Genomic DNA, 72089 nt, shown 5'->3' with positions numbered 1-72089 from the left:
TTGGATTCAACTTAGGTTGTATTGTCTCAATGATTTAGGAGAATCATTTCTTTCAACCCTAGTTGCCTGATGTAGGAGCATCCTAGGTCGTCTTGCTATCTTGCTCATTTTTTTGTTCATTCTTTGAGTTAATGTTGATTTCCATTGGTTGTCAAGTCATAGTCATTGCCAAATTCATGTATGTGCTGAGTTGTCTAGTGTTGGCAAAGCATTTTTATGTGTCAAGTTGTCCAGTGTTGGTCGAGCGTTCCTTCATGTGTCAAGTGGACCTGATGTCTACCAATTTTTAGTTCATTCTTTGATTGAGTTTGTCTGTGATTGGTTCTTAGTTTGAGCTGACTTATGTATTTAATTTGGATCATGAATTTAATATAAGGATTTTGTCTTGGGATGTGTGTAGACCATTTTAAGGTTGGTCTTCTAGTATATAATAATCTAGAATCTTTTGTAGGCCATTTTGGAAAGTATAAATAGGGGTATTTAGGTTTAGGTTAGTAATGACTTGGAGAGTTTAGAGAAAATGTTCTTGGAGGAGAGAGCTTAGAGCTAGATCATGGATTTTGAAGTTGTATTTTGTATTTGGTTGTAACCTAGAAGGCCTTACAACTAGGCATGTATGTTGATAATTGGATGAATCAATAAAGTTTTGTTATTTATTATCTCCTTGGTGTTGTTCTCTATGTGTTTTCTTTGATTGTGTTACTCAGTGAGGTGATTGGATAGTTAGGTGAGCCCCTAGCCCTAGCTATTCATATCTCTCCCTATATCATGATTACAAAAAAATTATCTATGTATATAAAGATTCACCCAATGTAATGTCCGAGTGACAATAGAGAGCTACTGAGGAAAAAATTGTAGGGCCCATTTGCCGTTACACCAAAAGCCATGACTGTTAGTGAACATGGAACACCACATAATTAACCACCTATGGGCAGGGGAGCGCGTCGCATCACCCAACAATCTCCCCCTCGACACACATACTAGGTTCTTACGTAGGTCGGGAAGGCACCGGGGAGATTTGAACCCATGACCAGGCCAAAACCAGGCTCTGATACCAATTGTAGGGCCCATTTGCCGTTACACCAAAAGCCATGACTGTTAGTGAACATGGAACACCACATAATTAACCACCTGTGGGTAGGGGAGCACGTCGCATCACCCAACAAAAATTAGATTACCTAAGCCACAAATATAACAACTTGAGAAAGATGTAGAACCCCGACCAAGTGAAGATAATGCTATAAATAAATTAACTAAACTTATCTTAGCAAAGTATGCGAGAAGGATTAATTCACATGAGCTAACCATTGGAGATAAAAGTTTTGGAGTCATGACATGAAGTAAGTTGAAATAAAATACATATTTGATTGCCATGTTTGAGACAAGAACTATGAAAGAAAAACTTGATAATGAAGTTTGGATTAATGCTATGAATGAAGAGATAGATCAAATTGAGAAAAATAACACATGGACACTAGTACTGAGATCTTCTAACAAGAATGTAATTGAAACAAAGTGGATTTTCATAAAAAGGCCAAACTAATTTGTATGAGAATGGTGAATTTGTGAGGAACAAGGCCAAACTAGTTTGTAATTGTTATGCCCAAGAAGAAGGAATTGATTATGGTGAGACCTTTACACCTATTGCTAGATTGGAAGGAGTCAAAACTTTGTTGGCATATGCAACTTACAAGAAGTTCAAGGTATATAAAATAGATGTTAAGTCAACATTTTTGAATAGAATACTTGAAGAAGAGGTCTATATTGAACAACTAGAAGGAATTATCGAGCCATATCAGAAGCACCTAGTTTGAAAACTAAACAAATCTTTGTATAGACTAAAGAAAACACTAAGAGAATAGTATGAAAGGCTACATTCATACTTGATTACAATTGGATTTGTGATAACAAGTGAGAATAGTAATCTATAATTGAAGAGTGAAGCTTGAAACATGGTATTAATTGCTGAAATATTTGTGTATATCATATTTGGTGGTAATGATTTTTTGTGCAAATCATTTGCTGATCAAATAAGTATGGAGTTTGAAATGTCTAAGTTTGGTGAGATCAATTTTTTTATTGGATTACAAGTTCATAAAAAAAAAATGGTATATATGTGACTCAATCTAAATATGTTAAGGAGAATTTGAAGACATTTAGTATGGATGAGTCAAGGCCATTCGATACACCTATGGTGATTGAATGAAAATTATCTAAAGATGATACTACTACTAAGGTGGATGAGACACAATATATATCAATGATTAAGAAGTTACAATATGTTGTGCATAGTAGACCTGGTATTGCACATGTAGTTAGAATTGTTGCAAGGTTTTCTTTTAATCCTAAGGAAACATGTATGACTACTGTTAAAAGGATATTGAGATACTTGAAAGGAATAGAAGACTATGAATTGTGTTATAAACAAAATGGTGATTTTTAACTCAAAGTCTACACTGATGTTGATTGGGCTAGAAATGTTGATGATAGAAAAAGTACAACTGGTGGATTTTTCTTCTTGGGAGAAAGACTCATTACATGATTGAGAAAGAAAAAGAGTTGCATGTCTATTGCTGAAGCTAAGTATTTTGTTGTTGTAGTTAAATTTTTAACTATTATTTAGATTAAGCAACTATTAGAAGGAATGTGAGAAGAGGTTACCAAGCCTGTCACTATCTATTGTGACAATACTAGTGCAATAAACATATCCAATAATCCTATGATGCATGCAAAAACTAGACATATATCCATCAAGTATAATACTTGAGGGAGAAATTACAAGAGAAACAAGAGAGGCTTGAGTATGTGAAATCAAAATAAAAAATTGCTAACATATTCAACATGTCATTGCCTAAGGATTCTTTTGAGTATCCAAGAGGTAAGTTAGGGGTTCTTCCCTTATCCAAGATTAATTAAGCAAGGATGTGTGTTACATCAATTCATGGATGAACTGATATATCTTTATGGAGTTGATGCAAGAGTTCACTCTTCAGGAATTTTTTCTAAAGATGTGAAAGTGATGTAAATTACTACAAGGTGTTATAGGTTTCAAATTGGAACTTATAGTTACCTTTGACATTATTGTCAAAGGGGGAGAGAATTAGAGAGGAGCAATAAGGGAGAGAAGCAATAAGGAGAAGCTTATATGAAGATATTGTTGAATAGAGAAGTACACCCAAAGGGGGAGAGTTTGCCAAGATGAAGATGTTGAAGATAAAAATTGAGTGAACTTGATGCTAAAATCTATTGCAAAAAACTTGGATGACATTAGAGAGCTAAAAGTTTGTATTGTTGTCAATATATACATTCAATTATCTTATGATGTAATGCTTTGTAATGTAAAATCTTATGTTTATGTCTTTCCATCATTGCCAAAGGGGATATTGTTAGCCCCAACTGATAATGTTGTTATTGTATGTGAAAGAGTCATATATGGTTTTATGTTATCATTGATGTCAAGCCTTAGTTGGCTAGACATTATACTAATTCAGTAGAGTGCCATATAATTTGATTGGTTAAGAGGATTTCAAGAAAGTAGGATAATGAAAGAGTCGATAAGTATGGTATATAATGGGCACTTGTATGAGTTGGATTGTGATAGTATAATGTTGGTTTGATTATTTTAAAATCATGTAGTGTTGATGATTAAGTGATGAATATCATGTGTATGCAAGATAGTTTGATCCATGAACAAAGGAATGCAATATTAATCGAGCTACTACAATTGTCACCGAGTACCTAGAAAAGAAGTGTTGAAGTATAATGTTAATCAATAAATTTTAGTGTTAACTAAGTGATGTATTTCTTGAGTAAAGTTGTAATGTTCACTAAGTATGAATATGAAGAAAAAGTTAAGAAAAAGTCTAATCTTAGGCTTACATTTCACAAAAATAAAGAATGATCAAGAAGTTCAAAGGATAAAGTTAAAGTTTGTTATGAGATCTACGACTAAAGAAATGTAACAAAGATCTGATGAATGATAATGAAGATGAGAATAATATTCAAGGAGAAGATGTATATGCCAAATATCTATATTCATTGTATCTAAGATCTATGATCATGATTAAGCAGTAAAATCTAGAAGATTTTGGAAGGGAATTTTTTTTTATTTAAGGGGATGAACAAGATTTTTTTATATTGTTGATACTAGTGTTGTTGATCAAGTTGTTGAAATGGAAGAAGGAAGGAAAAAGGTGAACCAGGCATAATAGAAGTGGAAAAATCAAGAAGAGGAAGTGTTAAGTGAAAGTGCAAGTTCGTGAATCAACTAGAAAGAGATCAAAAGAAAGAAGACATTGCAATGCAAAGATTTGAACAAGCAAGGTAGTTCTAAACCTAACATATCACTTCACTATTACTTTCTTACCATTGTAGTAGATAAAATATCTTAACTAAGTGAATCTAAAAAGTCTTTGGAATCCTATATGGTAACATCCATTAGTGATGTTTGTAAGTCCTTTAGAGCATGCCACTCTTTAGAAATGTCGAGTGATAAGGTTTAGATGATCTTTGGTTAAAATCCTTTGACCAAGTCACATTAAAAATGTGTGTGTAACCTTTAACAAGGTTGACTTTTTTGAAAACAATTAATCTATTATATATTGTCATTAATGTTACAAAAATATCACATTATAATAGAGCACTTATAGTAGTAACCAAGGTCAAAATACTCCAGTATCAGCCAAAAAAAAGTTTAGAAGGAACCAAGTTCAGAGATCTAGGATAAACCAAGTTAGGTTAGTCAATGAAGGATTCAAGTGTAAACTGAATTAGGTTGATTACCAAAGGAACTTAGTGCTAACTAAGTGACTCAATTTCAGTGTCAACTGAGTGATAGTAGAATAATTTTGTTTATTATTTGGTTTATGCAAGCTAACCTAGTGGATATTAATTATTTGTTTGAAGAGGGTATTCAAGCCGATGACAGGGGATTTCGTATATATCCAAAGTCAAGTTGTGGATTGAATAATGATATTGTGGAAGAGAATAAGATGTGAATAAAGAAGTATATTTGATTAAGGGTAGAACATCCAAGGAGTTGCAAAGAATATTCTGATAAGGAAGGATCCAGAGGATAAACCAAAACAATGATATGAAATTTAAATGAGTTGCTTCATCAATCAAGTCAATCATTTTTATTATTTGACAATTGTAGTAGTAGAGAAATATCTTAACAAAGTTGATTTAAAAATCATTTTTATAAATCCTCTAACAAGGTAGAAATTCTAGATTGAAGTGTCTTAAAACCTCTAACAAAGCCACTCCTAATAGGGTGATTCAAATCCTTTAACAGGGTCATACGTAATATTGTGTTTTGTAACCTTTAAAAGTGTTGGCTCCTAATAGGGCTAACTTAGGAAGAGTGTAAAGTTGTAACTAGTTGCATTGGTGGTTTTCCCAAATTGGGTTTCCATGTTGAATCTTGGTGTCTCATGTGTTCATGTTATTTTCTTATTGCTTTATTGTAATGCCCTGCTCGGAGATCCTTGGAAACAAGGATTCAAATAAAGACAAGATTTTTTTTTTTTACAAGTATGAATGCACAAGAAAACATTATACAAGGATCACAATGATTGCAACGGAAGACTTCAACACAATCCCAGCAACCAACGAATCTCCGAACGCCACTACCAAACTGACACACACAAACAAAGCCAACAACGACAACAACAAGATGAGGGCATAAGAAATGACCACTCATCAACAAAACACCAAGTTGGGGTAATATGCAGAATCCTAAAATTTGGCTAAGCCTGAAATCCTAAAGCCCTGAAAATTGGCTAAGTCTGGATTTCTGAAGCCCTGAAATTTCCTAGAATCCATAACTTATCTCTGAGAGGTCTGAAATCTATCTCAAATGATTTGTTGCATATATTAAAATATATCTTAAGTATATACCTCAACTTATACTTAAACGATATATTTTAAACCCTGAAGGACTACAACATAAACCCAAAAACTGAATTTCAAAAGAAAATGATATATTTTAAACCCCGAAGGACTACAACATAAACCCAAAAACTGGATTTCAAAAGAAACCTCTTGAATTCAAAATGCAACAACATAGGCTCGAAGAACGCCCAAAAGGGTATCCAAATCCACTCTCAAAAAGATCAGATCACGAAGAAAAGTGCTCGCTGATGGCACGCACAAGTTTTTCACAAAAATCGTGCGACACATTTTACTAAGGGAGGGCGACACTTCTCCCTTACTGAGTGCGACACTTCTCAAGAAGGCATGCGATACTGGAAAAGTATCGCGTGAAATTTCTCATAAAGCCGTGCGACACTCTTCCAGTGTCATATGACACTTCTCTAGTAATGCATGCGACACTTTATAGTATCGTACGACATTCTTTCTATGGGCGTGCGATACTTTATCAGTGTCGCACAATGCTGAACAAATGTCGCCCATAGAAAGTAAAAACACTTCCAAAACTCAAAAATGGGGAAAAACCAACAAAAGAACCTCCACACCGGGGAGTACCGGATCCACAAAGGCTCGAGGAATGAACACTTGAGTGCAAGAACAACACAGAAAGAAGAACGTCTACCATCTAAACTACCGCAACAAAGAGCACACTGAATAAACATCACAAAGAACAAAAGCAACATCGCAATGTACATAAATACATCTCAGGGACAAAACAACCAAACTAAGTACGCAGTTCCTCCCAACCGTTAATAGCATCATAAGACCATCGTGGGTCCTAGCCATCCCCCGCACGTAACATCCCAAGCCACCGACCAGATCGTCGGTACTGTTGTAATAGGGACGTCACTACTAAAACATGCATAATAACAGCATAAAAAAATCTAACATGCTAGTGATAACGCATAAGATAATCCTACAGTAGATAACATCACCTATCACATGCTAAATAGTAGTAAGCAACAAATATACTACTAAAGAAAATCACATCATCTAATCATATGCTAAACATCATAATAAGGGAATGCGCCAAATAAAATAACATCATCTAAACATGATATACAAGCATCCCAATGAAAGCATAAATCACAAGAAAGCATACTCCAAAACTCGAAGTACCAAGTGAAAACATCCAGCAACAGTCGCACTAGGACAAAAGATCATCTCTGTACACTGATCCCTAGCAGTGGTGAAGATAGCTACGCCTCCCAACCACGTGGCACCCGTAGGTCCACAACCGCCGTGCTGATGGAGATAATGATCCAACCACAACCACACATAAAACACAATATCCATGGCTAACACTCACGCCAGACAGTATGATGGCTAAACCAAGAACCTAAGACAATGCAAGGAGTACAGGTCCTGGTCAGACACTCAATAGGCTACTATGTAGGGGCTAACATCCTGGAGAGTCGCTTGGCATCAAAAAGGCCCAAGCTCGGATCGTGTGTCCTCAAACTTAAATGGGTGCTCACACATTGTGTCCTCGAACTTAATCGGGTGCTCACACATTGTGTCCTTGAACTTAATTGGGTGCTCACACATTTTACTTATCTTAAGTTTTATTAACAATCACACATTTTATTTAGTTATCACTTTTAAAGATTCCTCTACCAACCCATGACGCTATGATCGTCGGGCTGCAAGATAGAAGCCCCCTCTAGATGCTTCCCTACCCTACCCATGCTCATCCTACAACAAGTGCCCGTGGGCATGCATACTCCCATCCCAACCCCAATGATCATAACTTCTGACAAATTCACGGAAGATCGGGCCTCGCAAGTCACCCAACAAATGTACGCGCACGTACTCGTGTGTGGCGCACCACCATCATGAAGATCATAACACAAGGACAGGAATGAGAACACAATGCAAAGAAAACACCCAACTGAAAGCAACAAGGGAAGGACGGATTCTACACGAATCCCAAAGCTAATAAAATCATACATCATGAAATCACTCAACCGGCCTCAATCCAAGAGTATGGATTCTACATGAATCCTAATGATGCAACAAGACCAAAAGTCATGAACTTACTCAACCGGCCTCAATCCGAGAGTATGGATTCTACACGAATCCTAGGGTTCACGAAATGAAAGCAAAGGTCCAACAAAAACCATAACAGGTATAAAATCACTCAACCGAACACGTTGGGAGTACGGATGCAACACGCATCCCAATGCAACATAAAAGTGAAAAAGTGGTCTGACTGATATCCAAATGGATCATCCAGGTCCACGAACCACAATGTGCCAAGAAAACTCGAGAAAACAAGTCGGCACACAAAACGAGGTAAAAATCTCAAATTTTGAAAAAACTTCAACATTAAAACCCATTTGGCCTTTAGGTTCAAAAACCCCAAAAATCCAAAAATAAATGGAATTGGACACCGTATGCAAAAACGGCCAGCATAACAGTGCAAAATCTCAAACCCTCATCCCAAAAAATAGGGAAATGTTCATACCCGCCCAACTGGGTAGAACTAGCATACAGAAACAGAGGGGAACACTAGTTCTCAGCTTCCAAACAAACGAATACCAAAAATAGAAGCTGAAATAGAGCAGAAACAATAAAACGGGAAAGCCCTACCTCACAGCCAAAAGGGCAAAATGGGAATCTGAACCATAAAATAAATATCTCACAGAAGTAGCTAAAAATCGTGGCAATCCAAGGTTTTCCCGAGCTGGATCCAACGAGCCCAACCTTGCGACGATCCCATGCCCGTAGCTCCCACAACGAACAAAACAGTAAATCCTCATGAAGAGGATTTTGGGTTTTACTCTCCAACTTTCCAATTTGAAAGTGAGAAGTGAGGAATTAAATTCCTTTTTGGATATTTATTCACTTTTCAAGTGAATAATTGATTAGGGCATTTAACTAGCCAATCCAGTTAAACCCCGAATCGACCCAAACGAAAATAGGCTATTCCTATAAATAGGAATTCATCTATGGAAAAGCTGCAAGAAATTAAAATAAATCAATTAAAAAGCTCGAAAACCCAAAAACACATAAATCTCCTTAACAACTTTCGCGACAATGCGAACCTCTAAATGCACAGACACGCTTATTGGTCTAATCACATAATGCAAATGAGTTTGGATTTAATAATCACTGAAAGGTTTAATTCAAACATTTAATTAAGGATACGTCAACCATACAAGGATGACATTGGTAAAATATGAACGGCTGAATCACTAACTCCATGTGCCACTGCCAGGGATATAAATCCTGCACACTAAACAACACGATCAAGTGTAATTGCATATAATAACATAGCCGAAGCAATAAATGCATTAAATTACCTAATTTAACCATTTAATTAATTATATTAAAATAATATATTTACATCACTCACATTCGCAAAAGGCATAGCAACGCAAGAATGAAGTAAATAACCATAGCATTAAATCCATCACATAACAAAATCAGAGGTATGTCCAAATACCAAATAACCAGATAACATCACAAAACACACTGTCATCTCAAAATAGCATCATCATGCAATATGATTAACTAAACAACATAGTAGTCTAATATCTATGATACTGGAATCAGAGAGTAACATTTGACCCTTAGGTCATCTCAAATGTAAACATAACATGAGAACAGATATCTCTCAGATCAAAATAAAACAAGGTAAATGTTCGTAGCACATAACCAAATAATCCAACAAGAACAATCCATTCTAATTACTTAAGCATTTAATAATGATTGATTACTCTGCATTAAAAGGCATTTAAAACACATAAGAAAACACAGTCATAAACATGACTAACCACTGCTACAGGAACCTAGTCCAGTGTAGCATGGTAAAAGAACATAGTGCAATCTCTGCACACATCTCAGGGTAATCATGGAACAACCTCATGATACCACATCGCTCCAGGTAACCACTGGCACAAACCTCAGTGAACCAAAAATCACATCATAATCTCAAAGATCAGTCAAAAGCATAATCAACGTAGCTGATAAAGAAGCATAAATCCAAACACCTCAATAGTGTAGACCATTCAGGGTCACAATCATGATCCCATCACAACAAAAGATCATCAAGGTCGCATCCATCAGGACGACTTACAAAAGTCAAATGGGAGAGGCACTACATTTATGTTTCTACAACTAAGTTACTAAAGGTTAATACACATTAATATCTCAAGATTTCTTTTTTAATCGAGCTACAATGCTTATCTAGTTCTAACTGAGCTGTAAAAGGATTTGGATTTGTAAGAAGTTTGTATTGACATCTAAGGGACTTAAAATTATTTTTTTGGTAACTGGTTCACCCCTCCCCTCTCAGTTACTCCTCTTATATTTCCAACAATAGGTATCTGAGAATTTGTTGTTAGGAATGAAGGAAGGAATCAAGGATGTAGTGGTTATCTATTGTGATAACACAAGTGCAATTAACATATCTAAGAATCTAGTGATGCACACCAAGATAAAACACATTGTAATCAAGTATCATTTTTTAAGAGAGTTAGTTCAAGATAAAGAGGCTAGATTAGAATATATAAACACAAAGGAGCAAGTTGCTATCATATTCATCGAGCCATTACTTAAGGATACATTTTTGTATCTCATAGGTCATTCCCCTATCTAATGGTCACTAGAGTATAGATTAGTGATGCATCAACCAAGTTGTATTGAAGATCTATCTAGTTGATGCAAGAATCTCAAAGCACATTGCAAACGGATCAGTATATCAATTACATTATAAATTCATTATATAAATTCTTTGGCATTTGATGTCAAAGAGAGAGATATTGAATTCCATGTCAAAGAATCAAAGGAAGAGATTTGTATAAGAGCAAGAGGGAGAATCTGTTTTGATAGAGTCTAAAGATAAGATGTCAAAGGGAGAATCTCGAAGGAGGTTCTAATGGATGAAGAATCAAAATCAAACTAAGGATATTTTCTCCAAAACTTTCTTTGATTATGACATGTTGTGTTGCCATCAATGCCAAAGAGGGATATTGTTGAAAATAATATTGAATTGTATATTGTCATTGATGTTATGAAAATTTCACATTCTAATAGAGCACTGCTAGTAGTAATCAAGCTCTGAAGACTCTAGTATTAGTCGAGTAGAAGTTCAGGTGGAACCAAGTTCAAAGATCTAGTGTAAATTGAGTTAGGTTGGTCAACGAAGGATTCTAGTGTAAACTGAGTTAGGTCAGTTACCAAAGGAACTCAGTGTTAACCAAGTGACTTAGTTTCACTATCGGCCATGTGAAAACATAATAATTTTGTTTATTATTTGGTTTATGCAAGATGACCTAGTGGATATTAATTATTTTTTTGAAGAGGGTATTCAAGCTGACTTGACATGGGATTTCATATATATGCAAAGTCAAGTTGTGGATTGAAGAATAAAGTTGTGGAAGAGAATAAGACGCGAGTAAAGAAAGATATCTAATTAAGGGAAAAACATCTAAGGAGCTAAAAAGTATATTTATATCAGGAAAGATCTAGGGGATAAACCAAAATAATGATCTAAATCTACAAATCAGTTGTTTTATTGATTAGCTTAATCATTGTCACTCTCTAATAATTGTAGTAGTGAATAAATCTCTTAATAGAGTTGACTTAATAGTCATTTTTGTAAATCCTCTAACATGGTGATATTTCTAGATTGGAGCGTCTTAAGACCTCTTACAAGGCCACTCCTAATAGGGTGATCCAAATCCTTTAATAGGGTCACACCTAGCAGTGCATTTTGTAACCTTTAACAAGGTTGGCTCCTAACAAGGCTTAATTCAGAAGAGTGTAAAGTTGTAACTAGTTGTATTGGTGGTTTTGCCAAATTGGGTTTCCATGTTAAATCTCAGTGTCTCATGTATTCATGTTATTTGATTATTTCTTTATATTTTTGCAACTAAGTTACTAAAGGTTAATACACATTAATATCTCAAGATTGCTTTGTTAACCAAGCTACAATGCTTGTCTAGTTCTAATCGAGTTGTACAAGGATTTGGATTTGTAAGAAGTTTGTATTGACATCTAAGGGACTATGGATTTTTTTTTTGATAATTGATTCACCCCTCCCCTCTCAGTTACTCCTATTATATTTCAAATAGGCTCCTAATATATCTCATTTTAGAATAGAGAAATTATTTCAATTTTTGGTTCCTAGATGGTTTTTCACTTTATAGGGTTTCCACGTTAAATATCTATGTCAAATGTGTGATTGCTTATTATGTTGCAAGTCTATTTTCATGTTATTTGTTTAATGTTACAACTTAGTATAAGATAAGTGATTACTTTGATATTTGATTTAGTAAAGAACAATAAGAGAAAAAATTTATGCAAAAATATTGCAAGTTTTATTTAAGAAGTTGGATGTGGTTACCTAGTTATTGATATGAAAGTGTTTGAAAGGCCTGTAGGATAATTGATTCACCCCCCTCATCCATCTAAAAAGAGTAGGCTTGGATTAAGTGATAGATTAGAAGGCATGTGGGCATGTTAGGAAAATGCAAGTGGATAAGTTAATTAAGTGGGTTTAATTAGCTAATGAAATGGGTTAGCATGGGTGAATGGGTTGGTTTGAGTTTAAGCCTCTAGGTTATGATTGGGTTAAGGATTCGACTAAGGTTTTGAAAATTTGATTAATTGGTTTATTTAATCAAAGGAATTAAATATAATTAAACTAAATAGATTTGCAAAATTATTCAATTTGATAGGAGAATAGCGATTTTATTAATAATCAAACTTTTGGTTGTAGTTTGATTATTAATTGGACTATAGTTAATTAATTAAATTAATTAACTAGGGGATATCATAAATTAATTAAATATTAAATACTTAATCAATAATGTCTTAGGAGTGTTGGAAGCATGAATGTTGATGAAACTTCTATGGGGGAGTATTGTAGAAATATGATTAGATCATTATCATGATGATATGTTACATTCATGACTATGTTTGTCATTAATGTCAACATAGAAGTTTTTTTTAGGATTTGACAGAAGAACAACAGTAAAGATCATGTTTTTACGAATAGATCGTTGAGTATTTTCACTAGTGAGGTTAATGGGAGATACTACTAAGTCTCTAGTTTATGCAACTAGTATCGAGAGCAAAAGACATTAAGTCTAGAAGAAGTTATGCAAGTTTTGGTGAAGGTTGTTCTGAGATTGAGTTTACATAAGCATGTTCTGGTAAACTTGTTATATATCTTAATAGAGTTGTTATTCTAAGAAAAAATATTAAAGGCATGTAGAAGACATGTTGGTGATGACATGGCTAAGCTTTCTCATCATAATATTACACATACAAAAAGTTATTCAAGTTACAAGGTGACTAATTGATGTTATCACTAAGTATAACATATTCTTAATGAGGTTCTATAATAATAATTGAGGTGTAATAGCTTACTCAAGGAATTATTTGATGGATTCAGTATAAAGGTAGGAAATTTTCCTTTATTATGTATGAATGATTCCATGAAGCAAGGAGAGTGGAATAGAAGAGAAACAAGTTGATATGCAAGGATAAGCATAGCAGAGTGAAGTAGGAGAGAGCTTTGTTGCCAAGGTTTTATTATGAGATTTGAGGTTTGATATTTGGATCCAAGGTTTGTGACCTAGTCTACAAGGTATAATAGTGACTGGTCTAGTTGATAGGATAGAGGAAATAGGATAAAGAATAGTACAAATAATTATTCTACAAGGAATAGTTGAGAAATCAGTTGGCTAGTGAAGTTCAGTGCTCTTGTCCCATAAGCTATTTGGATAGTGGGTCCTTCTACCTTCTACAACTCCTAATATTGTTGGAATCTCCTAATAGGGATTCAAAGTCTCCTAACTGGGACTCTTATGTATTGAATGTTTTTATAGACTCTTAATAGGGTCCATCCTCTAACAAGGAATACATACATACATACATACATACATACATACATACATACATACATATATATATATCTTTGTGGGAATCATTCCCACCAGGGTTTTCCCTCCGATCAAGGGTTTTTCTAGTTAACAAATTTGGTGTAATTGTGTATGTGCATCCTGTTATGGTTGCTATTTACTTTGATTGAATGGTTTAGATTAATTAAGGTTGATAAATGTTTTAATTGGACAATTGATTCACCGCCCCTCTTAGTTATCTTGGTGGACTATTATTTCTAACAATTAGTATCAAAGCATCAAGTTCTTGAAGATAAACAACTTTAGGAATCCATGGCGAATATATTTAGAAAGGATAGTCTAAAGTCTGATGGAATAAATTATGATAGATGAAAGGAAAAGATGAAGACACATATGCTATGTATGGGTCCAGGATATTGGATCTTGAAAAAATTAGAAAAGACAATTATTGCTAAAAGTGCATTGGAATCTTTTCGAGGATGAGAGAGAACTTTCCATGTGTGACATGAGAGCTAGAGAAGCACTATTGTCTGCACTTCTTGAAATTGAGTACAGCCAGGTAAAAACACTTGATGCTTCTCATAAGATTTGGAAATATTTGGAAAATAGTTTTGAAGGTGCTGAAAATTCTAAGAAATTGAGGCTACAAAGTTGGATTTGTGCATTTAAAGATGCTAAAATGATGGAAGATGAATCTATTAGAACATGTATAGGTAGAATATCATAAATTACTGCAGGTATCATATCTCAAGGAGGAACCAAGGAAGATGATGAGGTGATCTAGAAGATATTGAAGAGTTTAACACCACCATTTAAGCAAGCATTTCAAATGATACAATTGTTGTTCTCTTGTACCAAATATTTCACCAAGGAAACATTATTTGGGAGACTTGAAGTAGTTGATAATGAGTTTAGATATTCCAAGGAATTATCTAGAATAGAGACAACTTTTAGTGCCCTGAACATTTGGCCTAATCTATAAAGGAGCACAAGTGCTAGAGGAGATTTTTCTAATAGTAGCAGATATGATGAGGATAGAAAGATAAAAGAAGGAGTAGCCCTTGTAGTAAGAAGAGAAAAAGATGGTAAGAAAAATCTTTAAATGTTGGACTTGTAATGAGTTTGGTCATTATGCATCTAAGTGTTCTAAAAGAGAGAAAAATTATAAACAAAAGTTCAAACCTAGAAGAGATAAAGATTGTTTGTATGACAATGAATAAGATGATTTTGATGTACAAACAATAAGTGCTAGTGATGATGAAATAGGATTTATAGCTATTAGAGAAGAAAATCCAAAGAAAATGGCTTTGGTATCACAAGTTAAAAATAAATTTGATTGGATAATTGATAGTGGTTGTTTGCATCATATGACTGGTGATACGAACAAGTTTGTTGACTTCAAAAGTTATGATGGAGGTATTCTTAGGGTTGGAAATAATGCATCTTTCCATGTTAATGGTATTGGATCTATAACTCTTGATGGTAAGACTAACACTGAGGATGTATATTTTGTTGATGGTTTGAAACACAATCTTTTGGGCACTGGACAACTAGTGGATATAGGTTGTCAGTTACAATTCATAGAGAAGACATGTACGATCAAAGAAAAATATGGGAAGGTAATTAGAATAGGAACAAAATCTAGAGGTAATGTATTTCAGCTAAATCCCACTAAAATGACATGTTTAGTTGCAAAGGTAGATGAAAGTTGGTTATGGCATAAGAGAATTTGTCATATAAATTTTAATAGTATTGTGAAAACTAGTAATATGTTTGTAGTTAGAGATTTGCCAAATATTGTAAAGCCTACTAATACAATTTGCAAGGATTGTGTATTGGTGAAGCATAATAGAGCTTCTTTTCCCAGCAAGAAGTTCACTACTGCAACAAAGTTGGAGATTGTACACATAGATCTTAGTGGTCCTACAAGGGCTAAAGGATTCTATGGTGAAAGGTACTTCATGATTATTGTTGATGACTTTTCTAGAATGATGAGGGTTACATTTCTTAGAAAAAAATACGAGGCATTTGATAAGTTCAAGATATTCAAGAATAAAGTTGAGAATGAATTAGGTATGAAGATTAAATCTTTAAGATTAGATAGATGTAGATAGTTTACTTCAAATGAGTTTAATACCTTTTGTGAAGCTAAAGGAATCAAAAGACAGTTTGCAGGTCTGAGAATCCCTGAACAAAATAGCATTGCAGAGAGAAGAAACAATTTAGTATTAGAAGCAACAAGAGCTATGTTAGATGAGAATGATGTATCCAAGATTTTTTGGAGAGAAGCTTGTTTATAATTGGCTAATGAAGATATGTAATTGTTTTCATTTATGGAAACACATGATGTACATGCTTGTAGAAAACCTAAGAAATAAAGATACTTAACTTTTGCTACTTAGAAATTTGTCTATGTATGAAATTTGTTTACAAAAATGTATTATTTTGTATGTAACTTGTTACTAGCATCATATTATAATTAGTAAAGTTAGATGGAGACAATATACATATTTATGATGATGTGTATAACCTTAGACATTAGTATAACTATAGAAAAAAGAGATATTTTTATTTTACCAATGAAACAAAAAACAACATAATTAAAGGTAAAGGAATTATTTTATTTACAAAATAATTACTTGATGAATTAGGGCCGATATCCTAGATGTTTACTCTAAGTTGGAAAAATATATTATGGTCTTAGCTGATCTAGTACAAATTTGTGAAAAGGCATGGTATTTATGCAAAGGACATCTTGTCAATTCAAATGTGAAAGTGATGTGTTGTGTTGAGCAATTGTATTGTGATATGAAATTTTTTGTGAAATGATATATGTGAAGTTTTGAGAGCCTAATTTTGTGATCCAAGATCTAGCTGAGAGCATAGATCAGTCAAGAAAGAAGTTACAACATCTATATACCAGATGACTTATTACTTGTTTGGGTAGTGAGCTATTCTTGTAATTGGAAGTGCATGTTTGGGTAGTGGGCTCATCTTGCATCTATTGTACTAAAAATCCTAATAGGGTTGGAATCTCCTAGTAAGGATTCAAAGTCTCCTAATAGGGACTCTCTTTAGTAAATTTTTTCATTGACTCCTAAAAAAGTCCATCCTCTAACAAGGAACACATATATCAGTATATCATCTAGTGGGTATCATCCCCACCAGGGTTTCCCTAGTTAACAAAATATGGCGTTATGAGTTATCTTTGTCCATGGTTACTGTTATTGTTTAGAATTACTTTTTTACTTTCTTATGTATGGTTCAAAGTAATAAATAATATTTAGTTGATGACTAAAGTTTGTAAATTATCGATTCACCCCCCTCAGTAATTCCTCTTTCTAAAAATTGGTATTAAAGCACAATTACTCAGAAGAGGCTTAATAGCTTGATTAAGATCCCTATGGACACACAACAATTGATGAAGAACCTTGAAGAGGCACTTGAAAAAATTGATCTCCTTACTAAAAAAAGAGATAACCTGAAGGATAGATATGAAGACTCCAAAGTATATATTGGAAAAATGAAGGAATATATTGAACATCTCAAATCCAAGCTTGAATCTACTAAAACTGAAACTAGAGATGATGATTATTCAAAGCTAAAGATAGAGTACAAGATCTTGAAGTATGAATTGAATATTACCAATCTAAAGTTGACTTTGAAGAATGATCCTAGCAAAGTTGAATCTAATTTGAAGACTAAGAATACAAATCTTAGAGTGAGGCTAGTGAAGAAGACATCTAAATTTGAAACATTGAAAGAAGATCATGAATAACTTCATAAGTATAAAACTATTATGAAAAGTGAACTAACTCAGTGCAAGAAACAGCTTGAGAAGCTTTATTCTAGCAAAGAAAATATTGAAAATTCAATATCAATACAAAGACCTACCTATGACAAGATTGGTCTTGGATATCTATTTAACATGTCTACAAAGAAAATAGAAAATAGAATAGATTTGAAAGAAAAAGAAAAATCTGATGATAAGATTGAATCTAGTCAATCTTATGACAAATGTAAAGAAGTTGGATGAGACAAGGAAGTGTAGATATTGGATGAACCGAAGCAAGTGAAATATCCTAAAGAAACTAGGTATGAGTTTAGAGGTAAGTTTTTTTCATGTAATGAAAGAGGTCATATGAAAAGAGATTGTACAAATAAGTCGCTTAATCATGTTAAGGATTTTTATTGTCATAATTGTCATGGTATGGGTCATAAAGAAATTGATTGAAGGAGACCTAAATATGATAATGATAAAAGGAATAGTAGAATGTTTGGAAATACTAACCCTATAGATAGAAGAAGATCTAATGAGAGGACATCGAGAGAAGGAAGACTTTATGAAGAAAGAAGATAGATAATGTGTTATAAGTGTAACAACTTTAGATACATAGCTCATAATTGTCATGCACTTGTTGATCAATAGAATCCTAGAAGTAGAACTCTAGTATGTCAATTATGCAATAACTTTAGACATACAACAAAGTATTATAGAATGGACAAAAACTTTGGAGATAGAAGGAACAATGGAAGAAACTTCAAATATAGAAGGAATGGCAGAAGAAATGTCAAAAAGGATAGAAGGAACCATGAAATGAACTCCAGAACTAAGAAAGCCAATGAGGAACAAAGAAATGTAGTCAATGAACTTTGAGAAGAACTTAATGAGGCATTTGTAAAAGGATTAGACATCTCATAAGTAAAGTTAGAAGATGGCAAGACAGAAAGATTGAAGTCAGTAATTGAGTTTGATTCAACTAAGTTGAATTAAGCTTGTTCATAGTACCAGAATTTGAAACTTCATTTAGAGATTGAACTATGGGTAGCAAAGTTGGGAAAAGGTGTATCGAGATAAGTTAGATGGTATCTAAGCTTGCTTGAAATTTGGAGCTTATCAAAGCTTGTTATGAAGGAATTAAGAGTTACTATTATTACATAGAAAGTTAATTCTATAGCAAAAGATGAAAACTATGTTTTTACAAAGAATTTTGTGGAGCAAAGATTCTTGGAGCATTGTCATGATGCAAGGAAGCTATGGTAAACTTCGGGTAGCATTTGAAGATCAAAGAAAGATTTTGAGTAGATATTTGATTTCAGAATGTAATTGACATCTTTTTCATGTTTGTAAAGTACACAATTAATGAAATTTCAAATTGAATGAATAAAATGGAGCACAAACTTGATTACCACTTCATTATGATTACATCAGAAGCACATAGTACTTAGAAGTGACTTGACAAGGTGATTTTGAAATAAAACTTATTTTCAAAAAAAGGTATTTTATCATTTCTATATAGAATTTCTTTGATAAAGTTCATATTTGATAGAATCATGGATATGTTAGTAGTTCATAATGTTGAGAATGAGGAGAGACCAAAATTGAAGGTTGTTTCCATGAAACCCATAGAAAGAAACCCTAATTCAACATTATCCATTACTCTGAACAATGTAGTGTATTTGGAAGATGTAGGAAGTTATCTTAACAACAAGTTTGAAACTATTAGGAGTGAGTATGTGAATTAATATATGGAAATTATATTTAACCATGATATGACCCTGAAGCCCAGATTTGAACATTTGAAAGAACTAGATCTTTTCAAATATCACTTCTACCAGGAATTAGACACCGATGAATGGACTTAGATCATACTAAGTAGAATTCATGATGAAAAACTATGGATAGAATACAATATAGTTGGCATTTCAGCTGACCTTATTTATGAGGTAACTGGTCTTAGCAAAAAAGGCAATGTACCTGTAGGTGAGAAACTTGTTAAAAAGAAGGTTGAGAGCTACAAAAAAGTAGTTTATAATGAGAAGGCCATGGTGATCAATACCATTAAAAAAGATGATGTAAGATTCTTGAGCATAATCATTGCCTACTCTATTTTTGCAAGTTCTAAGATTGATGAATTATCAACAAGATTCATCTATGAAACCTATAAGACTTGTGTTGAGAAGGAACAAGTTAACCTTAGTGAAATTCTAAGAATGAAAATTCTTGAAAAAATTAGAGAAAATCAAGAGTATGAAGAATGGTTTGTTTAGATTTCAATCATTGATCAATCATATATTCTTTTATGCACTTAAGAGATTTCCATACTAATTAGTTACATAGATTATGAGTAGTGAGAAATGTACAATGGAGAAGATTACATACGTATGTAGCAGACATCCAGGAGATAAAATCTTGGATAATGAAAACATTTTAGGATGAGATGAGACAAAGATTTAGATTTGCACCTATAATTTAGAAAGATTCAAAATAATATATGTGTTATGGTTGATACAAATTTAAATCATATTCAAGTAGTAGAACCTTGGGAAACATTCCTTGATCCCTTAGGTTATGAATTAACTAATGATGTAGCAATTGGATATATTGATCTATTGTTGAACTTTGAGAAGGACCAAGTTGAGTATAGATTTGGGACTTATGAAGAAATTACCCAATTATCCCATCAAGCATACTTAGAGAAACAATCTCACTATAAGATTGAGATAATAATGAAGAAAGCTCTAATTGAGGTTGGTATGAAAAAACGCGAGTCATAGGAAGTTAGGCAGATCATAAAACAAGGAATAATGTATGTGCAACCTTTATAAGTGTCTATTGCAGAGACATATTCAAAATAAAGCATTCCATATGCTATAGTGTCAGCTGAACAACCAAGTGAGTTGAAGAGAAAATCAAAAATATTAGTGGAAGCTATGATCACCAAGACTAAAAGAGTCAAGAAACAAGCTACTAGAATAGGAAAGATGTTAGTTTGTGGTTGTAGTACCTAGAAAATGGGCTAATGTCTAACATACTATGAGAAAATCACAAGCTCAATAATCATATATTAACACCCTCTAGTCTAGCATGAAAGCCAAATGAATTAAAAAAAGAAAGAAAATCTAAAACTCCCTCTTTCATTTGTAGCTCCCATGTCCTTCTTTCTTCTCCATGTGATGTGGCTCCAAATTGCCTATAGTGCACACAATATTAAAGCAAAAGCCTATAGTGATGATAATGCTATGAGAATACTTGAAGTTGTGATTTTAGTGTGAGAGATGGAGTGAAAATACTAAAGAACTAAGGACTAGAAATGAGAGGAAGAATGCTCATTTTATAACCAACACTGAGGATGCGAGCATTGAAATTGTATCCCTTAGATATGTGACTTGGCATGAGATTCCTTTGAGAATCCATGACAAATATGACAGAAGATGCCAAGTGTAGGATTCTATGATGCTTGGAATTCAAACAAAGCTAAATATGGTTGAGAGTCTATGATGCATCATATGATACCTCAAGCCCACTTAAAGCGAAGAATCTATGACAAAGGAAGCCAAATATGGATGTGCATAAGAGAATACGAATATTGGATTATGAAATATCTTAGCCAAGTGTCAAAGGAGAATCCACGAGGTGTCACACCCATGTGTCATGATGATGTCAATATTTTTTGGAATATTTGAATTAAAAATCCTTTATTCCACAAAATAGAAATTAGTGAAATAGAATGAAGGGTGTAAAATGTGACTTAGGAAATTGTGAATTTCCATGATTTGTGAATGATAAATCAATCAATTAATAATATTAATTAATTAATTGAGGATGACACTTAGGAAGAATAATTAGTAAGAATGATAGGATTAAATTATGGGTTATTTAATCCTTTAGAGAAAATTAGTAAGTGTTTGGCCAATTGATTAAATAAGTGTGACAGTATACTTTGATGAAAATGTGATGATGATATAGATTGAATAGGATGATGATAGGTAGACCAAAGCCATGGTCAAATTGATTGATTGATCAAAATTTATAACATGCTAAGGACACATGACATGAATTTAATATACGTAACATTTAACTAATATCATAAATGCTATAGGATCAAGATTGATTGATAAGGTTAATCATAATAACATCAACAGACACTGTCAATGTTACTAAATGGTTTAAAATGCTATGATTAAATATTGAGAGACTCAAAAATGTCAAATATTAGATGATATGAATGATAGTTTGACCTAGCACTGAGAGCCATGACAATACTAAGGTCAGATTGATAAGATTTGATAGATTGATAGGTTTCCAAGGGACTAAAAGCCACAACAATGCCTAGGATTAGACAAATGATGATTTGTTTTGGATGTTTGACATGTTCTGAGTTGATTAGGACTAATATCAGGTGATTTTGGGTTGATTTGGGGTGATTTTGAGTTGATATGAAATGGTTTTGAGTTGATTTGAAATGGTTTTGAAATGACATGCAATTGATGTGAAAGAGGATATGAATGATGACAGGGACTGTTGAGATATGATCAAGTTGGTCAAAATATTAGAATTAGTAGAATGAGAGAATGGGATGAATTAGTATGAGGAAGTGATGAAACTCTAGATGCAAACCATTTTTGAGCATCTACATTTTGCCCCTCTTTGATTCAATGTGATTTAGAGTGTTGTGTCAAAGAATGCTAACGAAAAAGCCATAAAAGCATGCCCCAGTAATGGTGGTATATATTTATGCCCGCTTAATAAATTGATAAACATAGGCATACGATAAGTCAATTTCATCATTAACAATGAGAAAAAAAAACCATAGCAATCGACGGATCAAAAATCAGAGCTAAAATGTGAAAGTTATGGGCTCTGGAGTGTAAAAGGGCATCATGACCAACATAGCTGTAAAAAGGCATCATGAAGAATATAGAAAAGGCCTCTTTCACATCCATCTAGGTAGCAACATACTATAAAAGGGCTTGGAGAGGGTTCTAGAAGTCATTTCCACCTTCACTTTTGGAAGAAAAGAGCTTTGGAGCAAGGAGAATGGATTGGCTACCCAAGGAGCAACACCGCGATGAATGAGTGTGTACCTTCTAATGGTAGGTAGATGCTAGACCTCCAGTGAGTACATTGAGGTCATCTTTGTACTTTTTATGCTTTTCCATATTTTTCCTACTTTTTAGGCACCTAAGAGTCTATTGAGGTCAAACAGGGTTAAACGGGGGTCAAACAGAGGTCCTGGGTCTAGGTTAGGGCATCCAAACACCCCAACTACACCTAAAATGCATCCAAGTGTGCCATGGGCACACTTGGTCATACCAAATTGATATAGGCTATATGATAATGCAGGAGGAGTTGCCCCTATTATGGACAAGGGGACATAGGCCACAGAGTCTTGCATTATGTCACTAGATGACAACTCATGAGCGAGGGATCTTGGCTAGTCTTAGTTTATATCATGTTACATTTATGGCAGAGGTGAGGGGGAATAGGGCACTATTGATAGCTTAGACAAAAGAGATGGCACTCAGAGATTGGTTCGTTCAATCTCTCGATAGGGGAAGCATCTGTGACTTTAGAGGATGTATGGTGCATCCTTAAGATCCCTATTCATGGAGTGTTAGTAGTGTATGACCCAACTATAGGATGGGAAACACTACACTACTTATTTGGATGGAGAGATGTGGAGCTATCAAGTTGAGATTATGAGATTAGGTGGGACTTATTGATGACACACCATGAGCGGCTAATAGTTGTGATATGCTGGGTGATTGGTGGATTATTGATACTTGATAGGTGGGGAAATGGGTTCCCTATTAGATGGGGCCGAGTTCTAGAGTAGATGATCATGGAGGGTACTATGTTTTCTTGGGGCCCATGCATGTTGAAAATGTTGTATTAATATCTACATTAGGTGACATATAGAGGCGGGCTATCATTTAGCACTAGCAGTACATTGTTACAGATCTGGGCCTATGAGCACATTGCAGTATTTAGGCATCTTGTAGATTGAGAGTTGGTAGGACATGCCCTATGCATATAGTTATAGGGGTTTAATGGCATGAGGACCAATAGGGTACATGAGGTACTTTTGACATCAGATAGATACTATGACATAGTTTATCTGGAGACATTATAGAGATTGCCCTAGATGGGATGATGGTGATATTTACCTACCATACTACAAGTAGGAGTGATATCTCATAGAGTGCACAATGATTGGGCATTTGGTGATAGAGATGTACCTACAAGAGTGGGTACAAAGACACTTTGGTGAGATACAAGATGTACCAACCAGTCTAGCATTATTTCCTTGTCTAGAGCAGAGGTTTGAGAGTGGGGAGCACCCATTAGGACATAGGTGGCAAATGCACAATTAGAGGGGTTATAGCTAAGGATATGGGGAGTAGAAAAAGATGTAGTGGATATAGGAACATTGAAAACATATGAAAAATGGTTTGTGCAACATTATCCTAGGCCTTTGATAGATCTAGTAGTACCAGTACCATGAGCGAGGCCTCTGGCAGAGTAGGATGAGGAGAATGTAAGAGAGGATGAGGAAGGAGGAGGAGGATGGGGGAGAGGATGATAATGATGGTGAGGAGGAGGATGGGGGTGATGATGAGGAGGGGGGAGATGAGGATGCCGAGGATGATGCAGGGGGTGATGATGAGGATGCTGAGGGGGAGGATGAGGGAGAGGATGAGGAGGATGCCGAGGGAGAGGATGAGGGAGATGACGAGGAGGAGTATGGAGATAATTGGTGTGGGGATGGTGTTGGAGGTGGTGATAAGGGAGATGATGAGGATGACTACTGGGAGATTGGGGATGATGGTGGTGAGGGAGCTGATGAGGGTGATATAAGTGTAGATGTAGCTGTGATGGATGTGGATGGGGATCTAGTGGACTATGCCGACAGGGCACTAGTACCAGTACAGACAAGGTCTAGTTAGATAGAGATGATGGAGGTGATTAGAGGGATATAGATTTAGATGGATTGGGTCATGGCAGAGAGGGATGCCATGATAGGAGAGAGGGATGTAGTTACAATAGAGAGAGATTGAGCTATGGCAGAGAGAGACATCATGGTACATAGGGTAGAGATGGCAATGTAGGAGTCTCAGGAAGTCATTAGTAGCATCAAAGATGCAAACTTCTATGAGATGATGATGATGATGAGTAAGGCACACATGGAAGCACAATATTGGAGAGATTAGTATAAGAGAGTGGTTCCACTAGAGGAGAGAGTAGAGAGTTTTTGATAATCAAGATCTCACTCCCATCGAACACATAGGACATAGAGTAGCGCAAGGGTGATGGGGCCTATGAGGCCACCGTAGAGAGCAAAGGGATCATCCTCAAGGCTAGATAGAGGCCATGAGGCTAGGAAAAACATGTGATAACATTGATAGACTCATGTACAGAGGGGCTTCTCTATTTTTCTCTTTGGCTTCTGTTATGCTCTTTCATGGTTCACGCCTACAGGCTGTTAGTATTGATGTAAACCATGATCATGTACTCTGATACTTTTGTGAGACATTTATGAGATGTACTTATGTTATGATGACTATATGAGATGGATTATGCATATGCTTTAGATGTTTTATATGAATGCATTTATGCTTTTTTATGTGGACTTTTATATGATGACATCATGCATTGATTTATCAGATGTTATTTGTAGGAAATGCCATGTTTTATTTTTGGCACATGTTTTGCTCATGAATGAATGCCTAATGCAATGTAAAGGATATGGATTGAATGTAAATGAAATGTAAAATGATATGGAATGAATACTAATAAAATGTAAAATGATATGGAATGAATGCAAATGAAATGTGAAGATAATATAAATACCATGTTTATGCAAAGATGTACTACTTTGGATTACTTTGGACTTTTGACATATGCAAGTATGTAGGACAACAATGCTTTTGATGTATCAGAGTATGAGACCAAGGTAGTGGATGAGGAAGACACGTAAGATGAAGGAGATGAGATGAGGAATTGTTAGTATGATGGGACGACTTTTACCTTTGTAAAGTGCACTATATGTCAAATGGAGCTTTATTTTGATATGGAAAATGGAATGCAATGCATCATGGCATAAAGGGCTAGAGTGAAAAATGCAAACCTTTTGCGTAAACAAGCACGATGTAGATAGAAAATGACCTTGTCCTTCTTAAGGCATATATACATGCCCAGACTCTCAAAGGTACATTTTAATAGGCAAAAAGTAAACGATGACCATTAACCATCCCAAACACTCTCATAGATCAGTTTATAACATTGAGTGGCATAGGAACATGATCAAAGAAAAGAAAAGAAAAAAATAAATCACTCACTAAACAACATGAGCCAACAACTATTCTTGTCCATTATTACTTGCTTTTTAGTGTTTGAGGTCTTTGGATAGTGTTTGATAGGTTGATCATATGATAGTTTTGATTACTGATTTAGTTGATAGGTTCATGGTGACATGTTGGACTGATTGTTGGTTCACATTGCTGAGATAGTGTGATTGTCATTGAAGTGTAGTACTTTGAGTTTCAATATGCAAAATGCAAGTGTTTACACAAAAGAGGTGATAATTCACAGTGACTATTTACAAGATTTATTACAAATTTTTGGTGGGTTTTATGGTTTTTAGATTTTTTTCAAGATCATATTTGAATGTTTAGGATTTTTTTAGGATTGTATTTGAATTTTTGGGATTTTTTCAAGATCATATTTGAATTTTTAGGATTTTTTCAGGATCGTATTTGAATTTGAATTTTTTTTAGGATCATATTTGAGTTTTTAGGATTTTTTTAGGATCATAAAAGCATATACAAGAGTTAGCTCCAATCTATTATGTAATAAGTCCAATGGATAAAAAGTGCATAGGGCTATGCCCCTAGTTCAAATTCAAACTCATGCGCCGTATAGGTAATATGCCCCTAGATAAGACACAAACTATGTACAAAGGCCAATTATAGGGTATGTATGGACTGGTGATGCTTTAGGTAAGATAACAATGGATATTAACCAGTTTTTGGGCCATGACAAGGCACCTGGGATGTCTTGCAATATAAAGGATATGATCATGGAATAGCCAAGGGGAGAAAACCAAATGGAATCCCGATAGATGGAGGAGCAACAACTGATAACACATGGTGCCTGTTTCCTAGATTTTCACCATTGTACTTGCCCAAAGCACATGTTTGCCAGGTTTTCACTTTTGGATGAAATTTTTCTCTTGACTCAAATTTTCATGCCAAGATGCTTGTTTTCTAGGTTTTCATCAAGGAATCCATTTTTTCATGGCTTTTTCACTTTTTCTCTTTTCTTTTTTCATGACTTTTTTCTATTAAATTTTTTTTTTTAAAGGACTTTTTGCCATTTATTTGATATTTTTTCAAGGCTTTAAGATAGAATCAAGTGTAGTACCTATGAAGATGCATGCTATTGATAGACATGGGTAGTGGTTCACCCTCTAGAGTCATAAGCTGATATACTGTAGATCCAAATGATGTAGTAACTACATAAGGTCCTTCCCAGTTTGGTTCAAATATGCCTTGTTTTTCTCTATGCTACTGGGTCTTGTAGTTCATCTTCAATACTAGATCACTAATCTCAAAATGATGACCTTAGAATTTATTGTTATAGCTCTATTTGAGTTGGTTTTGGTAAGCTTGCAAATGTGTCAAGGCAGCTCATCTCCATTCATCAAGCATTTCTAGCTCATGAAGTCTAGATATTCAGTAGTTTTCATCATCAACAACATCTTGTAGGGACACTCTCAATGATGGAATTTCAACTTCAATGGGAAGTATGGCCTTGGTGCCATATACAAGAGAGTATGGGGTTGCACCAGTAGGAGCATGTACACTTGTTTGATAGGCAAAGAGCTAGATTTAGTTGTAGGTGCCAGTCTCAACTAGAATCATTGACAGTCTTTTTTAGAATCTTAACAATGGTCTTATTAGATGCTTCTTCTTGGCCATTTCCTTGTGGATGGTAAATGCTAGAATATCCATGGTATATGTTATACTTCTCATAGAGCTTATCTACACCTTTTTTTTTGAAATGGACTACCATGATCAGTAATAATAGCCAAGGGTACTCCATACTGACATATGATGTAGTTTAGAATAAACCTTGAAATCTACTTTCCAATAGTGAAGGTTAGAGGGATAGCTTCAACCCACTTGGTAAAATATTCTATTGCTATGATAATGAACTTATGACCATCAGAGGATGGAGGAGAAATAGCTTCAATAAAAATAAATGCCCATTGTGAAAAGGGCCATGGAGATATGACTGGCTGCAATTCTTGTGCTAGTGCATGGATCAAATTGCTATGTATCTGACATTTATGACATGTTTTGGAAAAATCATGGCCATCTTGTTCTATGGTTGGCCAATAATATCTAGCTCTAAGAAGTTTCTTGGCTAGACTTAGACAATTGAAATGACCTCCACATATACCTTCGTGAACCTCATGTAAGGTAGTTTCAGCTTCTTGTGAGTCAAGGCATCTAAGAGGGGTTTGGTCAAAGGATCTCTTGTAAAGGGTGTCACCGATGATGATGTATCTAGTGACTTGATGGATAAAGGCTCAATGATCATTTTTGGATAAGTTGGGTGGTACGATTTGGGCATGTAGGTAATTGTAAATGTCTTGATACCAAGGAGAATTAGGACCAACAAGTTCAGACACAAACTCAGACCAAGAAAGCTTGAATGCTAGAATAAAAAGTTGCTCAACAAGGAATTCACAATGTTGCACATTTTGAGCCATATCGATCATAGAAGTGATGGTATCCATATCATTAGCTTGCTTGTTGTGTATTCTTGGTAATTGATGAAAAGAGATAGTGACAAATTTAGACTTAAGGAAGTTTTCCATTTGCTTGTAAGGCATTAACTTATGATCTTTGGTTTCATAGTCATCATTCACTTGGTGGATGACCAATTGGGAATCACCAAAGAGTTATAAATGTTGAATGTTCCATTGGATAGCTATCTTGAGTCCTATGATCAATGCCTCATATTCTACTATGTTGTTTGTACAATGGAATACCATCCTATATGACTTGGGGATTATGTCTCCTGGGGGAGTGATCAACATAATGCCAGCTTGTGAACCATTGTGTGTATATGATCCATCAAGGTAAAGCTTCCATTCATTAGCTATATCCATGTTAAATATGGTTTCATCCATAAAGTTGATCAACATAGGATGATCATCTATCAGAGGTGCTTCTGCTAATTGATTTGCTATCACTTGCCCTTTGATTACCTTTCTATCTACATATTCTATGTAAAATTCACTAAGGATCATGACCCATTTAGCTATGCATCCTGTGAAAGTAGCCCTATTTAGGAGATACTTTAGTGGGTTAATCTTGGAGATGAGCATTGTTTTCTGATGGAGCATGTAATGTCTTAGCTTTTGGGCTGCAAAGACAATAGCAAGGAAAGCTCATTCAATGAGTGAATAATTTAGTTCATAGCCCACAAGTGTTCTGCTGATGTAATATATGGTTCACTCTCTCCCTTGTTCATCATTTTGTGTTAAGAGAGCTCCTAATGCTATATTTATAGCAGATATGTATAGAGTGAATGGCTTGCCTGGATTAGGTGCCATTAAAACTATTGCATGTAAAAGATAATCCTTGAGCTATTGAAAAGATTCTTGGAATTTCTTGTTCCATTGAAAGGATATTCCCTTATATAAGAGGTGTTGAAAGGAGTGATACTTATATACTAGTTGTGTAATGAATCTACAGATAGACTATAATCTTCCTTGTAGTCCTCTTAAGGTTTTTAGATTTGTTGGAGGAGGCATGCCAAGTATTGCTTTTACTTTCTTGGGATTCATTTCAATGACTTGTTGAGAAACAATGTATCGTAGGAGCTTTCTAGATACAACCCTAAATACACATTTTTTTGGATTTAGATGAAGCTTATAGCTTTCCATTCTATTGAATATCTAATCTAGGATACCCAAATGATCTTTTCTTTTATAGGATTTGCAAATTAAGTCATCAAGATAGTCTTCCATTAGGATGTGCATGAAATCATGGAAGATGGTAATCATTGCTCTTTGATATGTTGCCCCAACATTTTAAAGACCAAATGGCATAACATTCCAGCAATATGTTCCCCAAGGGCATGTAAAATCTATTTTGTGTTGATCTTCAGGGTCTATTCTTATCTGATTGTAGCCAAAAAATCCATCCATCAGTGATAACATCTCATACCTAGCTATCATGTCTACAATGATATATGTATTTGGTAAAGGAAAATCATCCTTAGGAAATGCCTTGTTAAGATCACGGAAGTCAGTGCATATCCAGATGCCCCCAAAGTGTTTTCTTATTGGTACTAGATTGGATATCCACTCTACATAATCAATGGGTCTTATGAAGCCGACATCCAATAATTTCTTCAATTCAGCTTTAATAAGGAAGGCAACTTGACGATGCATTTTTCTCAACTTTTTCTTTATTGGTTTCACTCCTAGCTCTAGCCATATGTGATGAAGGACTAGTTTAGGGTCTAATCCAGGCATGTCTACATAAAACCAAGCAAAGTTGATTTGATTCTCTAGAAAGAATCTGTCAAATTCATCCCTTTCCTTTGGTGATAATGAGGCTACAAAATGTATGACCTTGGGGTTGTTAGGAGTTCCCAAATTAATCTCTTCTATCATTTCCACAAGTCATGCCAATATTTCCTTCAATGGGGGTGTGTCCAATCTTCCATCCTTGGGTGCCTCAGAGAGGTTTTCACCCTTGTACACATCCTTTATTTTTACTTTTTCATGGTCGAATGGTGCCTTTCAGTTTTCACCAAGAGACCTACTATTGTATTTTTTTGTTATTTTCTCAATTTTGCGACTAGAAGATGGAGTTGACTCCCCAAAATATGCCATGACGTTTAGATCAATGGAAAATGACTTGTGATCGCCTTGTGGTAAATCTTCATGGAGCTCAAAGAATTCTGTAATGGTGTCATCATTTTCAAATTGGTCAAATGTTGGTGTTCCTTGTTGGTCCCAATCAATAAGTTCAGGGAAAACTAGGGAAATGCCATCATTGGTGTTGAATAAGCTTTGGTCAAAGGCATATATATGGATATCCACTTTAGTGATATCATTGGGATCATGTTCAAAAGTAAGAGGGCTTGGATCCCAGAATGTTTCGATCCAAGGTGAAGAATTGGTTTGAGGGATAAGTGGATTTACATGTTTATCTTCCATAGGTAGGCTATTAGGGTTAGCAAACATATGATCAAGACCAAGGGAGGTATCAGGATCATCAATGTTGGATACAAATTGGGTGAATTTGGGTTGGGTGTTCTCAGATGCCTTGTTATCATTTGAAGCATTCATATCCTTAGATGAGGATGAATTAGTATTAGGAAGACCTAAAAAAATGGTTTGAATCCAGGTCCCAAGTTTTGAGGTCGTAATGATGCAATGATATGTTGAACAATGCCTTGCTTTTGAGGTCCTAGGCCACTACATCGGTCATATCCCTTTTTTTGCATGATGGTGAATCTAGGCCCATACTTGTTGGGGGATATAGGAGTAAGTTCTTGTTCTTCTTTAGCCTTTTCAATCCATGAAGAGGTATTTTCATAGACATGTTCTTCATGTAGTTCACCTCCAGTAGTGAAAGCCACAAAAGGTTTCTTTTGATATGCAAACTTAGGCTTGTTCTGTATAAGCCAAGGTTTACCATATGACTTGGAAGATAAAGGAAGTTTCCCAATGTGAAAGGCATGTGACATGGAGTACTCACTGCAACCTTGGTCTTGGATTTTGAGCTTTCCTTTAAATTTGGATGTGAGTGTGGAAGGGTCAACATACTTGGAGGACTCGAGTACATTTGCCACATGGTTTATTGAGACTTGGTATGCAGTGGTTCCTCTAAGATTCGCACAGAATTGGAAGGGATGTGGATCACCAGGAATGGTGACCTTTACATTGTTATAGGAAAATTTTAGACATTGATGATATGTATATGGAATGACTTTCATAGCATGAATCCAAGGGTGTCCTAGTATCATGTTGCAATTCATTTCTATATCTATGACCTGGAATAAAGTGTTCTTAGTAGCTAGACCAACTTTGATAGGTAAGATAATGACCCCCATAGAGAAGCATTCACCATCATCATAGGTTTTGATTGTGATCATTCCAGAGGGATCCACGTCATCTTCAGAATAACCCAAACCCTTGACAACATTAAGTGTACAACTATTTAGCCCTACTCCTCCATCTATCAAGACATGTCTAACTTTAACATTATGGACAAAGACCTCAAGGTGAAGGGGATCATTGTGGTTAGGTCTATCTTTAGGAATATCCTAAGGGGAAAAGGTGATATGTTGTGATGTAGAGAGGTTCCCAACCATGGCTTGGAACTAGGAAACATCGATGTTATCTTGGACTACTGACTCTTTAAGGGCTTTATCCAAGATCTTCTGATGTTGGGAAGACACATGTAGTAGGTCCAAGATGGATATTTTTATAGGGGTCTTGCCAAGCTATTCAACAAGGCTATAATAAGATGAAGTAGGAGCAATAGGTCTACTAGGGGGTGCATGTCTAGTAGAAGTAGTAGGTCTAGATAGGGCTCTAGGTAGGGTGATCTTGGTATGACATGTAGTGACAAAATAATGAGGGTCTTTAGCCTTTAAGGTGAATGTGGATATGTGGGAGTCTAACTCATTGAAATAGTTAATGGTGTAGTCATATCTAGTGCGTGTGTAATTCAAATTACCTTGTGAGTTTGAGTTTGAATTGGAGGGTTTCTCTTGGTCATGATTGCCCAAAGGATCTTTGAAGATTGTGTGATCAGAGTTAAATGCTAGTAGTGATGGATCAACTATGATTATACCATCATTAATGAGCCTTGTATTTCTTTTTTTAGTTGGAAACATGATGAGGTCTTATGTCCTTTGGTGCGGTGGTAATCATAGAATTATTTGTCATCCCACTAGTCTACTTTAGTTAATGGTTTGTGTTTGATCAAGGGGAACTGTAGGAAGTTATTATTGAGTAACTATTGTAGTGCAGTCTCAAGAGGTATCCCCAATGGTGCAAATTTTCTATCCTTGGTTCTACAGTGTCTTTGGGTTTTGTCCTGTGTGTAAGTCTCAGTCTTCTATTGTAGGGTTGATGATTGATTAGGAGTTTGTGAATTTGTAGGGTTTGCACCTTTCAAAGTTAGTTGTGGTTGTGTTGTGCTAATCATGTAAGCATATACAATACCATCATTGGTCACACTCTTTTTTTGGAGAAAAAAATTGCCTTGTCATTAGATGAGTTGGTGTTTGTGTTTTCCTTTTTTATCTTGAGGATTCACTTATGGATAAGAGCATCTTCAATACTAGCCCCTTTTTTCATCAGTTTAGAAATGGTGCTTGGACTCTTGATATTGAGTTCATACATCAAGTTTGGGACTAAGTTTTCAATGCATAGGTTAACTTGTTGTTCTTTAGGAATGTCTAGTGAGCATTGACTGACTAAGCTTCTCCAGCAAAGTAAGAATGTGATAAATGGTTCTCCTATCTTTTGTTTAGTTGAGCATAAATTAGAAAGTTTCACCTCATTTGTAATGTTAAAGGAAAAGTAGGAGATGAAATTTTCTGCTAGCTATGACCAAGATTTGATAGTACTAGGAAGTTTAGAGTACCATTCAAGTGTAGGTCCACCTATAGAATGGGGGAACAATCTCATAAGTTAAGTGGGCTAATCATTGATTTTGGTACAAGAGGCACAAAATTCTCAAATGTGATCAATAGGGTTGCCTTTTCCTCAATATTTTTCAAATCTTGGAGCTTCAAAGTATTTTGGGAATGGAGGCATATATAGACTTTTATCAAATGGATTAGGACATAGGTCCCTTTCTATATATAGAGCCTATTTCTTTTGGACTCCCAATGCCTCAACTTGTTTGAATTGTTGCAATAGCTCTTCACTAGGATTTTGCACGACAACTTTCCCTTCAAGTATTTTGTGCCTATGAGTGGACTGTTTGCTATGGCAGGAGCTATATCTACTCGATTATGACATTTTTGTGTTTGATGAGTCTAGTTATGTGTCACTAGGTGGTGGAGGTATGTTAGTACCTCGAAGACAAAAGGGTCCTTACTATGAAACGTGTTGGGGTACTTGTTTTGGTATTTGATGTGGGACTTGTTGCGTTATCGATTGCAATTGATGTGCCATGTGTTGTTGTTGTGCCTTTTGTTGTGATTGTTGTTGGGATACCTCTGTTGGTTGTATGTGAGACCATTTATGTGATTTTTGTTGTAGAGGTATCTATTGAGGTTTTTGTGGCACATGTTGTTATTGTAACAAATATTGTTGGTATGCAATTTATTGTTCAAGTGTCTTTGGTATTCCAACTATTGTTTGAGTTGCTCTTGTTGCTTAACAAACATGGCTTGTTGTTGTTGGATTTTGTTTTGATATATTGCATGGAAATCAAGTGGGTTTATGTTGGATTGTGTGTTAGAGATGTTGGATCCTTGTACCACTTGAGGTTGTTGTTTTTGTGGTTGATATGTCACATGTGTGTTGGAAACACTAATTCCTTGGACTATTTCAAGTTGATGTTGTCAAGGTAGTTGGTTATACCCTTGAGAATTTCCCACCATGTTGGTATTGTTGTTTTGGCACCTTTATGTGTTAGAGGTTTCTCCTTGGGACATCATGTTGGTTTGACAATGAGGTGCATTCCTTTTGGGAATAAGTGTAATGTCAATAAGACTTTTCCTTTGTGTGTCAAAAGGGATTGTTGCACTTGATGTTTCACATGGTGTACTTGTGTGGGGATCCATAACATTTCATGTCATAACACTTGGTAGGGTTAGGAGCAAAGGTTTACTTTGTTGATTTGTCTCCAAAGGAGGTATGTTTGGCTTCCCTAGAGCACAAGTCCCTTTAGGCACATCTTGTTGTTGGACCATGTGATTGAGATCAAGTCCTAACATCCTCTTGGGATACTTAGGAAGAGTCTTATTTCCCTTCATTGGTTGTGGTTGATCAAACAAGGGATTAATGCTGATATGTTCAAATGTACTTTGGAGGATCTCAATGGGTTGATTCTTGATGGGACCTTATAAGTTCCATTATTGTGTTTGAAAACCCCAAAGGTTGTTTTACCTTATCTAACTCTAAATTGATCATGGGTTGTATGTTTTCAATTTTTGTGTTGGTTTGATGTTTGGACTTAGGTCCCTCCACATTTGGGTTGAATTTAACAATTTATTGGGCTGATAGGCCCTAGCCATTTCTTCATCAGTGATGCCATAGTCAGTGTTAGAGTCATCACTTAGGTGTACAATACCTTGTCCTGTGTTTGACGTATTATAGTTGAAGGTACTTACATTGGGTTTACTAAATTCAAAGGAGTGTGTTTGTTCATCCTAAGGTGTGGTTGTTACACTTCTACCTTCGGGTGGTACTGGCATGAATATAGGTTCAAAGTAAGGACTCCATTGAACTATCCCATGTTTAGGGGAAATGTTTGAAGGAAACCTCATGGTACGTGCATTGTTTAGGGTTTGTTGCATTATCTCTTGATTATGGTGATCTTGCAGGTACATGTTTAAGGGGTCAGAAAGTAAAGGTTGTGATGCCTCAATTTGGTCTTCATCAAAGATTTGTTGGATTTTCTTGCTCTCTCTTTTTTTTTTTTTTGTCTTGGATGATGTTTTGGTTGTGTTGGTGCCTCAAAAGACAAGGGTTGGTAAAGTTCTTCGGGTCTTTGAGCTGATTGTGTCCTTGTGAGTGCTAGCATGATACCTAAGGATGTAGATGCAATGGAGGAAAACCTAAATAAACTCCTTACCTCCCAAGTGTGCACCTAAACTACCAACTACAGTTAGAAAATACCAAGTGCACCCTTGGTGCACATGGGGCCTTGAAGGTAAGCAATTGGTAAGTAGGAGGTATGCAATTTGTAAACAGAGGTGTTAGGGTGCCTAAAATGCAAAATGTGAATGATTTGAGTGTTTAAGGGTGTTTTGGAAGGTTTAGGGATGTAATGAAGCATATGGAAGTGAAAATTAGGTTTTTGGAACCTAGAGTGGAACCCCTAATTACCAACTACACTTTGAAACTACCAACTACACACCTGAAGTGTGTAGTTGGTAAAAGAAGGGTGCAGTTGATAAAACAAGTCAAAACTTGATAATTATGATGTGGGTATGCAAGATGTGAGTGTTTTTTGGATTTTTAGGTGTTTAGGCATGTTATGCCACCTAGGAAAATGTAAAATGATGTATGGTTTTGATAGTCAAGGTGCAAATGTCCTAGGGAAACTGTGCAAATGCAAATGCAAAGTGACATTTTGGAGGTTGACTAAAGGAGATGAAAATGACCCTATAGTATGAAAAATGAAGGTGAAAATTGGATTTTGGACTTGGTAATGATGCTAGGGGTTGATCTATGCAAGGTGGACTATGAAAGGGATGGTGGTATAGGGTTGATAATGGTGTTTGGGATATGAAAAATGAGGGTAAGTGATCAAGAACATAATTTGGTTGATAGGAAATTTGATAGAGTTTGATAGTGAGAATGATTCTAGGGTTTTGAGAAATGCAAGATCAAGGGGATATACCACTAGGGTAAGTCAAAATGATGTTTAGGGACACTAAGATTATGATGATGCTAATGATAAAGGTATATGAAAGGTTTTGAACTTAGGTTAAATCTTTAGAAAGTATTTTGTCTAAGAGTTTAACCTTGTGATAATGGACTTTGGATCTTGACCAAAAAGTGATAAAAGACAAAAAGATAAAAATGATAAAGATGTCAAGGTAAAATATATCAAGACATAGACAAATTTTGACCAAATAAAATGATAAGAAAAGATAAAAAGACTAGTCAAGATCCATCATCCATCAACAATAGGAGATACTCTAGGACTCATACTTTGTTAAGATTTTTTACTATATTCAAAGGTTTTGGGTTCAAAATGATGTTTAGGTGACTCAAAATGGTGGTTATTATAATTGGATATGTAATATGGAAATGTACTAAGATGAAAAATGAGATTTTGGGTGCAAGATCTAGTTTTGGGTCATGTGCAGAATGAGGAGGTATAGAGGCTTCTAAATGTAGTTTTAGGGTCCCAAAATGTAGTTTCAAGGCCTAAAATGGTCATATAGGTGCCCAAATACACCTTGAAAGCACCAAGTGCACTCCAATAGTACCAATTATTCCTATGGTGTAGTTGGGGCTAGTTTGGGCATAGTTGGTAGTTTCATGGCACAGTTGGGAAGCTGGGTTGAATATTTGTTGAATCTGAGCAAGGTGGTTGTCAAGTTGCTATGCTAGGAAGCTAGGATGCAAGGGTTGATGTTATGATGGATTAGGAGATGTAGAAAAAAGGTTAAAATTTAGGTAATGGTGTCCTAAGTGAAGAAAAGGAGGATTATGGGGTGCAGAATGCAGATCAAGGCCTACAAATGCAAGGGGACCTATCCAAGTACCTATGAACACCTCTGAAGCCTCAAAATGCTGTCTGGAAGCCAAAATTGGGTTCTTAGACTACCAAGTGCACTTAAATAGTACCAACTATTCCTATAGTTTAGTTGGGGCTAGTTTTGGCATAGTTGGTAGTTTCAGAGTGCAATTGAAAGGTTGGGCTAAAACTAAGGCAATTTTAGGTGCTGGGGTTTCTAGATTGATGTTACAGTGAGCTAGATTGTAGAGGACAATGCTAAGACTAGGATGAAGGCTCAAAATTATGTGTATCACACATAGAATTATGGTTGAAGTGTTAAAGGTGAGGGTTGGGTATGCAAAGATGCAAGATGGACAATGCAAAGTGCAAGTTTTGGGATTGAAATGCAAAGACTAAAGGATGCAAATTAAACCCTAATGGATGCAATGTGAACGATAAGGGATGCCCAATGAGAACTAGAAGATGCAAGATGGAGCCTATGTGATGAAAATATGAGGCCTAAAATAGGGTGAATGCAAGTGGGTTTTATGTAAGGATGAAACATATGTTATGCCAAGCACATTTAGGATCACAAGTTACCATGTTTCCTAAGCCTTGAATGTATTAGATAAAGTTCACAAAGTCTTGACAATAGTTGAAATGTTTTTATAGTGTTTGATGTTATCCAAGGTGTAAATTTGAATTTTTTCTTTATCTTGATTAATGTTTTACATAGACTCAAGACACATTAAGACAAGAATAGCTATTGTTAAAGTAAACAAGCACACCACAACCTAGTCTTTAGGACTATATCCATTGAATTCCTACTTGATCCAAAGTTCAAATACACTTATAAAGAGTGAAAAACCTAGGATATTGGCACCATAGGCTTCCCCTTACAATGCACTCACTTCTCGGGGCTACCAAGATCTGCTTCCCAAGGGGCATGACTTCCCAAGGGACTGTTACCTCTACTAAGGACCGTGAGAATGTAGGATGTCTTCATGGGCATGGATGAACCCTTAAGATAGTGGATAGAAAGGATTTTGGCCACTAAAACAAGGTTTTATAGTAAGGGCATTCCATTCGGCAAGTGAATGATAAACTTCTGCAGAAGGTCTCCTAGCCCTAAGAACTAGGGTTTGACGCACCACAAGGGTACTAGAGGAGAGTTGTCATTCAACAATACCAATAACATGAATTTCATCATAATTGAGTTTGATATAGTGGTTTGAATGTTGACTTGGCTTTTGGCCTATTACCACTTTGAATTCATCCCCTAGAATACTCAATATCAAGTATATTGGTCCAAGGTAGGCTTCCTATAGAACTAACACAGATTTATCTTACACCCAAGATCCACAAATGATGAGGGGAGAGCTACATCCATGTAACCCCTAAGGTTTTAAACACAATAGAAATTCTAGGAAGAAAAGCAATTTTTTATTTTAAGAACCAAATTAAGTGTAATCTAAGAAATCTACACATATGGTTTTAACAAACACACAAGGTCTTCAATAATGTCCTGTAAAATATCATTAATAGTTTGTTATGATCATGTCTTCATCTAAAAATAACCACATGTTATAAATAGATCATAAATAACAAAAAATAATTTAACCTATGTCCTAGAAGCAAATGGAAACCATAGATGTAGATTATGATTGAAATAGGTGCTTTCTATGAACCAAGTGTGCTCTGACAGAGTAGACTGCACCCTAGGAGGCTAGAATGACCCAAAATGCTCCCAAGTGTTCTCAAATAGTGCTAACTACATCCATAGTGTAGTTGGGGCTTAGAAGGGAATAGTTGGTAGTTTTTGGGCATAGTTGGGAAGTCAGTGGCAAGTTGTGGGGAAATGGTCCCTAAGCAAGACCCAAAAATTGGAAAATTTGAAACCTATACACCCAAGTGCACCTAGAAAATGTAGACCATGAACATGGTGTATTTGGGGCTTATAAGGGCATAGTTGGTAGTTTATAGGTGCAATTGGTAAGTTAGGAACAACAAACAAGGGTTATGGTGTCTCCTAGGTTTCCTAAAACTACCTCCTAGGGCTCCCAAGTGCGCCTTGACAGAGCAAAGTGCACCCTAGGACAACAAGCCAAAAAAATTCATGAAACAAGAGAATAAAATAATTTTATTAGGCCCCATAATAATATTAGGTGTGATAAAGGAGAGAAAATAAGGATTATACCCGTCCAAATGAGCTCCTTCCTTGCACCTAGAAGCATAAAACAAGAAAACCCAAGTTAGATAAGCATGTTCACGTCAGGTTCACCAATTGTAGGACCTAGAAAATAGGCTAATGTATAACATACTAGTTGTAAAAGGATTTTCATAGAAAAAAGGAATCAATTTTGATGAAATATTTTCTCGTGTTGTTAAAATGACTTCTATCTACACTGTTTTAAGTATTGTGGCTACTAACGATTTGCATTTGGAGCAGCTTGATGTTAAAATAGCCTTCCTTCATGGTGATTTGGATGAAGAGATATATATGGCTTAACCACAAGGATTTGAGGTCAAGGGTAAGGAGAAATTAGTGTGTAGATTAAAGAAGAGTTTATATGGCTTGAAACAAGCACCTCAGTAATAGTATCTAAAATTTGATAGGTTTATGCATGAGCGTGGATACAATAGGTCTCTTTTAGATCATTTTTTTTATTTTAAGAGGTTGGATGATAATAGCTACATTATTTTATTTTTATATCTCAATGATATGCTTATAGTTGGGTCTGACATGGATCATACTAAAGGGCTGAAATGCCAGTTAGCACATGCATTTTCTATGAAGGTGTTAGTAGTCCTTTGAGTTGCCATTTTATTTCAAAGGTCTTTGCTTCTTTTTTTGCCCAACCATTTATAAGTCTTTCCCTTTTCACTTCACATATTCACCATCTTCTAAAGTGATGATTTGAAGCCCCTTTTGTCCTTGGTTGATATCTCTTCCCTTGAAACACTTTGAACCACTTTGAACCTTGGTTCAAAGTAGTTCAATGCAATTCAACCAAAGGTTTTGTACTAACGGTTTTTCTGGTACGTGATATGCGTCAACTTGTCAAAATTTTCTTTTGAATCACTTTGAACCACTTCAAACCTCGGTTTGATGGCTAAGGTGTTTTGGCAATATCAAAACCTAGTGTACGATGTGTCATCATCTGGCAAGGCAATTGATGGTCATGTCAGAGAACAAAAAATAAGAGGACATTTCTATTTCCAATGCTGAAAGTCATCATTATGGGGAAAGTGGGAAATCTTCAGTCGAAAAAGGGATTGGATGTCACATTAAAACTAATCATTACCAATACATCCGAAAAGGAAATCATTAAATGGAAAGCTTATACAATAAGGCTTTCGAATGTGCAAACATTAACAAGGAGTGATGTGTCATTAATGCCTTATAATGAGCCTGTACTTCTGCATGTAAGTACTTTCCCTTTAAAACTTTCTCAACTTTCTTTTTATGTGAAGAATTGAAAGTGTGAAGAAGAAGTTGTTAAGGGAGACAAAGAAAATTGTTGATTTTTTAGTAGAATATAGGTGAGAACTTAGCAATTCTTGTTTTGTTCTGCAAATCTCTATATTTTCTAGCATTATTTGTTTGAAGCCTTTTTGTTTGATAAAGAATGAGGTCTGTATTGCATTTCTTTGGTAATGTTTCAAGTTTAGAATGTAGAAAGTTAGTCATTTGTGATACGAATTTGCAAGGGTTGAAGTTGGAGAATTTATAGGAAATTTTTCTTGAATATGCTAATGAGGTGAATGGGTGTATGAAAGTCCTAACTAGTGGGTTAATTGAGGCTGCTGCTTTTCCCCCAACCTTTGTCAGTCCTAAACTTCTTCAAGTTTGTATTGATCACTATAATGTTAAAAGAAAGAGTAATATAAGTAAAAATGGCAATGTGATACTCTCAATTTCAAGAGACACTATTGCATTTGTATTGTGTTTTCCAGAGAATACCTTTACTGCATTTTACCCTGTTCAAGCCCAGGCTAAATATCAAGAAACCCCAAACCAATTTTGCAATACCCTAGCTAGGAAATCTACTGAGACCATGTATGGTAGAGGTTCTAGGCTACCCAAGGTCATCACTAAAGATCACATAAAGCCCCATATTCATGACCTAGTGGTGTTGTTGCATAGGGTAAAAGGTTCAGCTGATGTGCTTCTTTTTGAAGAATGGATGTATAGGTACATATAAATCATCTTGAAGGGTGAACAATGGATGGATTGGGCAGAGATTATTGCTAGTTCACTAAGGTCTCAACACAAATGTGCTAAGGAATTTTGGGAGGATTTTTATATGGCTTCTTATTTAACTTATTGCATTGCCTGTACTTATGATCTTACCCCTCTTCCTCATTGAGTATGGAGTGAAGAAATAATAGTTTTTTAGTATTTCCCTCTACTACAGAAATATAGAGTCTTGGAAGATTTTATGAAAGTTCATGACTTGTTAATGGAGAAGGTTTATATGTCTCTAAAGGATGTGTCAGTGACTTGGTTGTCTCCTAAAGCCCAAAGGTTGATTTAGTAATATGGAAGTCACTTCATACAGTTCCCTAGGTTCACTTACTTGAGGATATGTGGATTTGAAGAACCTATGAAGTTGCCATGGTATGCTTTGGATTATTTTGTTTTGGCCAAGATATGTAGGCAACTTTTCTTAGTTATAAAGGATAATTTACCACAATAGGATTGGGAAATAGTTTTCCCTATTGAGCTGGGTTCATTGGTTTGTAGTAGCATGACCAATGCTTCTATTATTGGAAGTAATTTGCTTGGGTTAAATTTTGGCTCTTACCATAGCAAAAGGAACTTGGATAGTAAAGGGTATGTAGTCCAGGTTCTTGGCCTCAAAGTTCACCTGCCAGCAACTCCATAGTTGGAAGACCTATGGAAAGATTGTAAGGATGAAGGAGAAGTTTTGAGAAAAGATCATTCAAGGCTGACTTTGCAACAAATTAATTCCTTTAGATTGAAGTTCAAAATAAAGGGATTGGTTCAAGATGGCTCAGATATAATTGAACCTTGTTGTGAAGAACCTAGTGAATTAAAGTCTCTGATAGTTGACTGGAATAAAGATGAGGAAGATGAGATATCAAGGTAAGGTCTAGATTTATACTTAACTTCATAGATGACTGGTTAAAGAGAAAGAGCAAAGGAATTATCAATGAACCCTCTTCAGGGGTGGTTTCTTTTTCTAAACCATCCCCATCTAACATCCCACTTTCTCCTATTGTAGGTGGTATATTGGCTCAGGATAAATAGAAGAAGATGGCTCTTCATTTGCAAACTACGGCTCCAAGGACTAGATCTTAGTCTATGTTTGAAGCTTAGAAGCAACATAAACTTCAGAAGGAGAGAATTCTGACTCAGGGGTAGGATTTGAATGATGGCCTCAATTCCTCGGATGGTGTGGATGGAAACATTTAGTTCATCAAGGCTCCTAAGGTAGATCAACCCAGATTCCTAACTCCTACTAGAGATCCCCAGGCGATGTCCATGAGCCCTATTATTCCTTTTTGGCTATCTAACACAATTAGTAAGAAAAAAAATTGCAACTAGTGTCCACACTAGTGAAAGACATCATCACTAAATATGCAGCTAGGCATTCGAAGGAAAGGAAGTTGAAGATAGATGCTCACCTTACCAAAGACCTAGTGATAGGAAAAATCATTATTGAAATAGTTACCTATAAGTAGAAGAAGGGGTCTAGGGATATTGATGATGAAGGTTTCAAATTTACCTCTATTGAACTGGGGACCATTAATAGGAGCACCAGTAATCACTTCTTTAAATTCTCTATTGATCATATGTTGACACAATCTGACAAAGACAGGAAAGAGAAAATTGAGCTAAAAGGCATGGTAATGACAATGGTTGCATATATCAATTCTTTGATGAACCTTGGTGCATTTTCAATTGTTCAAGCCCCCCAACACTTTGATTTTAATTCCACAGGAAGTCAACAATTAATGAAGCAAATGCAAAAGGGTAGGCTATTAGCTAATGTCGTGAAGGACTGGATGGACACTATCATGAAAGAAGGTAAAAAATTTATTTCAGAATTTGTTAATGTTTATGCTGAGGGAGAATCATTACTGGGAGACATCCAAACTTTAGTTCCAACTTGGGAAATAGAACTATGTCAATGTCAAGTAATTATTTTTCAAGTGGCTGAAGTTGAGAGGCTCGAGGTCCTCAAGTTCCCGAATGAGAACCCAATGAAAAATGTGGATCCCTACATGTTGTACATGGGCTAGAAGGAGTTAGTTTACAAGGAAACAATTAAAGAAGTTTAGAGCATAGAAAATAAAATTACTGAAATACATGAAGAACTCCCTAAGGATATGAAGGTAGTTAATCCTACAAGGATCCTATAGTTTGACGATGGGAAAATGGATGATAAGACATTGACAAAGAGCTTCAATGAAGCCGTAGAAAAAATTAGGGATGGTGAATCACCAAGTGCCAATGATTTCACTGCATTGGCAAGTATTGAATCAATGTTGTGTCTCAACAAGAACCTGATGCCGTGTTAGAGTTTAAAGATAAAGGAATTCAAATGGAAAAAATATGCATGTAGAGCCTAATTACTGAGCCTAAAGAATTCCACATTCCCACACAATGTAGGAGTTTATGACTACTTTCCATAGTTGGAAGATGGTATGTCAGACCATTGGCGAGGAGGAGAAAACTGGTGATGACGCTTGAACTAAACCATTGCTTTCAGTTACTTTTAGCACTCATTCTAAAACTACTTTCTTGTTTTAATAGAAATGGATGGGTTTTGATGAAGGCCTTTCGGATTTGAATGGAAAAACTATAAATGCTAGGGCATTTAACAAGTTTGAGGTTAGCAATAGATAGTTAGAAACTTTGATAAGTAGATACTTTTATATAGTAATCAAATGATAGTATATGGATGTTTTTCTTTTGAATCACTATGTGCATGTAGAAGGTTTAACATATATATATATATATATATATATATATATATATATATATATATATATATATATCATCTTGAATTTAGCTTGGAAACTTAGTGTTCAAAGTGTATAGATCACTATTACTTTGTGAACTCTAGTTTATTGGTTTGAGATATTTGATTGCTATTCTTAATGTAAGTTCATTTCAATTAAGGTTTTTGGATGATTGATATCAGTTTATGGTGTTATTCATTCTTCTAAAGTAGATTTTCTATATAAGTATATTCGAATGGATATTTCTTTGAGATTTTTGAATTGATTTTCTTACCTCACTACTTGAGAGTAGTCGAGAAATCCTTATTTTTTTTGAGTAAAAGTGCAAAAGATAATTTGAATTCATTGAAAATATAATAAGGGAGTTGTACCTTTAAAAAATTCAGAGAGAAAGTCAAATAATATGAGATTTTCTCAACTATTGTGGACATTTTGTAATTTTTGAACCTTGGGTGTAGAGTAAATTTATTAAAATCATTAAAAGGACAATTTGTTCACCAACAGAAGGATTTGGGGGTAGTAAAACAAATCCTTGGTATGAAGATTTGTCGAGATAGGTAGAACAAGACATTGACGCTATCTCAAGTTGATCATGTTGAGAAGGTGTTGCAACGTTTCTCTATGGAGAATGCTAAAGCTATCAACACACCTTTACCTAGTCATTTGAAGTTGACTAAGGAGATTTTTCTCAAGACACAAGAAGAGGAGGATAAGATGTCTAAGGGACCCTATGCTTCAGTTGTAGGAAGCTTGATGCATGCTATGGTATGTACCAGGCTAGATATTGCACATGTAATGGGAGTCATTATTAGGTATATGAGTCATCCAAGAATTGAGCATTGGAATGTAGTCAAATGGATTATCAAATATTTGAGAGGAACATCCAATAAGTGTTTACACTTTAGAGGCTATACTACTGATTTACAAGGCTATATTGACTCAAATTTGGTTGGGGATATTGATACCAAGGTGGAGTACTATAGGCTATGTATTTACTATTGGTGGGGCATCCGTGAGTTGGGTTTCTAAGTTACAAAAGGTAAACACTTTATCCACTATAGAGGTAGAGTATGTTTCTACTATAGAGGCAGCCAAGGAGATTTCTTCTTGGAAGAATTGAGACACCCTCAGAGGGATAATTTTTTTTTTATAGATAGTCAGAGTGCCATTCATCTTGCAAAGAATTCAACTTTGCATTCAAAGACAAACATATATAGTTGCAGTACAATTTCATTCAATTTGTTTTAGATGATGGATAGTTAAAGTTGGACAAGATAGATATAGAGAAAAATCTAGTGGATATGTTTAAAAAGGTGTTGAGCTATCATTATGCATGATGCTAAATGACAGGAATTATTTCAAACTCCTCTCTTGAATCAACTCCAAGGTTCTGGATGATCTCATGACCTACTAGAATCTATTCAGTTCAAGATAAATGTGATTGTTCACAAGGAGGCCTTTGCTGGTCCATTTTATTTTGGCTGAGATATACAATCTGCACACTACTCCAAAATGAAACATGCAAAAAAAGAACTATGTTTTTTTATTTTTTATGTTTTTCAATGAATGTAATCTAACTATGAAACTAATATGAATTCCTAATCTAACAAGGGGTTAGTAAAGTAAATAGCAAGAACTTTAAAGCAAACAACATGAGAAAAAAATCCTAATGGACATAAGCTACGAAAAAAACATGTCTACGACTTAAGCTTTCAAAGAAATCAGTAGGTAAGCAATGAAAACAAGAGCAGGGCTTCCTTGATTCCACTAATGTAATCATTGATGGGAAAATTTAATAATCATATGATATTTCACTCTTCATTAAATTTCTAGGCCATGAAAAGTGTGCTCATGCGAGACAAGGAGTTATGCTGACACAAATCGATGATTTCTTCTTGAGCTAGATACATTAGCAGAATTCATTAAAATCGTAGAAAACACCAAAACTAAAGAGATCACACAACCAGAAACAAGACAATAAACTTTTGGCTCAATCACAATTTCATTAACATAAATTCACAAAATAATGACACATTTAGGAAAGAATCACTACACTCCAAATGCAAGCAACAAAAGCCTAATTTTATTGCAAAATAATGATGACCCTAATTACATATTACAATGGATTATTTATAAGAAATTGCCTCCTCAATTTGTGTTGAGAGTGAGAGATATCTTCATGCAATAAAAGTCTTTTAATTTAATAAAAAAAACTAATTATATACAAACTAACAATCTAACTGGTGCTTAGTAGGACTCCATCCATTTTTATTCATTAATTAGATGCATGAGCCTTTACATGTCATAGGAAAAATAAATTATGAGAGGAGAAAGAATAAGAAGCCTCCAGTTGAAGTAGAAGTTTCTGGAAGTGCCAAAAATAGAATCTGATCCTTCACTAGGTGTCTGTCAGAGTTAGACTATCATTAGAATGCATTTCTGATGCATGTAAACCTCTATTTTCAGAACCGATAGTTAATTGTCGGTGCACCTCTAAAAAAGTGCACCAACTCACCTACACACCTGTGGACCTATGTACCTATGCACCTATGGACCTACACACTTGCGCACCTCAAAGGTCCAAAAATGCAAAATTTCACTGAGTGTCAAAATAGAAATTCTAGCTTATGGGTTTTGTTCTCCTTCATCTCAAAGTTATGTCGGGATGCTTGCTCTTGAATTTCTCTATAATATTAGTGATTTTGGCTGCATCTAGAAGATCTAGAGAATTATACTTGTCTTTGACCTTTTTTCTATAGGTGTCTACTTCAATTTGGGTCTCAGCAAAATCTTTGAGTTTTATATCCAACTCTAGCAAGGCTTCCTTTGTCCTGAATGCCTACCTGATGTCATCCTCATTATAAGCTTCCTCAAAAAATATTCTATAACTTCTGTACTACTATCTCTATGGGCATTATTTTCTCTCATTCATCATCTTCAAAAATATTAAGACCCGCATCACTATAGTGCTTCTCTTCTTCCAAATTCACTCTCGGGCTTGGTCCTTGAGCTAGTGTATCTCCACATGTAATATTTCCATTACCTTTTTACTATTGATATCTTCTCAATCTAATCATCAATCAAATCTAACTCTTCTACTATATACACATCTACCAAAATCCTATATCTATGCCCTTTTATGGCTTGTAAAACTTGTAAATCCTTACTCCATGCCTGTACTTTATCCATTATACTAAAATCTTGCTTCAAAATTACTACCATTTTATTTACATTTTCTTGGGTAGCATGCAACAACTTTATATTTCCTCAGATGATTAAAACACCTTTTTCTTCAAAACTTTCCCACCATTACTAATAGGCTTTCAAAAATGAGTCTAAATTTACACCTTCCCCTTCTCTGAGTATAATGCTAAGAGTCTCCTTGGGGTGATCAAGATCTAGAGGAATAATAACTTTGGCTAAATATCCCCTTAGGATTTTATTTTTCCTGCAAAGTGTTATGAGTTTGGCCCTTTCTTCCTCCAAGCTTCTGAAAACTTCCTTTATACCCATTGTAACCATCAACCTGTTTGTATCCAATGTGGGCTTCCCGAGCATAACCTCTTTGATCTGATAATCCTATGGGCTTAAGTCTTCTACATCTACATCTTGAGGAGGGACAACCACTTGCACAAATAGATCTTGATCCTAAGTACTATTGATGAATGCCAGTGGTCTTTCCTCCTCTAATGGGGACTCAAGTTTTCTTAGAACTTGAGCCAACTCGATCATATCCTCTTCATTTGCATGGAATTGTGGCTTCCTATTTCTCATCATTTCCTTCCTTAGCCACCTTGGAACTCATGCAATTAAAGGCCCACCTCTCGAGGATGAAGCAATATGCTCAATCACTACTTTCCCCTTATCACTCCTCTCAGGAGTTCTTTCTCTCTATGATGGCTCCCCCTTAGTGGTCTTAGTTTTTGTGGAGCCTATAGTTTGAACCTCAATGTCTTGGGAGGCTTGCTAAGAATACTCAACCATTTATCCCTCTTTAGATACTTCATTAGTTTCCATTTATTGTGGTTCTTCCTCTTGTAAAGGCTCCCTTTGAACCTATTCTACTTCTGAACTTGGAGGCAAAGGAGTAACAAAACCTTTATCCATGAATGTAACCTATACTAGGGATGAAGGAGTAAGATTAGGACCCTATGATTTTGGAGGCATCTACATTCAATCCCCCTGTTGGGGCTCACCTGTTGGGGTATCCCTAATCTTATCCTTAATAAGCTCCATCCCTATGGGCATAAAATCAAAATTTGACGTCTTGAATAAGTCATTTCCCTCTTCACTCTACTCATCCACCCATTTTTTTACTTCATCCTCTGAAGTCCTTATTTCCAAAGCTTCTTCTAGGATGGATGGCAGTGTCATAGTGGAACTTCTCCTCCTTTCTTGTTCTGTGGCTCTAATTAGCCTTGTTCTTCTTGATAAAGGAACATCTTCCTTCTCATCTTCCTCTTCCTCTTCTTCTCCCTCAGGAATAGGTTCTAGGATAGATGGGGAAGGAACCATCCTTCTAATCACCATTTGCCTCTTCTTCATGAGAATCTTGGTCTTCTTTTGTTTCTTAGAGGTGGAAGGGGATGTTGGTTTTGCCTATGAAGGAGGAGAGATTTTTTTGGTTTCACCCTCTATTATTGCTTGGCTAGGTGTAGCTAGTTGCAATTGAGGGTCTAGATAGTCTTGACAAGCTCTAGTATCTTCTAACCCTTGCACATTTACTTCTACTACTGAGGAGGTGCTTGGACTTCACCCTCTTCTATTTTAGCTCTTTGAGGAGAACTCCTCTTTCTTTTGCCCTTTCCTTTCTTCTCCGAAAGGTGATAGTATCCAACTGGTCGGTCAAGTTGGTATACTTTTTTTGGCCTTATTGGTCACTAGGATACAAAGGTAGGGATGGTGATATTTTCCCCTCTTCCTTTGATTGGGTGAGTTTGCACATGAAAAATTATAGTCTCAGGTATTGGATCAAGTTGAAATGGTTTCTTGATCCAATCCTGTGTCATCTTGATGACATGCCTTGCTTGATGATTAATGTCATCATTCTCCTCTCTGTCAACCTTAACATTCATGATGGGCCTTTCCTTAATTTTATCTATGTTGAATAGAGGGTTGAGTAGCTCCCTAGAATCTTGCTACAATATCTCCTTAGGAATGCTTATATTTTGAGCCTTCTCAGCAAAATACAAAGTCATCCTAAAATAGTCCCTAATATGGACATCGTAGTCATTTTTTGCATTTATCTAATGATCTTCAATGGCTTCTTCATGCTGAAATTCCCTGCCTACCAGACTCTGAACTTTTCAAATATTGTCAAAACATGGCTTGGGAGAATTGTACTCCTCAAGGGGATATTTATCCCACTCCCATTCAAAAGACAAAATATCCTATTTTTGCTTAACTTGATATGGTCCAATGACCAAGGGCCATGTCCAACATGGTCTTTTTTGTCTCCTGACCCTATCATATGCATATTCAATCTGCCATGCAATCTCTAATAGAACAAGTCTATCCCTAGGATATCTAGGGAGCTTCTTCAAATTGACAATGGCACCAACTACTCTTAGATATGTGAATGTTTTAAACTGAATGAAATAGGCCCCAAGTGCTATTATCTGAGCTACTACATCATCAGATAATCTTTTTGCATAGTCTCCCTCTATAAATTGGATGAAAAAAAATATGAATGCATCATTCATGATTCTATACTCTTTCATGTACCTCCTTTTCATATCCACCTTTCCTATTACCTTCCCTAGAGGATTCCTTTCAATAAGATAAGAGGATTGGATAATCTCAGTTTCCTCACTTAGGTGTTCTCTATACCATCTCTCTACTACCTCATAGGTAAGTCTGATGAATTGATCCACCCTAGGGAGATGAAATACCCTCTTAATGTTGTCAGGTTAGAGGTCCAGGACAACTTCTCCAGTCATGCTCTTTAGCACCCTTTCCTTGGAGACAAAATGTTGTGCAAGTGTCATTATGAGTTTTGAGGATTGCACTAATGTTGAGTGTGTAGCTGCATTGACCAACCTTGATTGGATGAATGCAGATACCATATTTGATCTCTCCTTGGGCTTGTTGCAAATCCTTAAGAACTCTCCCAATCCAATGTGTCTAGGAGAATTGTACTCCTCAAGGGGATATTGATCCCACTCCCATTAAAAAGATAAAATATCCTATTTTTTCTTAACTTGATATGGTCCAATGACCAAGGGCCATGTCCAACATGGTCTTCATTGTCTCCTGACCCTATCATATGCATATTCAATTTTCCATGCAATCTCCAATAGAACAAGTCTATCACTAGGATATCTAGGGAGCTTCTTTAGATTGACAATGGCATCAACTACTCTTAGATATTTGAATATTTTAAACTAAATGAAATAGGCCCCAAGTGCCATTATCTAAGCTACTACATCATCAAATAATCTTTTTGCATAGTCTCCCTCTATAAATTGGATGACAATAAATATGAATGCAACATTCATGATTATATACTCTTTGCCCTATCCCAAGAACTTCTTCTTCACCAATTGGGGGTAGATCATATATGGCCAAGCAGTGGGTTCCTGCATGCTACCCTTCCTATACAACCCAGGATAGTTTATTTCCCTTGTAGCTAGAAGATACACCAAATATAAAGTCATATAGAACTTCTTTTTATCCTTAACTACCTCCCATTGTTCACACAAGTTTTTGCTCAATGTGGTGGCCCAGTCAAGTGGCATCCTTTCCATCTTGATAGTCTCAATACAATTTATCATGAAAACATTCAAGTGTCTAGCTGCTGGCAGACCCATTACTCTACTCAAAAGAATGATAGAGTATCCAATATCTTCTTTCATGTACCCCCTTGTCATATCCACCTTTCTTATTACCTTCCCTAGAGGAGTCTTCTCAATAAGATAAGAGGGCTGGATGATCTCAGTTGCCTCACTTAGGTGTTCTCTAGACCATCTCTCTGCTACCTCATAGGTAAGTTTGATGAATTGATCCACCCTAGGGAGATGAAATACCCTCTCAATGTTGTCAGGTCAGAGGTCTAGGAGAAATCCTCCAGTCATGCTCTTTACCACCCTTTCTTTGGAGACAAAATGTTTTGCAAGTGTCATTATGAGTTTTGAGGATTGCACTAATGTCAGGTGTGTAGCTGCATTGACCAACCTCGATCAGATCAATGCATATACCATAGCTAATCTCTCCTTGGGCTTGTTACAAATCCTTAAAAACTCTCCCAAACCAGTGTGTCCCAATTCTATATCCTTAATCTTAGTGTAGTCATCTTGGAACCTTGACTTTGGTGGCACACCTTAGAACTTGAACACAATAGGCTTTGGTTCCATTTTCTTGCTGGATGAAGATGCCATTATATCTGCTCAACAAAAGGAAGACATTCATTAGTTCAAAATTAAAATTATGATAACATTACAATAATGCTTAGTATTATCCTAAAAAATAAATGCATGAAAATATCCAATTATCCTCTTTTTCCTTGAAACAAATTTTTAAATATAAGATGCACACTTGTGCACCAGATCAGGTTTGGAGTTTCATTTTAGTTTTCTTTTAACTTCCTTTGGGTGCACCCGATTAGGTGCGCAAGTGCACACCCATTTTTGGCTTGAAGATCTTATTGCATGAGTTGAGGTGCATACTTGCACACTAGATTAGGTGTGCAAGTGCACACCTTCTTTGGAGTTTTTTGTGTTTTGAGATTTTAAGCTAGGAGATCAAAGTTTATACATCCTTGGGGGAGTGCGGAGTAGCATACTAAATTAGGGGCACTACTATGCACCCCCTTTGGAGTTTTATGTTTTTCTTTATGTTTAAAAGGAAATTTATGTGGACCCTTATGTGTTTTGAGTTCTTTTCAAATGCTATGTTTTCAAAATAAATGGGTGCACATCAGCGCACCTGGACAAGTGCACTGGTGCACACCCATTTTGAATGTTCATTGTCTGCAAGGAAGGTAGGAGGTATTGTAGACTTCCGCACCTCAACTGATGTGGAGGAGGGAGAGATGGGAACACTAGATGTGGTGTGGAGATGCAAAAAACTGAGGAACAAAGACACTAATGCAAAAGGTGCACCTCGTGGATGTAGGAGCTGTTCTTGTAGAGAGTTGTCAAGGAAATGCAGAGATAGGAGCATCAGGTAAGAAAGGAGAAAGGGAATGGGGGCATATATAGCCCCACCCACCTTTGGTGTTGTGAAAATGTGCATCTATGTGGGTGCATATATGCGCATCACCAAAGTGTGATATGCTTTATTTTTTATTTATATTTATATTTATTATTATATTTTTATTATTATTAAACTTGTCTACTCTTAATAATTTGATTCTTATTGACAAAATTTCTCCACCAGGACCTAGAAGATGAACTTAGGGGTAGGTAGGACCTCAATACTAGTTCGAGCCTTGGACTAAAAGCCCAAAATAAAGTAGGTGGTCCTCATTTCAATTAGGAAATGGGGTGTGCATTGTGAAACCACAAAAAGTAGCCCCAACCAAAGGAAGAAATGACAAAGGCATTTCTTCATCAAAAAACATCATTTCAACATGTGTCAAAAACCAACTGAATTCCAAACATTCTAAGAAAATTTTGAATGACTTCATAATAAAAAACTTTAGGATCCAAAACCTTTGAGTTTAGTGTGTGCTTCATGTATTTATTTCCTTTGACATCTTAAGATGTAGTCTATCAAGGTTTCCTAACAAGTTGGAAACAATCTTCCACCCCTCCTAGCTCATTCATTAGGAATCTTCATGAAAGTTGTTTATCGATCATTTGCTTGACCAGATGAGAGAATCAGTTCAAGGGCTCTTAGCAGGGTGTCACTTTTCTTTAAAAAAAAAAAAAAAACAATTCTAGCAAATTTTGAATAATTGCTCCATGTAATTCATAAGGTCACTATTTAATGAAGCACTATTTTGGTATCAAGTACTTCATTTTGAAAGTGTATCCTTTTTCCATTTTGGATCTTTTAGAATCCTTTAGTCTTAACATCATCTTTCTTTATATTTTCTTTTCTCTCTTTTTCTTTTTCCCTTTTAAAAAAATTTTCTTCTATATCCTGACTATGCTTAGACTATGTAGCCTAGACATCAGTGTCATTTCTTGGATTCAATCCTTTGTGAACATACCTTGTGTTCCTCTTTGAGAAATTTTAGAAACTCTCACGCCAAACAATGATCTTAGCAATCCTTTGAGAAAAACCCTTTTGTTTGAACCAATTGGTGTTTGGATCATTCCTTGCTATCTTCAATGTTAATCCAAAAAAACCTAAGAAAATCAATTTTTAAATTTTTCAAAGTGTTGAGAGCTTTCTAGTTTAGAATCCTGAACTCAAGACTGAAAATCCCCCTATTCCTGCAAGCAACATCCATTGTTCAGTTGGTATAAGACACACAATCATCAAAATATTTTGATATAGAAATACCTTCCCTTGAAATTGGAACCAAAAGAGTAGTCAATAAGATATCTCAAGATAAAATATCAAGTGCACCTTACCCCCCAGGACTGACACAACTTTGAAAGAAAACATGCAATTAAAAGCAAACACACAACTGAAAGTAAACACGCTTGCAGAAATAAAATCTAACTAATTTTTTTTAAGGCTTCAAAATAATGTTTTAGGAATTTCCCATTAACTAGAAATGGAATAAATTCCCCCTGTAAGGAACTAAGCCTGAAAGTATTATCTTTGAGAATCTCTACAATCTAATAAGGGCCAATCCACAGGCGTTGAAACTTTGTGTGACTGCCTAGATTTTCTTTTCCCTTATCCCAAAGTAGAATAAGGTTAGAAATCCTAAATGATTTTATCATGGCCCTCTTGTCAAACCATCTCTTTATGATAGCTTGATGTTTAGGCATGTGCTCCAATGCAGCTGTCCGTTTCTCATCCATCTCTAAAACATTCATCAATCTAATTTGTACTTTATTAGCATCTTCAGCATACCTAATCATGAATTTTCAAAACTGGAATCCTAAGGTTAAGTAGGAACACAAGTTCTTGTTCATAGATAGGCAAGTATGGAGATGTCCCCAAAGCATTCTTGACTCTTACTTGATCTGTCAACAGAGCATATTTGTGTTGCGTATGCCAATCTTTAGGATTCTCCTTCAATAACCATCTTATTACTGTGATCAAGTTTTTATTTGTAGATTTAGCTACCCCATTTCCTTGTGGGTAATAATTTGAAGAGGACTTGATAATGACATGATTCTCAAATGCCCATTGAGTCAAGAATACAAATGCAAAATTTGATCCATTATCACACACTAAAAGCTTCTATCTGTCTCATACAATAATCAATGGCTATGAGAATGTAGGAGTGTTGGTAGATGATGGTGCATTGATTGGACTAATGAAATCCAATCCCCACTTTGCGAAAGGGCATACCTCATATATGGGTTGTAGTGGCATTATCCGGTGTCTTTCTTTGTTAGCACTAGTTTGGAAAATGTGACAACAACACACGTGCTCAAAAATGTCCTTGAATATTATGGGCCAAAAATAACCTGATCTTAAAATCATATGAGTTGTCGCTTCTGCTGAACCATGCCCTGTACCATACTTGTCATGAAATTTTTCTAGGACTTCCTTTGCTTCCTCACATCCTAAATTTTTTAAGTAAATCCCTTCATAGTTCCGTTTGTAAAACTTGTTGTCTTGCAACAAATAGGAGTCACACTTCATTTTAAGTCCTCTATGTTATGAACTATTCATCCAAATGGGGCATTGATTCTGTAGGAGATAGTAAATAATATCCTAGTACCAGACATCTATTACCACACCTCAACCAATGTCAACTTGAGATACTATCATTTTCTCCTGATCTTCTATATCTATTTCTTTCTCAAACTTAAATTTATTTTCATTGCCAATCTGGTTATCAGCTATCATTCTTGTTAATCCTTGACCTCTAACTAATTTCATAGGTTGGATCTTTAGGTCAAACTGTTGAAGTATCACCATCCAATTTCCTCGCCTTTCACCAAGTTTATTTTACATCAACAATACCTTTACTACTGGGTCATGTACAATATCATACACCTTACTCCTTAGCATGTAATGTAAAAACTTCTTTACCACCTTAATCAAGGAAAAATACTATTTGTTGAGGTTAGAATAATTCAACTCAACATTTTTTCATGGGCAGCTCATAAAAGAAATAGGTCTCTCATCTTCCTTCTCCTTCTTCTAGGTCAAGATCCTTGCGCATGAATGCTCTAAATAGAAGGAGTATATCTTAAAGGGAAGATTGTAATTAGGGCTTACCAATATTGGGGCTATAGAAATAGCTACCTTAATATCCTCAAATGATTTCTTTACCTCAGGAACCCATTCTATTGTAGCTCCCTTTTTGAGTAGATCATTAAGAGGATGTACAATCTTTGCAAATCCTCTTATGAATTTTTGCACAAAATTTATCTTCCCAAAGAAAGACTTGAGTTCCTTTCGACTGTTGGGGGTGATAAATTCAAAATGGCTTCAACTCTATTAGGATTAATGGAGATACCAGCTTCAAAAATGACATGACCAAGGAGTTTTCCCTTAGTGACCCCAAATGAACACTTCTTCGGGTTGAGAGATGTGCCATATTTACAACACCTATTGAACACCTGTCTTAGATCAGCAATATGAGTAGTTGGATGCTTTAAAAAGATAGTTAAGTCATCCATATAGATAACTATACATCTATTAATTAGTCCCTTAAAAGCTTCATCCATGGCTCATTGAAATATAGCCCCTACATTAATCAATCTAGATGGCATCCTCCTATATGCGAAGGTTCCCAATTTGGTCGTAAAGGTAGTCTTTAGTCTGTCTTCTTCTTCTACCATTATCTAATCATAGCTTGAATATCCATCCAAAAAAGACATCATTTTAGAACCATTCACAATTTGTAAGACTTCATCCAGTGAGGGCATTGTCCTTCTGAGATGCCAAGTTCAAATTGCAAAAATCTACACAAAGTTGAATCTCTCCAGTCTTCTTTCATATAGGAGCTAAATTAGCCACCCATGTAGAGTGATGCACAGGGAAAATAATTTTTGCATCTAGCAACTTCTTGACTTCCTTTATTATCAGAGGCTCGAGGATGGGGTTGACAGGTCTTTGCCTTTTTTAGAAAGGTTTGGCATTAGGTTTGATGGAATATCATGCATAATGATTCGAGGATAATATGTCTTCAGTTCTTCATAACTCCAAGTGATGACATCCTTATATTCCATGAGCACTTTGAGCATGTCTTCCCTTTCCTAAAAACTACATGCTTTCCCAATCCTTACCATCTTGCAATCATCCTCTATTCCTAAATTGTACGAATCACATTCCTTGATACATTTTTATTCAATGGTTCTTTTATTAACACAGATTCATCATGATGAAAAATGCATTCAAACTCGATCATCCCCTTGGGAGTAGTATTAGTTTTCAAGATCAAGATTCTATCTTCATCTTGAGTTGCAATATCCTTAGGTGCATCATCCGGGGTGTCATCTATTTCTTGTCCCTTAAAGTGGGTGCTATACATAATAAATTCTAGAATATGTTGATCATCCTAAAAAACTTGGAAGTTTTTGATATTTTCAGGGATAGATGGAGTAACAACCAATTCAACTAAAAATTGTTTCAACTTTGTTCCTTCAACTAGCTACAATACACTTGCTAAAATAGCAAGGGCATCTGCTACCATATTTTTCCTTCTTGGAATGGAATTTATGTTTAGAGCTTTGAAATCATCTAATAGATCCCACACCCTTTTCCTACAGGCAAGTAACCTCTTATCATTATAGGAATATAGTGATTTTACTTGTTGGATAACCAACTGAGAATCTCCTTTGATGATGAGAGCCATAACTCCTTTCTCTAGTGCAAAGTGAAGTCCTCAAATCGATACTTTGTATTCTACAATATTATTAGTACATCTAAATTACAATGGATATGTTGCATAAAAAGACTTACCTTTTGGACCAATTAACTCAATGCTTGCACCGGTTCTTGATTTGCATTTGAAATTGTCAAAGTGAAGTGTCCAAATTGGGCTTTCCTTGGGTTTTCTAACCTTATGCTTATTTGACCACAGTTTTTCTTTTACTTGAGCTTTAAAGGATTGTTTCTTAGGAACCCATTGTAATTTTCTACGAGGTAGATTTGATGATTCTCCGTTGTGAATTCCTAATAGAGGAGGTGTGTGCTTTTCTTATTTGTCTTGAATTTCCCCTATCAATTCTTTAATTTCTTCAACTTTAGGCAAAGGATGAATGACCACTAAAGTCCTTCCCTAGCCTTTTATGTAACATCTTCTTCTTTGTACTTTGATTATTCTAGGAGGAGGAGAAGACAAACTTCTACCATCCGAAGAGGTATCACTATATGATGCATTTAGATCTTTAGTTTCCCCTTCAATCTCTTTAATAGAATTAGTTGTGTTTGTAAGACTTTGGTTTTCTGTAGGTTCATTTTGTGGTTCATCAGCTTTCTTTACTCCCACCATTTGTGTTAATACCTTAGCAACTACTTCTTGACATTATGAACATTTGAACTCCAAATGGCTAACTTTATGTAATTGACAAAATCCTAGGAGGTGGAGAATATTAGGGTTGACTTCTTCCCCTAGATAGTTTAAATTAGCCATCATATGGTCTATGAATTGTGTTACAACCTCATCTTTCAGGGTCAAAATTATGGGGTCCATATCTTGATCATCTATATTTTTGGTCAAAGTTGTATAAAAAACCATCACTTTTTAGGAGCCTAAATCTATTTGTAAGAAGGCTACCTCATTAGGAGCATTGTAATCTGTGATCATATTTTTTAACTTTGGCTCTTCATCTATTTTAATTTGATTTTTTAGACCTTTCCATGCAAAACTATCCCCTTAGACACTTCATCCATTCTCTACTAAGGAGTAGTCCATACATCTTTGGGATATCAACCGCATGTATATCAATGATGTCTTGAATTCATGGGTTGACTGTTAACTATATCCATACATCCTTCAATACACCTATGACTTTCACCTTTGTTTTATCCAATTGTATCACTATCTGGTTGGTAGGTTGGGGGCACCTCTACCTTATCTTTAAACATAGTGGGCAATGCCTCCACAATACTAACTTGTTGTGACACTGTCTTTTGAGGGGTAGTATTCACATTGTGGGAGGTCTTTGTATGATCTAGAGTCTTCATGAGCACCTCTCATTATTGTGGACAATTTTGCAACATGTCAAACATGGACATGTTGGCCTTTGATTGTTTGAAATCCTCTACTGCACTTTATTTTTTAGTAGACCAAGTAGGATTTTTCAATATTGTTGTTACATTCATTTGGTTCTTATTTTTTTGTCCTCGGTATGGTGGTTTAACTGGAGTCAGATTGTTGGTCACCCTTGGATTAGGAGGAGTTGGCTATAGTGCTAGGGGAATTCATCTGTCAGAGGTTCCTTTCTACTTCTCAAGTTGTATGTATTCTGATTGTCATTGCTAAAAGCGAACATCTCTTCATGCTGAAGGTCAAGTTCTTGGCTAAATGGAAATGAGAAATTTTCATCAACTGACTGTTCTACCTATGCCTCCTACATGGAGTCATAGGATTCTAATAGCATAGCATTAAATTACATAGGAGTATTTTCATTTACTTGTGAGGTTTGATTCATCTCTTGATTTCCATTATAGTACAAACCATCATTGTTAGGTGCATTCTAGCCATCGTCATACTGATTGATATCTATGTATTAAATGTTTTTATTGTTATTATCTATAGGAATACTTCTATTATTTAAATGGGTGTTCCATAGGTGGTTGTCTCTGGAAGCCATTAATTTTATTAGGAAGATTGAAGTTGTTCCCTCCATTATTGTTTCCCGCATTTTTGTTGTTCCCATTGAAGTTCTTGTTGTAATTTTGGCCATAATTGTTGTTGTAAGGACCAACATTATTTCTTTGGAAGTTGTTATTCTATCCTTGTGACAACCTAAGACAAGTCAATTCATTATTTATTTGTGACATAGTATTTTTCATTTGACCAAATTTGGAAATAAAGCTATTTTTTGCCTTAGTGGGTATTGTTGCCTTTTGCTCAAAGAAGGAAACTTTTAGAGTTTCATACCCTGTATATGTTAGAGCAGGGTTCTATGGAGTAGGTGTCTATTGTAATAGAACTAGATTCATTGGTACAAATTGACTAGGCATGGTGGGTACTCCGACAATGTATGTTGGCATTGTCGTGATAGCTTGGGCTGGAAGCATCAATCCTCCTCTATTAGGATTGGCTTGCTTAGTAAAGGTTATTGCTTTTGTGAAGACCTTTTCCAATATATTGATATTTGTTTTAGGAAGTTTTCTCGGAAAGACAATAGTAAGAGGGTCCATAGCATTCAGATAAATCTAAATAGCTACTTCAACTAGTATCGTATATGGTGTTACCAACCTATGATATTCCATATGGAAGCAATGATTGAAGTGTGAAACTGTCTTAGTTGGATCCCTTTTAATTGATATGAATTGTTGATGTGTCATTACTAGGTTGACAAAAGTTTTAAATTGTTCTAGGAACAATTTCTTGAAGGTATCCCAATCTCCAATACATCCTGGTGGAAAATTAACGTACCAATTGTAGGCAACTTCCCCCAAAGAGTAGGGGAATAAACAAAGGACCACGTCCTCATTTGCAATCTATTTTCAGTTACAAATTTCTTTGAATACTTTAATGTGGTCTTTGGTAGTTTGTGTTTCTCCATAAATGAACCTTGGGAAAAACCTCTTAGAATTTTTGGGGAGGTCATGGAGTACACCTCTCAAGTTTATTGGTGAGTCTATAGTGTTTGTGAAGAAGGCCATCGAAGGATTTGGTAAACCTAAAGGTGGTTGTTTAGGTGGAACTATTGGAATATGTGGTGATCTGCCAGGTGGTTGGAGTGGAGGTGGAGTTGAAGAAGATGATGAAAGTTTGAATGAAAGTGGTTAAATTTGGGGTATTCCTTTATCACTGTGTGGTTTGCACAATTGGGTAAGCTCAAGAAAATCATGTGCACTTGGTGAAGATCTTAACACTCGCTAAAATGGGGATTCTAGATCAAAACCCTCCAATTTTCATTAGCTTTGGAAAAAGTGTACCTCTATAAAAGTACACTTTCTCATGAATTGAAACACACCACAGAGTTTTGCACACATGTGAACCTACGGATTTGAGAACCTACAAATTTGTGGACCTACGCACCTATGGATTTGTGAAGCTGTGCACCTGCAGATTAGCGCACCTAAATTTCTAAAAAACTCAAAAAAATTTTTGAACTCATAAAAAATGTAGAATTTTTGAAACTTTGGTAGATTTTTCCTTCTATTTCAAAAATCAAAATATGGCCCTCCTTCTAGAACCACTTCTATTGAGCTATCATTATGCATGATGCTAAATGGTAGGAATTCTTTCAAACTCCTCTCTAGAAAAGTTGATCCCGTGAATCAACTCCAAGGTTCTGGGTGATTTTGTGATCTACTAGAATCTATTTAGTTGAAGATAAATGTGATTGTTCATGAGGAGGCCTTTGCTGGTCTATTTGATTTCAGATGAGATGTAGAATTTGCACACTACTCCAAAATGAAACATGCAAAAAAAGAACTATGTTTTTATATTTTTTAAGTTTTTCAATGAATGCAATCTAACTATGCAACTAATATGAATTCCTAATCTAACAATAGGTTGGTAAATAAAATAACAAGAAATTTAAAGCAAATAGAATGAGATAAAAATCCTAATAGACATAAGCTACAAAAACAACATGTCTGTGAGTTAAGCTTTCAAAGAAATTGGTAGGTAACCAATGAAAACACGAGCAGTGCTTCCTTGATTCCACTGATGCAATCATCAATGGGAAACTTTAATAATCATATGATATTTCACTCTTCATCAAATTGCCAGGCCACAAAAAGTGCACTCATGCAAGAGAAGGAGTTTGTTTTTCTTAGATTGGTTTAGACAATTGAGTGTCAACACACTTAACCAATTCTCAAGATTATGCCAAGTATAATACAAAAGTTGAGCTATAGTGTGTGCCGAGCTAGAGAATTCAATAGGTGTCAAGTGAAGTTCAAGTGCTAAGTAATAAGTGATGCCAAGTCACTATAGGTGCCAAGCAGAGTATAGATGACGAGTGAAATAGAATTGCTATAGGACACAAGTGAGAAAAAACTCCTATATGTGCTAAGTATCAGCAACTAGTAAGTGTCGAGTAACACAAAATCAACATATAAGTTTGTGCCTTCAAAAACTTAGATGTAAACCATTTTTTGAGCCAACATAGGATGAATCTCAAAGAATCTTGAAGATAAGATCAAATCTTTTGTAGCACCTATATAATCAGCATGTAGCCAATAAGAAAAATAGAGAAGGCATGCAAACAATAGGAAAATTGAAAGAATTGAGTAGGAAAAAGAGAATGAATATTGATTGTTGTGTTACCTTTAAAAGGAGGACAAAACCCCATTGTATGTGCACACATATGAAGAGTGTATGGGTGAATTATAGCAAATTGCAGAGGGCTATAAAGACTTAAAAGAAATATGATAGCATTGCAAAATTTAGTTGATTAAGAATAGAAGAATTAGAGTTTTGAAGAGTGACATATCAAATCAAGCAAGGATTAGAACAGACAAAGCAGAATGAGGATTTGGAATCAACAATTGAGGATTGCAAATCATCAGGTCAAGACTTGCTAATACTCTCTAGAAATTGTATTAGGAATTAAAATCCTATGATGATAGGTTTTTTTAATAGCCATGTTGTAAGCCTTTAGACAAGGTACTAAATCCTTTAACAGGGTAACATTCTAAGTGAGTCTTTGTAAATCCTTTAACTAGGTCACTTTTAACAGGGTGTAAAGTCTTTAATAGGATAGGCCTTTCATAGGGCATACCATTGGAAGTGGTCAAACTTTGTAGCCTTGAAAAATTACATATTGTTACAGTGATACTTTATGGGTGTCATCCCCACCCTAGTTTTACCTTCTCATTTTGGAGGGTTTCTGGGTTACCAAATTCTTGTGTTATCTGTTTTCATGCATTTCTTTACTTTCATGTTTACTAGATGAATTTGATGCATGTGAATGTTTTCAGTTAAAAGGTTTTGAAAGGTTAAAATTAGTTACTTCTAATTCATCCTCCTCTCAGAAGTAAATCTTTTTACTTTTAAATTCCAACAATTAGTACGAGAGCCAAGTTCTCATAAGAAGGAGCCTTACAGCTTGGAGAAAAAGATCTAGAAATAGAAGTCTAAAAACTTGGGAAGATCATAGAGAATTAGACAATTGATATAAAACTTGCTTTACATGATTTGGAGGATGCTAGAGGGGAACTGAGAAAATCCTTAAAGAGAAGAAGAGAGATTTCCATAGTTGAGAATGATACACAATACAAGGAGATTGACAACTCAAAATTGTTTATAAATGGAGATTCCAAAGAGTTTGATGTAGCAATAGCATAACTAATGGAGAAGAATAGAGCTCAAATAGAAGAAATCAAAACTCTCAAGCTTGAACAAGAGTCACAAGCCATGATGCTTTGTGAGGTGACTGAACAAAAGAAAAGAGCCATTTAAGATAAGACTATGCTAGAGGAAGACAAGAGAAATCTTGCCAAATGACTAGAAGAAAAGTCAAGTGAGCATGCAAGAATTTTAAACATGTAGCTAGACACCCTAAGTCAAATGATGAATGCACATCATGAACTAAATGTCAAGGATATTGAGATCTCTACACTGAAGATGCAAAATGAACAACAAAAAAATTACCTAAAAAGAGAGAAGGAGATTGTAGAGATCTTCAACAAACCGAATGAGGCTATTAAGTACTTTGAGAAACTAATAAAATCACCAAGGGCTAACAATGATACTTCAAGACTAGGATACACCAGCATTGAACAAGGAGAGTCATCTACGACTAGAGAAGAAAGGAGTAACATAGGTAAGAGCACTAAACCTACTTGTCAATTCTATGGTAAAAAGGGACATACCTTGAATGTATGTAGGAGAAAGAATGCTCATCAACATGACAAACCTAAGAATGCTAGTCACTATCATAAGTGCAAAAAGCAAGGACATCAAGCACATGACTACAAGACCAAGACTATCAGAACACCAAGATTTGAAGGTCACTACTACAATTGCAAAAAGTATGGACATAGAGCTTTTGAGTGTAGATCAAAGCCTATGTGGACACCTAATTAGCCAACAAGGGGAAATAACCATAGATATTATTACAATTGAGACTACAACACTAGGTATAGCTATCATTATTATCAAGAATATGGACACATTCCTAAAAATTGCATAAGAACACATGTCAGTGGAAACTATAGTAGATGGTTGAGTCAAACCACATGTTTTAGTTGCTTGAAGATTGGTCATATTAGCAAGAATTTCCCAACAAGGTCAAAGGCACCCAACTCAAAGAACAACAAAGGTAAAGAGAAGGTAGATGTTGAATACATTAGAGGATAAATGAATAAGACATGGAAGAAGTTAGATGGGAGCAGCTCATCAAATGAAGGGATCACCTCACCTTAAAGGTCAAGTGGTCACACTTCATCAAAGTAAGTACAAGAAGGCATGAGGGACTTATTTACAAAGCTTTATCATACATTAGTTCCTAAACAAGAAAGTACTAGAAAGAAGAGATCAACATAAATAGAGATGCAATGTTAAAATTTCAAGATTTTATAAGTGTTACTAAGTTGCCCTCAGATGCCAAGTAAAACTCCAATACAAGCAAAGTTGATTTTCAAAAATAGTAGAAGTCAAATGATTAGTAGCAGCCGAGTTGGTAGTGGAAGCCGAGTGAAGAGGAAATATCAATTGAAGCTGAGTGAAGGATACTCTTATGGATGTTGAGTGATGAAAAGCCAATGGAAGTCAAGGAATGCAAAAATCCTTGAGAAGTCTAGTGGACAACTGTAAATGCACTAAGCATTAAATGCAATGAAAATAGGGTATATTATCACATTTTCAATCATTTTTCTTCATCACAAATGAAGAGAAAAGACTAAAAGGAGCATAGAAAAACTTCAAAGTAGAGAATCCAATGTTTAAGTAGATCACACAAATGGCTTCTAGTTCTAAGAAAACTCAAGAGAAAGAGCCTTTTGAAGTTTAGCTAGTGTCCAATGAAGTGAAACAACCATATTTTTGGCCAGTACTAGAGGTAGCATATAAAAATGACCTAACTAAAGCCCTATCTATCATACCCCCTAAGGTAGTTATGGTTCAAGATGTTAGGAGATGTTACAATTGAAAAATTGGAGTCATAGGAGACATGGAGATGAGGGAAACTTATGAGAAATTGTGTGAAAATGGAGTGTTGAAAGAAGAATACTAGATTGTTGAGAAGAAGGGATTAACGCATGCCCTAGAATTCCCTATAGTTTTCAAAACCGAATGGATCAGGATAGTGCTTAATAGGATACATGATGGAAGTTTATGGTTAGAGGATGGTTTAGTGAGAATTACAAAAAGGGCTGTACATAGAGTGACAGGATACCCAACCCTAGATTAGCCAAAGACCCTTAGGAGTAATTCTATGGAAGCAATTGAGAAGTACACTAGTTTTAAGTGGAACAAGAGAGGAATGACAATTGACACCATTCAAGACCCTCTTGTTGACTTTTTTGTTAGAGTCATTGCACATAAGTTCTACCAATCCAACAGACATAACAACATGCCTTGGATTGTAGTGGATGTGGGTTACAAATTAGTGAAAAAGGATAATACTTATGAACTTGCAGAACTACAACTATTAAAAATTTATAAGAATTTAGCAGAAATAAGGAGAACCAAGGGAGCCCAATGCAAGTTTGGTGCTATTTTGATTTGCATATTCTTTTATTTATAGAATGAGTTTCCTTCTTTTGGTGAAGTAGTTTGGAAAGCTAATAGGTCTATCATAGATCAAGTTAATGAATATATAGAACAGATGGGAGCTAATTTTGAGACCCTAATGACTAGCTATTTTGAAGCATTCAAGAAAACCATGAAGCAATGGCTAAGAATACTAGTTTCCTTCGTAGAAAATCATGAAAGTGATGTATGCTTTCTTGTAGATATTGACTACACCTATATGAAAACTATCATACCATGGCTAAGACCTATTGGCTATGAAATAAATATAAATGATGCATCAATAGCTATAACTAAACTACAAGTAGAGGAAGCAGACAAAAGTGCACCACATTTTTGTACTTTTGATGTAGTAAGGTCAAAGGTGGATATGGAGTTAAAGATTGCCTCCACACTGAAGAAGAAGGATAAACTTGTAAAGAAGTTAAAGACCAAATTTGGTGAGGGCACTGTAGAAGGAGAAGAAGAAGATGAAGAAGTTGAGGATGATGAAGAAGAACAAGGTCAAGAAACACTTGCTTTGACCCAAAACATGGGGGAGGATGCAAAAGAACAGGAAGGTACTGAGCAAGAAGCACCCAAGGCTGAACCAAAGAAGAGAAAAACCAAAAAATAGCTAGTTACATATCCCAAGGGAAAAAAGAAAGCAACAAAGCCAAGCCTATCCAAGCCAACCACAAAGGTAGATACCAGGGAAAAAATCCAAGTGGTAAAGGAATAGGGGAAGTAAAAGGCCATACAGCAAGGAGGGCCTATAGAAAAAAACAAGAGATGAAAATATGTTGCACCTCTAGAGTCAGATGAAGAAAAGACAAAGTCTGATGATGATCAATTTAGATTGGTAAGGCATTCTACCAAATCTAAATTGGAAAATGTTTGTAATAAAATTAGAGATAATGCAAATCTAACTAGTTTAAAGAGCATTGATTTTAATAAATTGTCAAGGGAACAAAAAAACATAGTGGAAGAGTCTATCTACACTATGATTTCTAAGTTCAAGACCACCCCATTTGAACTAGACAATTCTATGCCTAAGGAGCTAAGCTCCATTGTATAGAATAAATGGCATTACTAACTTAAAATAGAGAAGGAAATAAGGGATTCAACATTGGATCATGTATTTCCAGACCTTACAAAAGGTCAAATAACCAAGGCTAGTAAGAAACATGGGAGAAAATTTGCACCTAAATACAGAGCCTTTAGAATTTTGCAAAATCAAATTGAAGATGTTGTGCAAACATCCACACAAATGTGGAAATTGATTTATGGATTGATAACTTTCAAAGAAGGGTAGGAAGATCCCTTTGAGGGAAGGAATGATGAGGAAGAAGAAGAGAATGAAAAGGAGGAGGAAGGAGAGAAAGAAATAATGGAAAAGACACAAGGTGAAGAGGCAATAGCTAAAGAGCAATAGCCAGAACAGAGTGTCCAAGACACCCAATTGCCACCACCAAGTCCTCCACTATAGAGGATCTCAAAAGGATCCTTCACCAAATCACATTGAAATCACAACTATGCACAAATATTATTTTGGTGAGTGTGGAAGAATTGCAAAAGGTTGTAGTAGAGATCACTAGGGAGAAGGTGAACACACAAGAACCACCTTCAAAACCTCTCACAACTATAGTAGATCAACCTAAAGAGCAAGCAACACAAGACACAACTGCTAAGGTTAATCATACAGTCATAGCAACAACAATTGTCGAGGAGCTAGCAAAGGAACAAATAGGACAAGATGTTCCTACAACACAAAACCAAGGTGAACCTCCTCAAATCATCATTATTGATCAAGGTAGTAGATAAGAAGAGAAGGAAGGGGAGAAAACCCCTAACGAAAGAGACCAAGAGGCAATGCAGACACAGGTGAACTTGCCTACCTCAGGGACTCCTACCAAACAATCGAGCACTGATGTAGTACAACTGCAAATCTTAGCACTAGGCTCAAGCTCCACCATGGTAGCAAGGGTACTTCACTATGGAAACCCTGCACTTGATGAGGAAATAGTCATACCTAGTTATGACTCCAAGACTATGAACCTAGCATAGATAAATGAAATGCAAGAGGCACTAGAGAGAACGAAGAAATAGGAGATACTCAAAAATGAGTATAGATAGAAGCAATCACTTGTTGAAATCAAAGAAATATTCCTTGATGCATTTAGCTTGCTGGTACCCGATGAAACCTAGCCCATCATTGAGAAATTGTCTAACATAGTGGACTAGGTACAAACAAAGACCTTGATACAAATGTTAACTTATTAGAATGGTTTGAAAAGAAGTTTCAAATGAAAGTCAATGAAAAGATATCTAGTGAGATAGTACTTTAACAAGTTGAATTGGCTAAGAAAGTGGAAAAAATGAAAATAATACTTGAGAACATATTCTCATTGTACTCCAAATTATGTGAGTCATCATATTTCACATAAGAAACTAGCCAAAGGATACTGAGCTTGGAACAAAATCTTAAGATTTCTAGTACACAACTACCCAAAGATCTAGCTCAAAATGACAAGCATTTTGCAACAATTCTTCACACCCAAAAGGAGTTAGCTGTATTGATAATAAAAGAGGCTAATGTTAAAGCCAAGTTAATAAAAATTCAATCTTCTATTACACCACATCTAAAAGTACTCCACAAGGAAATAGCCTATCCATAAAATGTTCTAAAGAAAGACCCTAATCTTTCTACCTTAGAAGGCCTAGTACATCTTGCAACAAGGAGAACCATCCAACACAAGTCACTGGAAATTGCATTAGACAATTGGGATGCTTCTTTGAAGATGATCATGGAGGTAAATAAAACATTTTTGGCTAAATATTCTATTCATTCTTAGGATCCTTTGACATAAGTGTCAAAAAAGGGGGAGATATTTATTATTGCATATAATAAGAATGGGGAGAAATACATTCTTTGAAGGAGGTAATAAAGAATATCCAAAGTGGGAGATATTCAAATTTTGAGGAAGTAATAAGTGAATAAAGCTAAAAGGATGCAAAAACTACAAGAAGATATGAAAGGGGGAGTAGAAACAAATAGATATAGAGTACAGACAAGGCAAAGAGTATCAGGCACATCAACTTAGAGGGAGTTACAAATATTTGAGGGATACAAAATTTTGAACAAGACTTTAAAAGTCTTGTACATATGTCAAAAAAAATGTGTAGTAAACTCATAGAGATCAGATTCACAATGTTTAGTGAAGTGTTTTTGTCACTCATGTCAAAGGGGGAGATTGTTGGTCTCATATTGGTTTTGATAATTGAGTGTCAACACACTTAACCACTTCTCAAGATGATGCCAAGTATAATACAAAAGCTGAGCTACAGTGTGTGCTAAGCCAAAGAATTCAATAGGTTCCAAGTGAAGTTCAAGTGTCGAGTAATAAGTAATGTCGAGTCAATATAGGTGCCAAGCAGAGTATAGATTCCGAGTGAAACAAAATTGCTATAGGAGCTGAGTGAGATAGAATTCCTATATGTGCTAAGCATCAGCAACTATTAAGTGCCAAGTAACACAGAATCAACATATGAGTTTGTGCCTTCACAAACTCAATTATAAACCCTTTTTTGAGCTGACATAGGATGAATCTCAAAGGATCTTGAAGATAAGATTGAATCTTTTGTATTACCTATGTAATCAACATGCAACCAATAAGAAAAATGGAGAAGACATGCAACCAATAGGAAAATTGAAAGAATTGAGTGGGAAAAGGAGAATGAATATTAATTGTAGATTCATACCTAACCCAAAGTATTTGAAGCCTTTAAAAGGAGGATGAAACCCCATTGTATGTGCACACATATGAAGAGTGTATGGGTGAATTATAACGAAGTGCAAAGGGGTGCTAAGACTTAGAAGAAACAAAACAACATTTTAGAATTCAATTGATTGAGAACAAAAGAATTAGAGTTTTGAAGAGTGACATATCAGATCAAGCAAGGATCAAAACAAATAGAGCAGAACAAGGATTTGGAATCAGAAATTGAGGATTGAAAATCATCAGGTCAAGACTTTCTAAAGCTCCCTAGAAATTGTATTAGGAATGAAAATCATATGATGATAGGTTGGTTTAATAGCCATGTTGCAAGCCTTTAGACAAGGTGCTAAATCCTTTAATAGGGTAACATTCCAAGTGAGTGTTTGTAAATCCTTTAACCAGGTTACTTTTAACAAGGTGTAAAGTCTATAATAAGTAGGCCTTTCATAGGGCTGACCATTGGAAGTGGTCAAACTTTGTAACCTTGAATAGTTACATATTGTTGTAGTGATGCTTTGTGAGTGTGATCATTTTGGAGGGTTTCTGGGTTACCAAATTCTTGTGTTATTTGTTTTCATGCATGTCTTTAATTTCATGTTTACTAGATGAATTAAATGCATGTGAATATTTTTAGTTAAAAGGTTTTGAAAAGGTTAAAATTAGTTACTTCTGATTCACCCCCCCCCTTAGAAGTAAATCTTCCTACTTGTAAATTACAACCGGAATTATGCAGACACAAATCAATGATTTCTTCTTGAGCTAGATATGTCAGAGAATTCGTTAAAAATGTAGCAAACACTAAAACTAAAGAGATCACACAACCAAAAAATAAAACAATAAATTTTTGGCTCAATCACAATTCCATGAACTTAAATTCACAAAACAATGACACATTTAGGAAAGAATCACTACACTCCAAATGCAAGCACTAAAAACATAATTTTATTGCAAAATAATGAAGGCCCTAATTACATATTACAATGGAGTATTTATAATAAATTGTCTCCTCAATTTGTGTTGAGAGTGAGAGATATCGTCATGCAATAAAATGCTTTTAATTTACTAAAATAAACTAATTATATACAAACTAATAATCTAAGTGGTGCTTAGTAGGAATCCATCCATTTTTATTCATTAATTAGATGCATGAGCCTTTACATGTCATAGGACAAAGAATTTATGAGAGGAGAAAGAATAAGAAAGCCTCCACTCAAAGTAAAAGTGTTTGGAAGTGCCAAAAATAGAAGTTGATCCTTCACTGGGCATCTGCTAGAGTTAAACTGCCATTAGAATGCATTTTCGATGCATGGAAAACTCTATTTTTGGAACTAGTAGTTAATTGTTAGTGCATATTATCTCACTTGCACACCTGTGGACCAGCGTACTTGCACACCTATAGACCTACGCACCTATGCACCTCAAAGGTCCAAAAATGCAAAATTTTACTGAGTGTCAAAATTGAAATTCTTGCTTCTGGGGTTTGTTACCTCATCCTAGTAGCTTCCAATCTTGCACTTCACTAAGCATTTCTCATTGACCATGACCTTGTGGTCATCCTACACATAGGCAATATGGTATGGATGTGGGTGTTTTTTCCTCTTTAATTTTAACTTTGTGACCATCTTTTATGACACCATATTGTTAATACTTCCACCATCAATCATTGAATCACAATGCTTATCTGCATATTTACACCTTGTTCAAAAAAAATCCCTCCTTTGATCAGGTTCATTCTCACCACTCAATAGGACTCTTCTGTTAACTAGGACTTCTCCTATTTTAGCATCTTCAAAATGTGATGATTTGACATCTTCATCAACATGTGCAACTTTGACCTAAACTTTAGTTCTTCTATCAATCATTCCTTGGCCTTGGGAAAATTCAAATGCTTTATACCCTTCTTCTCTATAGTGAAAACATTCCATAGAAACCTCCTCTTTGAGATCCTTTCCCTCTTCATCTTCCTCTTCAATCTCTATTATTTTGATCATGAAAATGATTAGAATTGTTCCACCTCTAGTTTTGAATGCTACTACTAGTCTCATCCATGCTATTCTAGTCATTACTTCAACCTCTTTAAGACCATCCAACATATCTTCCACCCCAACCTCTACCACTATTTTTTTATCAAACTTTTTTCTTAGCTTCTCCTCAACTCTTAGGGAAAACTGGTATGCCTCCTCAATACTAGTCATTTGAACCAAAATATTATCCTCTTAAATTCTTGGTCTAACCCATTAATATAATGGGAAACTTTCTCCTTATCATCTTCTGCATAGTCCATTCTAATGAGAACTCAATAGAACTCTTGGACAGATCTTCCCACTTGCTTCAACCCTTGAATTTTATTCAATAGATAAAGTTCATAATCCACAGGAATGAAATTTTTCTTTAATTTAGCTATCATAAGATCTCATCGAGTGATTTTATCCTTTTCTTTTCTATTCCACTCCAATTGAATCTCCTCGCAGAAAATATTTATGTGTCCCTTTAGTTTGGCATTCACAAACTTGATCCTATCTAGATCTTGAATATCTTCATACTCAAAGTATTCTTCTAATTCATTGATCCAATAAATAAATTCTATTGGGTTAAGATATTCATAAAATGTGGGAACTTCAAACTTAGGTCTTTTTCTAATCTTGGAAATGGTCCTAAAAAACCTTTCTTCTTCAAGGTTTAGAACCACCTCTTCTTCCGCATTTTCCTTTTCTCCTTCATCCTCACTTTCATCTCTTATGGAAAGATTTATTCCTCTATGGATTTTTTCTTCAAATGTATTCATTAGTCTCTTGAGGGCTCTAAAACCCTCAGGTGTAACACCTATATCTCTTCCACCATGCTCTCTTGGAAGAGGCATTTTTATGCTTCTGCTGAAACCCTAATGCAAACTGCCTCACAATTGGTGATCTATCTACATGGTTAGCCCAAAGCATGGTCCTAGTGCAACTACCTCAAAGTCAATGATCTATTTACATAGTCACGAAAACCTTGTATGATACCACTTAATGAAAGGTGATCCCCTTAATACCACAAATGCATAACAAAAGAAAATAAATTACAACAATTTGTGAGAACAAAATGTTGGCTTCTTATTATCACCACTATTATAGAATTACATAATTTTTCAATACAATAAGAAAACCCTTATGGGCATCTTCCTTACAATAATTTGTAACACAAAGCTAAAAACTATCGCCCAGAGCTATCCTAGACAAGGTACAAGAACTCCTTATATAGGCATGTTTACACCTCCTAGGAAATTTCCAGACATCAAAACCTAACCCTTGCGACCAATTAACTCTAAAATTACATATAAAGTTGACCTGATACACCTTTGACACTTATTTAGGAAATTTTGGTTAGAAACTTTGGAAGACCATAACTTTCAAATTT

Source organism: Cupressus sempervirens, chromosome 10 (genome assembly GCF_028749045.1).
Source record: "Cupressus sempervirens isolate cs-2001-9-10 chromosome 10, ASM2874904v1, whole genome shotgun sequence".
NCBI classification, from domain to species: Eukaryota; Viridiplantae; Streptophyta; class Pinopsida; order Cupressales; family Cupressaceae; genus Cupressus; species Cupressus sempervirens.
The sequence above is the reverse complement of the archived record's forward strand: the minus strand, read 5'-3'. Positions refer to the sequence as shown.